This window comes from Dipteris shenzhenensis, chromosome 13, assembly GCF_047967505.1.
Source record: "Dipteris shenzhenensis isolate YYH24624 ecotype China chromosome 13, Dip_SZ_1.0, whole genome shotgun sequence".
NCBI lineage: Eukaryota > Viridiplantae > Streptophyta > Polypodiopsida > Gleicheniales > Dipteridaceae > Dipteris > Dipteris shenzhenensis.
In genome coordinates this window covers 31,573,154-31,645,242 of record NC_141608.1, presented here as the reverse complement: position 1 = coordinate 31,645,242, position 72,089 = coordinate 31,573,154, and the positions used below count along the sequence as shown (strand labels likewise).

Sequence of the window (72,089 nt, the reverse complement as noted above, 5' to 3'; positions counted from 1 at the left end):
CACGTAGCGCTAGCCAGTGGTGGCGCAGCTCGCCAAATGCTTGCCAACAGTAGAGCGCCCGTGGCGGCGTGCTGTTTTTGGCCGCATGCCTTGTGGCCGCCTCACAGTGCCACCACCCTACACAAGTCCCTTGCTCGGTGCCCGGCAAGCTCGCATAGCTCCACCTCCTACTCACCTCCATCACTGCCATCTCCAAACTCCCCTCACCAGCTCCCTCCCCTCCTCTCCACACTTCTCCCCCTCGGTTGACACCCCCCCTCTCCTCTCACTAGCCCACTGCCGCGCGATGCCTCCCTCCTCATGGCCATATCCAAGAGCACCAAATCCAGCTCCTCAGGCAATTCCAATACATCAATTACAAGCTGAGGAAGTAGACTCGCCATTTGAGTATGAAGCAGAGTACCCAGTGTACTGTGTAGAAGGTACAAAGGGACTAATACCAGTCTATGCAAATCCAGTATGTCCCAACACATATTGAGTGCTACGTTTTTGAGAAAATCACTAGATCGCAGAGTGCCCTCATCGTAGTAGCCCCGCTATTTTCCAATCACTATAGAGATTGTGGCATAGGACATGCCTGTATGGATTGTCCCATGAAAATTAAGGTCCCAACACAAACAAAGGTTAAGCCTGACATCCCAATCAGCATCATTGGTGTGGACAATCAAAGCTTGGGTCCGGCACACATAATATCACAACCTGTGAGGTATTTACACACCAGCAAAAAGAAGCCACCAAGGACCCTAACATTCCAATCCAACCAAAGCAACTTCTTAAAAAGAAAGCACAAGTGCCTCCACCTCTGCCAAGCAATGAGCAGCCAAGCTCATACGCATCAGCTCCCAAGCCTCAAATAAAAGAAGCTCCATGCTCAAATGCAGAAGTGGAGAAGGCTTGTTTTGAGGCACTTCAACAAGAAATAAGCTCAATTTGAGGATGAGAAACAAGCTCAATTTGAGGATGAGAGACAAGCTCAAGATCCAATCCATGACTTGGCCCCACAAAGTATTGATACTGTACTCGAGTCTCTGTTCCAACAACAGACTCCGCAACATAGTGTACTACCATGTCAACTTGAAGGAGCCGCACTTTCTAGCATCTTGAGTTGCCCTATGTCAATTTCCATCGGAATCCTCCTATGGAATTGTCCCAATCTCTGGGAGAGTTTCAAAGGATGGATTGAACTCGCAAATCCCGCTCAACCTATGAACGACATCGAAGATATCCTTGTGCGAGTGGGTGAGTGAGATGACATATGCAACATTACTCTGCCTTTGATCCACAAGGCATATAATGAAGTCCAAGCCATAGTGGATGGTGGAGTAGGTGTAAATGTCCTATCAAAGGAGTTCTACAATGAATGGGGTCTCCTTCCAATGCAAAAGGCTAATTTCAACATACACCTTGCTAATGATTCACGGGCTAAAACCTTGGGAATAGTGAATGACGTGTCCACAAAGGTCGTAGGAGTTCACTTTTCCCTTCAATTCACAATCTTGGATCTCCCCAAAAAATCCTATCAAATCTTACTAGGACGTCCTTGGATACAGGAAGCATTAGTCCTCCATGACTGCGGAACTGATAGACTGACAATCCAAAATCGTGACACCACAATCAGGGTGAATGTGGGGACAGGAGCTATAAAACCAATTGTGCCTAGAGTGTTAGATGACACACAACAGCATGCCATAGAGGGCGATTCACAAAGCAATGTAAATAATTGGATACAAACATTGGCAACGATCGACAACTGCCATTCATTAGACCCCATCTTCTCACAGATAGATGCTAAGGTCCTACAGGTAGATCCTCCACTCACACATGAAGAACCAATCGATCTAGATGTGCCATTCTTTATGGCTGACCTCAAGTGGGATAATGAACTTGAAGAAGGTACCCATACCAATGATGACTACAATTTTCCTTGGGACCTTGAAACTAAAGATGAGAATGCTGAAATTGAAGATCAAATCTTTGATAACGACTTAGCCATTCTGCATGCGCTAATGGTAGTCGATCTCCCAAAAGTTGAACCTCCAAAGTTGAATAATAGCAGAAGATCTCGCAAGAAAGCTGAAGGAGGAAATTGCCAAAAAGCCAAGGCCGAACACTTCAATGAATTTGAACAAGTCCAAACAAGGATCGAATTGCATCTTGTAAAGCCAGCTCCCTCAAAATCAAAACCACCGCCTCTTGAATGGTCCCCTGAGGGACTGGAAGGAGTATGCGTAGCAAATGAACCCTTACTTGGGAACACCTTACTAGTGGAAACGTTACCCCATAGTTCCCAATGTAAGAAGTTTCAAAAATATAAGCCACATGTGCGGATGAAGCTCGATCAAGAGACTTCAGAAAAGAAAGTCTGGTAAATGAAACTATGCCACCTAGTACACATGGCACTTTTCAGGCTAGTTCAACACCATCAGAGGCTGATCTCCGAGAAGTGCTAGAGTACTTCAAGAATTACACAAGTGGTAGTGTCCCAATAGCAATGCCAAAACCACTAAGAGAATCTGAAGTTCAAGAAACTGATACCATTGGAGAAACTCCAATCTATGAGGGACCGGCAAAAAAACACACAATAAACCTTGTCCTTGAAGGGGAGGAAGAAAAACTGGATTTCATTGGGAAACAGCTTCGACAGGAAGATGAAAGCAAACTCAAAGCACTCCTAATGGAATACCGTGACTGCCTAGCATGGTCATACAAAGAGATGAAAGGAATTTCACTAGACGTGGTAGTACACACGATACTTATAAGGGAAGGTGCTCACCCTAAGGTATGTGGACCTTATTGCATAAATCCTAAGTATGGCACCATGGTTTATGGACAAGCTGAAAAAACTCCTAGATGTCGGATTCATCTATGAGATAGAGCACACTACTTGGGTTTCACTATCATCATTGTTCCTAAATGCAACAAGAAGCTCAGAATATGCGTAAACTTAAAGAATGTGAATGCTGCCACAATTAGGGATTACTATCCCCTACCCTTAACAGAAACAGTGTTAGTAAAAGGTGGCAGGTTCCGAAATATATAGCTTCTTGGATGGCTTCAGTGGCTATAATCAAGTGCAAATTGCTCCTAAAGACCAATCAAAAACATCATTTGGTACAGAATGGGGTATTTTTTCATATAGAGTCATGCGATTTGGCCTTTGTATTTGAATATAGAGTCATGCCATTCGGCCTTTGTAATGCCCTGGCCGCATTCCAACGAGTCATGTTCACAGCTTTCAAGTCATTTCTGAATAATTTTTTATGGTGTTCTTGGATGATTTGTACATCCATTCAAACAAAAAAGACAACTTCAAATGTCTTGAAGCAGTACTAATCAAATGCAGGGAGTATGGCATCTCCCTAAATCCAACAAAATGCCAGTTCATGGTCACCCATAGAGTTGTTTTGGGACACATCGTTTCTCTACATGGGATTGCAACTGACATGGACAAAATCAAAATCATCATGGAATTACCTCCTCCTACAAATTCCAAAGGTGTACAGGTCTTTATGGGACATGCCAGCTATTATAGAAGATTTATCTTGCAGTATGCCATGATAGCTAGACCACTTTACAAATTATGAGTGGAATTCTTATGGACAGAAGAGTGTGACCAAGCCTTTGAGCTTTTAAAGTGGCACCTAATCACAGCACCCATTCTTATATCTCCCAATTGGGATATTGATTTTCATGTTCATACTGATGGATCCAAGTATGGAATTGGGAGTGTGCTTTGTCAACCTGATAAACAGAAGAAAGACTACCCATTCTACTTCACCAATCGACAACTCAATGATGCAGAGATCAACTATACCACCACAAAAAGAGAAGCCCTAGGAATGGTGTATAGTGTTAAGAAAATTTGGCACTATCTACTGGCAAATGATTTCATCTTCTACACCAACCATCAAGCATTGCTTTATCTTGTGAACCATCCATGTACAACAGGAAGAATAACCATATGGCTCCTCTTGCTTCAAGAATTCAACTTCAAAATAGTGGTCTGCAAAGATGCCCAACACTACATTGCCGATCACATGTCTCGTGTCAAGTCAGGAGAAGAAGCCACTGGAGTAGAAGACAACTTACTAGATGCCACACTATTTCAAATAGATGCTATTCTAGAGTGGTGTGGAGATATAATTAGGTACTTAATAGCAGGAAGACCACCCCCTAAAATGAAAGTAGTAGATGCCAGAAAACTAAATTTAAAGACTGTGTTGGGATATCTCAAGGTGTATGCCTCAGGCACACCTTATGTTTCTGTGTGAGAGTGCTAGAGGCACAGTTAGGTGCCCACAAGCACAATTAGGTGGTGGAGAGCCACATAAGATGATTGAGAGAATCTAGGAGCAGATTGAGGAGATGATTGTGGAGCTCTGAAGTCATCAGTGATGTCAGTGAGCTTGTATGAGGTGCCTACTTAAGGACCTCACTTTTCTTCATTCCATAAGCAAGTATTCTGATTTTGTGTCCACTCTACTCTTTCCTTTCAGTATTCCAACATGGTATCAGAGCCCTTTGATCCCCCTTGAGCCCATTTCTGCCACATCATCATCTTCTTCTTCATCTTCTTCTTCTCCATTTTCCTCTTTCTTCCCAAAATCTTTGAGAGCTTGGTTCTCCATCTACAAATATCCATTGCCCAAACCCTCTGAGCTGGAAACTCCTCTAGTATGGGCGAACTTCCACCTATAAGCAATTGAAGAAAAAACGTCTGTGGTGGCTGCCATTCTCCAAACAGCGAATTTCTTCTGTTGCTCAATACTCCCTGCCTACTCCGCCATTGCCTGAGCCCTCTTAGGAGTAGATGGGCGACCTCAAGACGAAGATTTTGAGCCATTTTTCAGATCATTTGGTTCAGTAACGAGGGAGAAATCGTCAAAACTCAGTTTCAGACTGTAGCAACTCTCCCGGGCAAAAGTGCGCACCATTTCGTCCAACCTCTGTGTTGGACCTTCTCTGGTATATGAGCTTTCTTTTGCTTCAGAAAGATCTCTTTTCCTTGTTGTGAAGAGTGAGCTACAAGCCCTCCAAGTTCAGCTTTTCAGTTTTGACAGTTTTGGACAAGTTTTTGAAGATGATGCTACATAAAATGCTACTCTAGCATTTCTGGTTTTTTGAAGCTTTCAATAACTTCAGTACAAGTGTGGATTCAGTTTTGTTTTGACTTGCTAGACCTGGTTTTGATTGGAAAATGTTTATTTCATCCACTTCTATGAAGCATGTAAGAAGAAGCATCATTGTTTGAAATCTAGTCACTACTATTCGCTACATTAAGTGCTCATACTTTGGAAGTCTTTCAGTTATTTTTGCCTTGTAAGAGAGATAGACACTGCCCAATATCTGGGTTAGACCCTCTCATGGCTATCATATATAATCTTGAGAAGTTCAATGGAAAGGGCTTCCATACATGGCAAATGAAGGTAAAATTTGCATTGATGCGGGAGAACTTATGGGGACTTGTCAAACCTACTCCTACCGCTTCTTCTACAGCCTCAAATGCTGGACAATCTTCAACTCCGACACGACCAGCAAGGGATCCAGCAAGAGAAGAAAAAGCATATGGTATAATTGCTTTAGCTTTGGGTGATGATTACATACATCATATATCTGACTTGGAGTCTCCATCGGAAGCATGGCAGAAGTTAGACTTGATTTTTGGTGCAAGCTCTCACATCTCTAAACTATCACTTAAAATCTCTTTCTTTGAATTAAAGATGGCAAGTGATACTACTTTAGCTGCTCATGTCAACTATATGCGGAGTCTTATGACTCAATTAGCTTCTATCAACTCTCCTATCACTCCTGATGATGCTATGGCAGTGTTACTTAAGAGTATGCCTGAAAGTTTTGATCACATTGTTAGCACTTTGAAGAATCTTCCCAATCCTAACCTTGAAGGCATTATCTCTGCTCTCCAAGAAGAAGAAAGGCATATGGAGCTAAGGAAAGGTAATGATACTGCTTATGCTGTAAAAGTCAAGAAGGGCAAGTATACTCCTTGCAATCACTGTGGAAAGACAAATCACCTTTCAAAGGACTGCTTCAAAGTTAATCCATGCAAGCACTGTGGCAAGAACAACCATCATGAGAAGTTTTGCAGAGCCAAAGCAAAGACAGAAAATGCAAATCTACTTACAGTTAATGAGCCTCCACAAGATGAGGCATCCTTTGAAGATTATGCATTTTAAACACATCTCTATGTATGCTCTGTTGAGAGTTCACGCTCAACATCATGTGATCATGTGTGCATAGCACCATCACGTGATCATATGTGCATAGCACTAACCTTATAGAGTGCTATAAAGGAAAGGGTTAGATCCCCTAACCCTAACCCTAAAAGGGTTTGTATATATTCTATTTTTTCAACTAATTCTAGTGTACAGTTAGTCATTTGTGGTGTGCTCTCTAGCTGTGCCCTCTTCTCCTCATCTCCACTCTTCTCCTCTCCCCTCTTCATATTTTGTCATGGTATCAGAGCTTCCTTGTCTTCCGCTGAGACATTGAGTTTCTTGAGAGTATGAGAGAGTGTGATAGTTTAAGAGATTGTGAGATTGAGAGTTCTCTTGAGTGATTGTGAGATCCTTCCCTTCACTTCCGTTGAGAGAAATTTCCGTCCATTTGAGAGAAACTTCCGTTGAGTGAGCATTCTTTCATTCCGTTGATGATAGAAATTTCCGTTCATTGAGATTCTTCTTTGTTTTGCAATAGATTTGTTGAGAGACTTAGTGAGTTCTTTGAGAGCTTCTTATGAGAGAGAGAGAGATCTAGATCTTAGTCTTTGAGAGAGAGGTTTTGAGAGATCTGTGAGAAAGAGAAAGAAGCTAAGCCTCTCCAACAAAGCTCCTTCTTCGAAAAGACGCCTATCAAAGCTCCCTCAATGACCTCGGTGTCGACCTCTGTGACAAGCTACTCCAAACGGCATGTCCAATAGCTCCGCCATCCCATAGCGACCTCTGGCGAACCGACCTCTACAACACGCAGACGCTCACTGCTTCCGCGACCTCACAGCGCCAAACGTCCCCTTGGCTTCTTAGCTCACACAGGCAGCTCATCAACGAGTCTCCTCCAACCGGCTCCCTAGCCCAGTCGACAACAAGCAGCTCACAGAAACGACCACAGCTTACGATGAGCAGTGACACGCCTCCTCTATCAACCGGCCAAGCACCGAGCTCCAGCAGCAACTACAGCAAGGTATGACCACAAACGACCTAAAGCTCCAAGCAAAGCAACAAGCAACCCTCCACGCTACCGGCATATGGTCTCCAACAGCTAGACGATGCCTCCACGACTCGACAACGTAGGGACGGAATGTTTCAGATTCTGGAGCATCGCACAGCCAACACCTCTATAGTCCTCCAAGCCCCACGCCCTCTCCAACGAAGCGGACGGCTCCTACAATAGCCCACAGCACAGCCAACGGGCTCGACGGCCACCTCCATCAACGGAGAAGACGTCGGAATCCCCAAGATTCCGTCAAAATCTCTGAAAGATTCCGGTCGACCTCCTATTGACACGTGGCAGCGAGGGAGGATATCTTATCCTCAACCTCACCACATTGAGCTGTGGTCAGCCAAGTGACACGTGGCAATCCTATCTGCCACGTCAGCAGCGCCACGTCACCAAGCCACGTCAGTAGCGCCACGTCATCAAGCCACGTCAGCAGTGCCATGTCATCAAGCCACGTCACCAGGCCACGTCAGCAGCGCCATGTCATCAAGCCACATCAGCAGTGCCACGTCATCAAGCCACATCACCAGGCCAAGTCAACAGTGCCATGTCATCAGCCACGTCAGCATTGCCACATCATCAGCCACGTAACCTATGCCATGTCATCAGTGCCACGTCACCTGTGCCACGTTATCATTGCCACGTCACCCTGCTGACATCATCTGTGCCACCTCAGCAGTCCAGTCAGCACTGACCCCTGCAGGCACAATCCCTTGCCAGGCACACTGTGCACACACTGCATGTGCACACTCCTGCCACCTCAGCACAGAGCTTCACTGGCACACCTCTTGCTAAGCACAGTGCCACATCATCACTGCATGTGACTCACAGTGACACATCATCATTGAGCACCATTTGCACTCCTTTTGCCCCTCCACCTAGATCAAGTCATATCTCTTGATCCAGGAACAATTTGAGGGTGCTCCAAAAAGGAAAGTCGCTCGATTTTTTGTGCTCTACACGCTCGTTACATCACGCGCACATTTCGGCGCAAGTTACACTCACATTTGAGCCTCGCCGACAAAACCACTTCCTTCACGCACATTTGCCTCTACATCGACGCATCTGACCCAGCACTTAAAAAGAACAAAGGAAAAGGAATTATTTCCTGCTCTTTCATCGATCGACGGTTGGTTTAGATCTAGATCAGAGTAGACTAGATCGCCATAGATGGGACGCTTTGAATTCCCCAAGTTGCCAATCTAAGCCATGCCCGAAATTCCCGACTAGTACCTACTCGGAGTCAGTCCATACGCTCACATCCGATTTCACATCATTACATTACCTGAAACCTTACGTTCATCAGTTCAGTGAGCAGACTTCACAGTTCAGAGGCATTGCAGATTGATTCAGTGGGCAGATAGCACTTGATTTCACACACACATGCCACCATTGTAAAGCCTATTTGGCTATCTCACGGCATCGTGCACAACATTTTTTCAGCCTTGTAAAGCCTCTTGGCTATTCCCGGCATCATTGCCATAAGCCTTGTAACACAGGTGAGATCTTATTTACTACAGTTCTATCTTCACCGACGGTACAGAGATTTCACTTGGCATCTTCAGTGTATTTGCAGTTGATTCATACAGAGTTTTTTTTCAGGACACTTTTGAGTACATTGTTTGCACCATGTCGACTAGCAACCTCAATCTGGAGGCATCTGCTAAGTTAGACAACTCCAATTACGGTACATGGAAATACCGAATGGAGACCATTCTTGTGCTTCAGGACAAATGGGAGTATGTTGATGGATCCATACCTAGACCATTGGCAGATCCAGCCACCAGTAGCTCTACTCCATCTGTTGTCACAGCACCAGCAACGGGATCTACATCGGGATCTACATCTACACAAACAGTTTCCGCACCAGTAGCAGATCCTGCCATTGCCCGAGCTCAAGCAGAATGGGATAAGAAAGACAAGTATGCCTATCACCTGATCAAGCAGAATGTGCAAGATGTCATGCTAGGACAGCTCAACACAGTCAAGGCATGGGATATGTTCGCAGCTCTCTACGAGTCCAAGAACACATCCAGGATTCTCACCCTGAGAAACCAGATCAACCAGAGTTTCCGCAACAGCAGTGAAACCGGTCATGCTTATGTACTCCGCATCAAAGACTACAACAATCAACTTGCAGCAGCAGGAGAGACTATGAATCCCGCAAAAATGGTTCAAGTAATCCTGAATGGACTAGGAGAAGGATATGAGAATCTGGTCCAGAGTATTGCCATCCAACGGCAAATTCCAACACTTGAAGAACTTCAGTCAGTTCTACTTGGTGAAGAACTCAGGACTCAGGCCATTCAAGCACGTAAAGGTAATTCTAATGATCAGGCATTCACCGCTTCAGACAGAAGCAGAGGCAAAGGGAGAAACACAGGTAGATCATATCAGAAAAGTGGTCATCATCATCAACAAAATCAAAGTCAGAATCAGCATCAGCATCAGCAGCATCCTCAGCAACATCAAAATCAGCAAAGAGGAAATCATTCCAACCGAGGAAGATTCCAAGGACGAGGGAATGCATCCACCAATGTGTCAAACATTCAATGCAACTATTGTCACAAGTTTGGACACTATGAAAGAGATTGCCGCAAGAAGCAGTATGACCAAGGCGGTCAATCCAGCAGTAATCGAGAGAATTCCCGAGGAAGAGGAAATCATCGTGGTGGACATTCTAGTCACAGTCATTTTGCAAATGAACATGGGAATATGTTTCTTGCAAGTGAGGAATTGCATCAGACTGATACAATGCACCTAGACACTGATTTCAATCCCAAAGAAGATTTCAGTTATCAAGTCGACCAAGTGGAACAGGATCCTTGGTACATCGACAGCGGTGCATCATCTCATATGACAAATCATCAGGAATGGTTCACAGAAATGAAACCATTAGAAGGTCAAAAGAATGTCATCTACACAGCAGACACAATACACCGAATCCAGTTCAAGGGACAGGTGTTATCCCTATGAACAATTTCACTGGTACAAAAGGATTAGTCAAAGATGTGCTCTATGTTCCGAAGCTCAGCAAGAACCTTTTGTCAGTAGGTCAAATGACGGAACACAACTACAAAGTCATCTTCGACGGTGATGAATGCACTATCAGAGACAAATCCAAAAGAGATCAGCTAGTAGCAAAAGGTGTCAAGGAAGGATGCTTATACAGGATGCTAGCTACAGTACCAGATAAGCATGCCATGTCAGCACAAATGCACCCTTATGAACTTTCCCAAGTAAGGCTCCAGGACTTGACTCATGAACCTTTGAAATGTAGCTGGTGCATTGGTCAACCCAAAAGGCATCACTCTATAAGCAAAAATTCCCCAAGGTGTGACAAATGATGTTTTCTTTTGAACTTCCTCCCGAATACAAATTTGAAAGTACCCAGAACACCCATCACATATAGAATACATCTCATCCCCTGCTACTTGGTCTAGTATTTCATCTTGGAATGGCAAAGGAAAATGATCCCTCTTAGTGCATGCATTCAAAGGATGAAAGTCCACACAAACCCGCCACTTATTTTCTTTCTTTGGTGTGACAACTACAGAAGATATCCATTCTGAATCATCAACAGGAAAGATGAATCCCACCTCAAGTAGTTGTGTTACCTCTTTCTTTAGTGCCTCAACTTGGATCACCCCCAATCGCCTTAAGCGTTGCACAATTGGCTTGCTTTCTTGCTTCAACTCAATCTTGTGCTCCACAAGAGAGACTGGTCGAACCTGTGAATAGCTTGTTGCAAAGAGACATGGAAAATCATCTAACATATCCAAGTTCTGGAGCTTCTTAGTACCTAATAGAAAATCACCAAGAAGCTCTTCATTGCATTGGTGTCGTTTAGTGTTCTCCACATTTTCCACATGAAGTGTCTCTATAGGATCTTCTTGCACCACCACCTTGTTCCTTCCTGGTTGCTATACAACAGACTTCAATACTGATTCCATATAGCCTTCTTTGAGTGTTGTTTATCTACTCTTTTCCAAGGTTCTTTGGTGGGTTTTGTTGAAAAGTTATGTTAAGTTGATTTTAGCAAGATCAAAGGAGCAAGTTTGGTTAGACTTTGGTGTATATATATTGGGGTTTATGTTATACCTAGTAGTGCATAGCTATCTGTGCATATTGTTCTACTCCTATTGAGTTATTCAATTGTAGATGATAGGTGTTTATATACATTTCAATGGCTAATCTTGTTGTGATAGATGCTCACATTTAAATCCAACATCCCAGGCCAAGAGCTTACTAGCACCAACCAAGTGATGCTACTACTCCCATCAACACCACTATGTCTCAGACTAAAAGGTTGACATCATCAACCCAAGAGATCCCTTTTAACTTATCTATAAGACACAATATGTCTATTTGTGTGTCAGCAAGATGGCACAAGCCTTCAATGACAAGTAGAAGACAATTATGCAACGTACAGGAGAGAACTAAGCACAAAGATGAGCACCAAACCATCCAAACCAACATCATCATCTTGCCAAAATCCACTAATGCAACCCTCCTCAGCTACTTCTTCAAACTACTTTCGCAATTGGAGAAGCTATTAGCCTTCACCCTGAGTCCATGTGGATCCAATTGCATGAAGGGGTCTATAGGGAAAATGGCCTATGCACATACATGGCAAAAATGGGTGCAACTTTGATTCATAATTATTGGCCTTCACTCCAAGTAGCCGACCCATGTGGATCCAGTTGCAACTTGCATGAAGGGGTTTATAGGGAAAATGGCCTTGGAAACATGCATGGCAAGGTGCAAATTTGAGTCATAATTCTTGGCATCATCCACCCAAATGTTTTCTATAGGATTGAGCAATGGAAAAAAGGATAGTGGATCTAGCCAAAATCCCCATTGGAGATCAACACCTTGTATCCTTAGCCTCCAAAAGTTACCTTGGTATATACATACCCTGTTGCCCTATTCCTCACATCCGAGCCAGGTATTCCCCTATGCCATAGATAAGCTAGACAGTGGTAGCTATCTATCACATCTTGAGCAAGGGATCTTGTTGTAGTATGAATCCCTTAACTAACTATATCAAGACTACTACCTCTAGTGCACCTTGTCGGCAATCCGAACCAAAACCTCCACCAAGTTCCCTCTTCCACATTTGCACCGAAGCCTCCACTCTTCTTCCAATTTTTGTTGCCAATAGCTCACACCATCCACCTCTTATCCCTGACCCTCCACTTTCCTTCCACCTTTTGTTGTTAGTAGGTCACACCAACCACCCAACAATATTGAGTTTCCTCTGGGATTTGGAATACAAGGATGTGATCCAAGCTAAGTTTGGGAATAATGTTAATCCTTAACACCCTACATGCTTGGAGTCTACATATGAGTATGTATGAGGCACTCAAATTATCCACCTTGCCCCACCAAGTGGATTCTAGGTCCATTGTAGTAATCTCATAGAGAAACATTTCTGAATCCACAAAGGTAGATTTTTAAGTCAGAAGGCTGGAATATAAAGACATAGGTGAACATCTAGAATGAGATTTAACAAAATTGGAATAGAGTTCAATTGATGAGAGTTCAAAATTCCTTCATTGGCTTATTAGTCCAATCACTCAGAAGGTTGAGGTTTGATAGAAAGTGCTAGCTGTGTAGCAATTGTTCTCCATGCACACCTACTTTAGTGATGTAACCATGTAAGCTATATGTTTGTAAGATGATTATGGACCTTGATGCCCATGATTATGAGCAAGGAATTCCTTCTTATTTCTTGATTCTATCAATCCAATCATAAGGTGGCACATGTTTAATCCTAAGATGGCAATCTTTCATATTCATCTTCATATGTTCCTTCACTTGAATGGAAACACATCTTTGGTAGTTTATATTTATCTCTATTGCTTCCCACCAATGCACAACCGAGGAGCATCTTGCATGGGTTATGATTGCACATGAAGAATCGCATAGAGGCAACATGAGAAAATTTCATCAACACTCATTTGTCAACATGAGCAAACCCATAGAGGAAACATGAGGAGATTCCATTAACACTAGTTTATCAAGAGCCTGGTCACTGAAATCCTTGGCTTAGATTTCTATGAGCTTGTGATGTTAAGGATTGTAATATATTGGGGATGCTCAACTATTTTCTTGGACATTCGTAATTTATTCAGCATTGCTTTCCATCATATATGAGTTTGCATGGTTGCAAAATAGCATCAGTGTGCCACAAATCATTTTTCTTTTTGTTTTTACATATATTATCTTTCTTACATTTTGAATGGAAAACAAGATGAACCACTTCTTACATTGTAATTATTCATGAACTGTTGTTTAAATCATGAAAGGGTAGTTTAATCAAGATGGTAATGGTATTCTCTTAAACTTGGACTGGAAAACACTTAGAAGTTAAGCTAAAATTTGAGTTGGTTTTTAGATTTATATATTGAGGAACTATTGTTTTGTAATGGGATGCAAAGGAAGTATCTACATTCTTTTATCTAACGATCAAATTTCAAAAAGGTTACAAATAAAACATTATGGAAGTCTATATATTTGTTAAGTTTTTGAAATAAAGTTGTGGAAAAAGTCAATGTATCAATCTTTTGTTGAAATTAGTCTATGATGGTTGGAATCGGTCTTTTGGAGATTAGTCTATGATGGTTGGAATCAAGGGATTGATTTTAAATCTATTAGAATTCCATGCATTTCCATTAGAAAATCTATCTAAAAATTCATTGAACATTATTTTAAATCTATTAGAATTCGACACACTTCCATTAGAAATTCTATCAAAAAATCCATTGAACGTTATTTTATAGAGTTTGACGTAAAATAAAAGGAGGGTGTATAAGGACAAGTTTTAGTCCATATTGGTGAGGTCGTCCGCACTTGTCTTATTAGTGGAATTTCCTCTAGTTCTTAGCATCACTTTTTTGAATGTGAAACCATCACCTAGTGTTGTTGGAGTGAAGAGGAGCTCACAGATTCTAACAGCCAGAGTCAAGATTATTTTTGAATGAAAACTTTAAGTTAAAGAAGGTAAAATTTGAGAGAATTTTTCTAGTACCTCTTGTAATTCTATCATATCTACTGAGGGTTTCACAATCATAATAGAATACTATTTGATGGATGAGAAAAGACCTCTCAATAGCTGATGTCCATTCTAATGTAGGGGACACTAGTGTTGAAGGAAAACTATTGAATAATTATGGAGCTTTTAAATCATAAATTCAAACTACCAAAAGACCTTAGAATCTAGTTTAGTAGATCAACAATGTGTATTCCCCTACACATAGCTCAGTTGGATTTCTTAGAATTTATAAAAGGCTTGCCTATTAGGGCTTGCATTCGAGTCACTAATTTCTTAACTTGTAGCAAGAATGTGGGGAGTAATGGAGGGACATTTCATTACACCTTGAGTTATGATCCTTCCACAAGAATATGGTCAATTTTAATATAGAGCCTTTGTTACATCCAGAAGCTAGCATTTCTAAATTCAAGCAACATTGTAAAGACCTTATGATCTTTGGCCATTATGAACATTAGTGGTTGTCTAATTCTAGTAGGTGGATCTTCCAAAAGCTGAGTTATGACCCTTCCACAAGAAGATGGCCAATTTTGATATAGATCCTTTGTTACTTCCAAAAGCTATCATTTCTAAATTCAAAAAACATCGCAAAGACGTTATGATCATTGGCCATTACGGGCTTGATTAGTTGTCCAACTCTAGTTGTAATTGTGGTTACTAAGCTACGTGGACCTTGTAACCAATGTGACAAGCTCATCATTACTCATGGTGGAAAAGTTGATAATCTTATTTTAGTAAGAACATATTGCAGATTAAATCTTGTGATTGTATCCCATTTTAACAACTTGGAATGTAAACATCTTACATTTTAGAGTAGCAAGAAAATGACTTCTTATGAATTTCTAAAAATTCTAGGTTGAGTGGCCAAGTGTCTTTCATATTATGAAATGTCAGTATGAAGAGTGATAGACAACCTATTGTATTAAAAATGCTTGACCAAAGAATAGTTAGCACAATAAACACCATTGTAGATTATTTGGGTAATATTTCCTCCTTAGGAGAAACATTTGGAATCTTTGAAAGACTCTACATAAAAAAGGAGCCTTTTTAAAGAAACTTTAGAAGTGCTTTACTCCTAACTAAAGGACTTTCTAAAATGATCCAAAAAAGCCATATTTCTCAAATAACAAAAAAAATCCCAAAAATAACATGATTTTTGAAAGCAAATACATTCAACTTAATCATGAATCCTAAATGGAAAGGTAATTGTGCTATTATTTGAAGTAAGGATCAAATACTATAATTTAAAAATCAAACCAACCATTTAATAACATTTAAATAAATGCCAAACATCAAGTTAGGCACTTTTAGAAGTTAAACTTGACATTCTTGATGGAGTTAAAGCTCGAACTCATTGCAAGACATCAACTAAAAGCTTAAAGGTGATGTCCAACATCAAGTCAAAGCTTCAACTTGATGTTTGATTTCATTAAGTCAAAGCTTCAACTCGATGTTTGACATCTAGTTTAAGCTTGCACTCAATATCTGACATCGAGTTCAAGATTGAACTCACTATTAAATTATATGCTTCAAAGAAATTTAGATGAACTTATAATGACTTGGGGAACTAGTGCCTGTGAGTAAAGTTATCCACTATCTCGATGTTTTGCATTAACACAACAAGTTGCCTCTTCCAAGAAAAAAGTAGCACAGCAGTCACTATTTGATCATAACTTTTGATCTCAAACTTTGATCGAGGAGTTTTTAATGCATTGGAAATATTGAATTTCTATCTACTACAACTTTGTAGAAGAGGTTGAAATCTAAATCCATGATCTATTAGATTGAAATTTAATTTACGCAATCTAAGTCTCGTCTTCGAGGAAAAATATAGCATTCACTATTTTGACCATAACTTTTGATCCCAAACTTAGATTGAAAATCTTTTTTAATGCATTAGAAATATTTAATTTCTATCTACAACTTTGTAGAAAAGTTCAAAATCTAAGTCCATGATCTATTAGGCTGAAAATTTGATTTATGAAATCTGAGTCTCCTCTTCCAAGAAAAAAGTAGCACTCACTATTTTGATCATAAATTTTTCTCTTAAACTCTGATTGAGGATATTTTGGATGAGTTAGAAATCTTGAATTTCTATCTACAACTTTGTAGAAGAGGTCAAAATCTCAATCCATGATCTTTTAGGTTGAAATTTTGATTTAGGCAATCTGAAGATGTGCTTTAAAGGATGTCCTTAAATGAAAATCGAGTGTGAAAGTAATTTATTTTTCACTTTTGCATCAATTTAATCTCCAAATCGATGTCTTGCATCGAGTTGAAGGTTCTCTTGATGCAAAAGTGAAAAATAAAGTACTTTCACACCTATTGTTTCTTAATTAGTTTTTGTTTTCTTTTTAATAGAGTGAAAAAACTATTATGAGACTACCCGGAGTATGTTAGTTTAAGTTCCTCAATCACCACTCATGTGCATCTTAAATCTAAAGTAAAATATGAAAGGAAATAGGAGGGCAATGCACCAAAGCCTAAAATACATTTTAAGGATGTTATAGAAATTGACTTTGATTGAGTCACTGTTCATTAATCTCACAATTCCTTTTGCAAGTGTTGTTTATTGTTTGGCCATTGAATTATGTTATATTAAACATTTTTCTTGTTTTGTATGGTATTGTGATTTTATTTTCCTCTAAGTTGAGAATTTTGAAAGTGTTATGATCAATATGTTAGCAATTACAATTGTATTTGTTATGATGATATTTTACAAAAACAAGTAAGGAAGAAGTGATTTTTGTTGATTGCATGGTGGTTGGTTATTATTTCAAAAAACATTCAAGTGAAGTTGTGATAATTTTATTCTTAAATTAACTTTATTGCTTCAAAAACTCATTTCATGCATACTTGTATTTTTAGCTAGCAAACAACTCATATGCAAAGAAGACATAGATGAAGTAAATTCTTACAAAGCATGTAATGAGGCTACCAACTTTGTCCCCTCGCGTCACAATCCATCGCTTACAAAAGCAATCATTCCTTCCAAAGAAAATTTCGTGAGTGGAGGCGATTCTTTAATTTCTTTAAGCATCACTCAATTATCTGATTGTGCTCCCCAAAGATTTGTCTTTGAAGGAAAGCTTTTATGCAAGTATGGAACCTACAAGGTCCTTAATCCAAAGTACCCCACTTATTTGAAAGGAGATCTTATTGACAAATATTGTAGCCACACTGTCACATTACTCATCCCAAATGCCTACATTTAATAGTTTGTATCTTGCAAGTTGGTGAATTTTATAGAATAGAGGGGGCAAGTGTGGTTCCAAGGGGAATAACTGAAGGTGGCACTTCAAAGTTTTCCTTACTACTTGATGCTACTACATGCATCATAAGATGAAGAGTATAGCAACACTTTTACATCCAACTTGGTGGATATTGAAGCTTCTCTTTTGGAAGAGGAGAGAAATGGCTCCTACTACAACTCTAAGGAAAATGAAGCATATCTAGCTGAAGAGAGAACTCCATCAGCAAAAGAAGCATCCAACTTTGTAGTAGAAGACAAGGACTTTGCCTTTTGAGCAACTTGTCTTTGAATTTTTGTTTTATCATCACTTGGTCAAATTTTGAGGTTCTCTGCCTGGAGTTGTACTCCAAAAACAATGTCATGTCTTTTTGTAAATCACCTCTGGTCACCATATGATGTAGGCCATGTGATATGTGTTTGGTCAATCCCATTTTTGTAAACCTTGATCCTTGGGCACCTTTGCTAGCATGAGATCCTAGACAGATTTATCCTTGACCACCATGAGATGGCATGAGAAACTATGAGACTAGATGTATCCTTGACATTGCAAGAGGCAAACCCTTGAGGGGGGGTATGTTGGGATAACTATGGTCAAGGGCTTGCTCTATGGTGCATGTGTGCATCTAGGGGAGTGACATGTGTGTGTGTATGTGTGTTGTAGAGGCACATCTAGTGCTATGATGTGTCTAGCGTGTGACCTAAGTGATGATGTAAGCCAAAGGCCCCCACATGGGAGGTTCCTTTGATTTAGGCCAGTCCCACTGATGTAGGCGCTGATTGCCACTGATGTAGGGAAGGTGCCTATGATCTAGGCCGGGCCTCTTCCCATTTGTATAAGAGAGAGTCACCTCTCTCACTATCAATAGAATACTCATTTCTATATCTCACGTGTTCTCACTCCTTGCCATGATGCACCTCTTTTATCCCACTCATCTTCAGATTTAAGTGTCGAACTGAAGGTGCATTACCTAGTTGGACAATTGGCTTGAAGTGTGGTGCATCCATTGGACCATCATGGTAAAGAGCTTGTAGTGGTTCTGTTTCTAACACGTCACTGCATTTTATATAGACCTTTCTTTTAGACAATGACCATATGTAAATTGGCCGCTGCAGGTAATTAGAAGCGTGATAAATAGCAAAATAGTCCCCCAAGATTCCACTCTCTAATGTGGGTCTGCTCATATGTGATAGGTATTCTTCGCAACTTTGTATGCCGACATGTTAGAAAATTTTCCAAGAAGCCTTTGGCATCTATGTAGTCCATGGTCAGAGAATACATGAATTGGTTCACTATTGCAGGTTGAATTGCTTTGGTTGGTGAGTTTGTATTTAGCAAGTATTTTATTGTGTCAAATAAGCAGTCAGCGGGTGTGTAGGTGTAGTCTGCAACAAGCGCTAAGTTTTTCTCATATAGTATAGCATCTGTTAGATCAGCGTCTACTTGTATAGGAGAGCATGCAATTTTGGTAGCGAGTCTTGTGTAGATTTTGGATGGCTTGCTTGGATTCTCTACGATAGATGGTGTATCAATGTGCACTATAGGTTCAAAGTGACCCACGTGTGATGGACGATCATCATAAAGGATATGTAAAGGTGTGGCATTGAAATTCATGCCATGTCTTATATAAACTTGTTTTTTATGTAGCAACCATATGTAGATTGGTTTTTGTAAGAATGATGTTGCCTAGAGAATAGCAAATTGATCCCCCCAAAGGCCCCCTGTGCTGCTGGCTTGCTCATCTGCTCTGAATATTCGTCACAGGTTTGGACATTGTGCAAATCACGGAGAAAATCTACAGAGAACGAAGTGTGTAAGCACCTCGTAGCTTGCTCCTCTCCATTCTGCAAGCTTGTGAGAAACTGTTGAATTATTGCTGCTCGAATTCCTGCAGATGTCAAATCTATATCAAGCATATACTTTATTGTATCAAATAAGCAATCGCCAAGGGCATATTTGTAATTTCTTTCATGACGTAGTCGTTGACGTTGTAAAACAATGTCAATTGAGAGTTGAGTTTCAATATTTAGTGCAAGATCTGTTGCAATTGTTATTGTGAGAAGCATGATTTCATCATCAAATTGAGTTGTAGCCAGTGTAGCACGCATTGTTGCTGTGAGTTTCATATTCTTGCGTTACAGCAGGGACATGGTTGACTAAACCAACATTGGATATAGGAGTTTTTTCAATAATTAGCTCAAAGTGGGGGGAGTTGCAAGGCCATCGTCATATAAGATCCGTAATGGGGTTAACACATCTCTTTCACCACATTCCATACATATCTTTCCAGTTGTAGATGACCACACTTGTATTGGTCTTTGAAGTAATTTTGAAAGCCACACAATAGCAAATTCATCTCCAGAAAGACCACTGTGCAATACTGGAACACTCATACATGTAAGGTATTCATCGTGTGTTTCACTTTGTGCTGCTCACATATGAAGCTCAAATCTAAATATGTATTGAAGCAATCTATTGCTTGCTGATCATTGTTGTGCAAGTGCGAAATATTTTTTTTGATGGTTCTAGTTTGGAGGTCATTTTGTTTTCCAATAGTATGTGACCGTGCCGAATAAACAGTCACTTGTTGTATAGTCATAATGCCTAACACGGCTCAAGTTCTGTTTGTGCAAGATGTTATCAATTGTTTTGTTTTGATCCATTCTTGTTATTCTAAACTCCAATCTTATCTTTGTTTTTTTATTTTTGTTTTTTTAAAGAACCGAACGGGTTTATACTATGACTTCTAAAATGTTTGCATAACTGGAAAAAATTAAAAATACAATGAGAAGAACTAAAACACTGAAAACTCTTACAATAATAGTTCCTGGACCAGTAGTTCCATACAAAGTTTAGATGGCAATCTTTTCTTTTTGGCATCTATTCAGTGAACATGATTCTTTTACTGGCAGGCGTAAAGCCCATTAGGCAAGCATAAAGCCCATTTGGCAGGCGTAAAGCCCATTTGGCAACAGGATTCTTTTACTGGCAAGCGTGAAGCCTGTTAGGCAAGCGTAAAGCCCGTTTGGCAGGTATAAAGCCTATTTGGCAGGCATAAAGCCCGTTTGGTTGGCATAAAGCCCTTTTGACAGGCAATCAACACTTCCAGGAAACTTTTTTTTTGCTATCTTTTTTTTTCCAAATAAAGAAAAATGGAATAACCAATTGGAAAATAGGTACTTGGAAAATGGCTTTTTCTTTCCAAGAAAATGGCTTTTTTCTGGCAAATAAGTTTTGAATAACATTTTTTTTTCCCATGCTAGGGAGCAGCCTTAGTAGCAAAATTGTCCTTGATATCTGAATTGTGCACCGGGTCTTCGTCTTCGAGATCTGTTATTGGTGCATACGAAACCAGTACATTGCCAGACATTAGCTTGAATTCTCCCACAACCCGCACTGTACTAATTCTCCCATAGTTCGCACTGTACTAATTTTCTATCAAAAATCTTTCCCGTACTTATTGAAGTATTGATCAATAGTGGTAGTTATCCCGAGTAGCAGTGTTATCCAAGGATCTTTAACATTGACCCGCACTAGATTGCCATCTTCTGTTTTGATTATTGCAACCATATGATTGATGATTTCAGGCTTGACACAACATTTGCAGTGAGTATAGTTGTAAGTGTTCTTTGCTATTTGTTGCAACCTAGCTTGTGTCTTGCAAAGTGTATAAGCAATGTAGAATGGCCGAGCGGTTTGGATGAACATCAATTCACCGCAAATCTGCACAAGGATTAGCATTTTAGTAAATGGGACAGTGATCGATAATAACAATTAGGGGTAAAAACCATATGTACTATACTCTACGTCGCTCACTCAGTCAATGTTACTCTCTTGGTCTTGGTGATATTCAAATACTTCTGTGAGCCTCTTTATGGTGTCCTCGTCGATTGCTAGCACTGCTGTTGAGTAGGTAGCAAACTGTAGCTGCTTCCTAGTCATATATCTTCGAGTTGTTGCATCCTTAATTACATATATAATGGACGACCTTCGTTTAGTGCACATAACATCTCGTCCTTGATGTGCTCATGTTCACTATAGAATGCCAATTGCACAAAGAAGGCAAAGAATGCACGACAATAATAGTGTTAGTAATAGCCTTGATTGTACTTGGAAAATAGGCATGACAACGACAAGGCTACTTACAATTGAGTAGTCATCTGGACCCGTTCCATCGGCCACCTTTAAGAAAGAATTTGAGAATCTTTCACTCGTATTTATTCCAATGTCTTCCAAAACTACAACTGCAATGTTGCCAGTTGGATATGTTTCCGGACTCTGTAACAACTCTACTATGGTAGTATTATCGTAGAAATTCAATTGGATTATAGGGACTAGCAGTACCGTGGTGATAACTGTACTCGCTGTCACTTTTAATGTCAACTCAGAATCCCCTCTCTCAAATTCTGGCCTTTTCTTCAAAATCCAAAAGTTCTCAATTCTCACGTAGGTACCAGGCTTGATTATTTCCTCGTGTTTTTCAATCAACTCTTTGTCAAGCTGTAGTGTGATCGTCGTGAGACCACCTATATCAGTCAAGTCTGCCCTTATATTTGGGTAGGATGAGTTTCTCTTCTTGTCATATGTGCCGTAACGGTTCAAAATCAACCCCTCAAAAAGAATCTTCTGCATGTTTGGAATCATATCCTTTATCATTACCACTTGCAACTTAGATGTGTCTTTTCTCTGTGCCTTATTACTACTTGTGATAGCGTGATTATTTTCTAGCCTTACATTAGCTGCCTTGCTGGTTGAAGTTTGCGAAGATTCCTTCTCAGTGCTTCACCTGCAATATAATAAATTCTAGGGTGGCCATTTTATTTTTAAAAATACCCACAATGAATGCACCCTTATCTTAGAAGATGCAATTTTTAAAAAACTGGGTTTTTAAAGCTCTGTTATGACTTGGGACATTTTGTTAGGTAGTGCCCTAATGACATAGTGAAGCAATGTAGTGCTTTAACGACACAACGAAGCACTATAGTGCTTTAACAACACAGTGAAGCACTATAGTTCTTACCGACATAGTGAAGCATTGTAGGTCTGACAATGTATAAAAAGAAGAGTAAATTTGAAGCATCATTAACTGCAAACATTTGTTGGGAGCATGTACAAGCAAAATATATACTTTGAAGGTATAATACTCCAAACGATCGAATGATGTAATAGTAGCAACAACTAAATTAGCATGTCTTTAATCATAAACTAAGCCAAGCCTATTACAGAGCTCCATGCCTTGCTCATCATCATTGTCCCTACAAATAGCAGCACCCAATGCATTATTGTGTTAGGCTTGGCTGGCGGGGCAGCCAAGGCCTTTAAAGGCCTTATAAATAGAGAGAGTGGGGAGGGGGGCTGAGGGGGAGAGAGAGAGAGAGAGAGAGAGAGAGAGAGAGAGAGAGAGAGAGAGAGAGAAAGAGAGAGAGAGAGAGAGAGAGAGAAGGGGGGAATGAGAGAGAAAGAGAGAAGAGAGAGAGACAGAAGAGGGGGGGAAGAGAGAGAAGAAAAGGGGGGGTGGAGGAAAGAGAAGGGGGGGCGGGGGGTGGAGGAAGAGAGGGGAGGAAGGTGGAGGAGAGCAGGGGTAGGGGTGAGGGTGGGGGGTTGGGGAGGGGGGAAGAGGGGGTGGAGGTGGGGGTGGGGGTGAGGGTAGGGAGGGTGGAGAGGGTGGGGGGAGGAGGGAGGGGTGTGGAGGTGGGGTGGAGGTGATTGTGGGAGGTGGAGGTGGAGGTGGGGAAAGGGGAGATGGAGGGAAAAAAGGGGAGATGGGGTTGTAGAGAGAGGTAGAGAGATGGTGGAGTGGAGGGTGATGGTGGTTTTTAGAGAGAGGTAGAGAGATGGTGGGCATGTGAGAGGGGGGTGGAGGTGGAGGGGGGAAAAGATGGGGGGGTGGTGGGGAGAGGAAAAGGGGGAGTGGTGTTGGAGGTGGAGGGGGGAAGGAGAGATGGGGTGTAGAGAGAGGTAGAGAGATGGTGGAGTGGAGGGTGATGGAGATGGGGGGTGGAGAGAGGTAGAGAGATGGTGGAGTGGAGGGTGATGGAGATGGGGGTTGGAGGAGATGGGAGGTGGAGGTGGAGGGGGAAAAGGAGAGATGGGATGTAGAAAGAGGTAGAGAGATGGTGGAGGGGAAAAGGATGGTTACCTTGAGTGGGGGAGATGGGGGATGGATGGAAAAAGTGGAGGTGGTGGGGAGGAAGATGATGGGAGGTGGAGATGGAGATGGAAGAGGGGGTGACGGAAAAAGTGGTGGTGGAGGGGGGGTTGACAGAAAAAGTGGTGGTGGAAATGGTGGATAGAGGACGAAAAATAGATATAGACGAAAAATATGGAGGCTTAACGGAATTTGGAGAAGGGAGGGGCTAGCAAAAGTGTGGGGAAAGAAATGAGGTGGGCTGGTGTTGCTTTTATAGGATGTGGGGGATTAAGGGTTAATTTTGGGTGTTTAGTGTATTAATGTGATTTTGTAAGTCAACATTATCCTTTTGCATTATTTGGAAGCATTTTTTCACTACTTTGCCTTGAGGGATGTATCTTGAATAGTTTTTCGAAGGGGGCTCTTTTTCACACATGCAAGCACATGCTCCACTTTCGCTTCAGGCGCTAACCTCCCTGACAATGGTGCCAAATGTTGTCTCTTTTTCCCATGTGCAAGTTTTGAGGGTGTTGGTCACCTATAGTCGTGTCGTTGCTTGTTGTAGCATAGGTCCTCGGGTCGTGTTCCGATGATAGGTGTAGGCTAAAGCATGGAAAGCAAATATCATGCACGCATGGATGAGAAAGAGGGTTTGATCATAATGATTGATGGAGGCTCTCACCTCCACAGGAGTTCAAGGGTTTAGAAGGGGATTTTAGGGTCCGAAAGGGGGACAGGGTTGAGAGAGCTAACTATGAGTTACAGGGTTCAGAGGTGATTGCAGGGTTTAGGAGGAGTCCAAGGTTGAGGAGTGGAGAGCTAGTCTCCTTAGCGGATTCGAGGGGTAAGGGTTGAGGAGGAGGGACAAGGAAGGAGGAGGAAGAGAGAGGAGAGTCGAGAGGAGGGAGGGAGGAGTAGGAGGAGAAGGAGGAAGGAAGAGGAGGAGGAGGTAGGAGGAGAAGGAGAAGGGAGGAGGAGGAGGAGGGAGGAACGAGGAGGGAGGGAGGAGGAGGGAGGAAGGAGGAGGGAGGAGGAGGAGGGAGGAAGGAGGAGGGAGGAGGAGGAAGGAGGAGGAGGAGGCAGTACAAGGGTAGAGAGTGCAAGGGTAAGGGCATGCTAGAACACGATAGTGTAAGAGAGCATGGATGCAATGGAGATCAATCACATGAACACAATAGTGAACTTGAACACTGAACCCCAAAGAGTGGGAGCTTCATTCCATTGAGAGATATTTATACATGTTGGTCTCTACACAATCCGTAGAGGTACCTCCGTGGTGGGACCTCTTTTGTAGGAGACCTTTTGGACAGGAGTCCCTCCACTTTTATGGTGGACCTTTTGGGTCTCTACACAAAGTGGGGGGACCTTTTGGGTCTCTACACAAGGTGGGGGGATCTTTTGGGTCTCTACACAAAGTGGAGGGACCTAAGAAAGTGTAGGCTTTTAGTATTTCTCTCTCTAGATTTAGTCTTTCTCTCTCTAGATCCTGATTCTGCAAGTATGATTGGATCTTTTCTAGAGAGGATTTTGGCTATCCTTATCCTTTTAGGCTTATCATACCATCTTTCAGGATCAAGATATTACAAGCGGAGTTTTGCCGCTACTCTACACACACAATGCTCTCATAGTTGTTGTCGTAAACTGCACTTCTAGCCTTGTTGCCATAGGTAACATGCATGCCCACTCACTTTGTGACATGTGGAAGCCATTACGATGCACACCCCTACCTACCTACCCATGGGTACTTGGTGTGTAAGCAGATTAATAGCATGTTCCTGCGCCATGGAAATGCCTACAAATGCCACCTCCAACATAGTTTCCATGTAATTCTCCAAAAATGGAGGTGCAAAATCCTGATGTTGGAGTGCTGCATTGGGGATGAAAATCAACTCTTGTTGGACGAGCATTTTGGGGCTACTTGATTTATTTTTCCCCATTTTGGAAGGTTTTTTTAGAGGTTGGAGTAGTTCTTGCTCACTATGTCATTTCAAAACAGCATTGGGCGGAAAGCTAGCACAACCAAGGTGGGAAGATATGCCCTAATTTGCTCTATTTTGCTAGTGTACACTCAGTGGGCAATGTGCAAGAAGTGTGGGAAGTTTGTAAATACCCTCAGAGAAGGCTACTCGTTCCATTCACCTTAAAGATCTACTCGTTCCTATTCACTGATTGATTTGTTGCTCAGCACCATCTACTCAGCATGTCTGGCTCTGCCATCAGCTTCCTAAGTCTTGGTGGTGCAGGGGGGCATCAGGACGAGCGCTCGGGGGAATTGGAGTCGATACTACACCAATGCGCAGCAACTCCCCAATGCTAGCGGTCACTCACATCGCACCACAGGTTCGTGGAAAGAGTCTCTACGTGTGTAAAAACCCTCAAAGAAGGCTAGTTAAGTGCATAACATGTCCACGGAGTGCCCTTAAATTCAAATGCAAATGTTATGGATCAGTGTGCTCAAAAAAAGTTTTGTGTAATCAGTGAAATTAAGGACAATCTCCAAGTCATGCCAGTTTTTTAGTCTCAAAACATACACATTTGCCAATTTTTACACTAAAATATTCAAAATCTCACCCGGTATTCTAAAGGCACAGCCAAATTTTAATCAGTTTATTTCAAATTTAGCCAGTGCAAAATACACTAAAGGGTGGGTTTGTTTTCAAATTTAGCCAATGCAAAATACAGTACAAAAGTGAGCCTTGCATACAAAACCAGAAGAAATATTTCTATGATCTCCTTCACTCCCATTTGTCCATGTCTTCACCTATTCTCAGGTAATCAATAACATTAGACATCACGATTGAATGCATCACAGACCAATCAATTCTAATGTTATTGTTAATAATCAACTAAAGGGCGGTTTTTTTCTAGCACTACTCCTTCTCGGGCTAAGGGATGCAAAATTGCATGACCATCTATTCACCCTGAACCCCATGTCATTCAAGTTGTGCAACAAGACCGTTGTACTCATGGATGATAATATGAAGGATAAGGATCAACTTGTAAAGTCCCGTGTCACTCCATCAGAAGTGTTATTAGTATGGATGATGGAGGGGATGTAGTTACTTAGGCTGTGGGAGAAGAAAGAAGATTCATCTTGTTCAAATTCAAATGCTATGAAATTCGAATGATGAAAAGCTTGGCCAGTTTGGGAGGAGCAATCACGAGACTCATAGCTCCTCCCATCATCGCTTTGAAGTCATCCCACCTTTGGATTTTCCCAAAATCCTGGTTGCCAAAGCCCACATCTTATTGCTCTCATCCTCATGCTCATCATCGTGTCCCCTTCCCACAGTTTTGCCTCACACCCCTCTTTGAACAGCCTACAACTCAGTCTTTTTCCTTACCCGACTTGGTCACTTGGAGGAGTTGGGCTTAGAATCTGGCTTTGTGCATAGGATTGATTTATCATGATGCAGACGATGGCCCTAATTCTGATGATTTGTTGTGAGAGTTGGAATGGATGTTAGATGATGCGATTTGTGATTGGGATTCGCTCAAGAATCACGTGTCTTCTTTCTTGAATGCGACCCAAACAAGCAAATTGAGGGACAACAAAAACGATGTGGAATCGGATTCAACCACCTCTACAGATTCGCAAATCTTAGAGAGCTCCAATCCTAGTGTTTCTTTCCTAACAGCTAGTCTAGAAGAGCTATTTGCATTGTGGGGACAAAGAGGGTGAAGCAAAGAAGGTTGTTCCAATACATGGTAGGATGTGCCCATTGGCGAGATTTTGTGTTGTGCATGCAAGAGGGAGTATTGATTACAAGGCATAAGACAGAGCAAATGATAGACATAGCGGAGGAGGCAATCAAGGCACATCCCAGCCTTGGGAAGGGCCTTTTGGCTGATTTAGGCACTAGAAGTGGAGCGCTGCAACAATTGGCCTAGGTTGTCTTGTAGACTCTCAAGGCTCGATTATTGTTGTTGTTGATGATAGCAACGAGGTTGTCTCCATTTCTTGTCATAATATCCAAAGATATGTCCTTCAGGTGTGGTCACCTATACTTCCAGCTTTTAGAGAGGACGGTCCTCTTTTCCTTTCTGACATGTTTTTGGGGAATAGGATGGGTACTATAGCATGTCTTCATACTTTGTTTGAAGCATGTTAACTACAAATAGATGGGAATCTAGCTATTAGTTGCAAACTCTATAAGAATTATTCGTGAAGTGTCAAAAGTCTTGAGAGGTAATAACTTATAAGCTCCAACATGTGACCTTCTAGCTTATGTATAATGCAAAAAGTGAAGTCCTACAACTACAACATCCAATGCTCTATTATGCCTTAGATGACTATTCTATTTATTAAATAGAGGGGCTTGGTGAAATAGAAATATGTTACCAAGAAAACAGTACCTAAACTTCTAGACAATGTGGAGCATGCCAAGGGCTTCACACTCAATGCTAATATAATTGCACTCGGGGGGTGTCATCATATGGCTCACATAGTATACTATGTAATCCAGTCAGCCATTGAGTTGCACCAGGATGATCCCTATGGCATAGCTTGAGGCATTAACATGCACATGGAAAATCACATCCCATGGCCGCTCAACCTTTTAGAGCTTGGAATGACTTAGACATATCGTTATTCCACTAGTCTTGACCCCTAGCAACCACACAATAAAGACTCAAAATAAACATGGATAAGGTGGTTGGTGAATAGCATGCAAGACTTGGGAAGGCAAGAACCGTTAAGCATAGAGCAAGAATTTCAAGAAGAAATTGTAAGCAACAACACCAAATCATGGGAAAAGGAGACAATACAAAAATAGAGCCTATATAAGGGGAAATGATGATGTGGTATGTCCTAGATCTAGAGAGAGCAACAAAGCCTAAAGGAGTCATCAAGCCTTGGTTGTATTCTGTGCTAAGAAGGAAGTAGAAGGAGATAGTGCAAATGAAGAATTGCCATGATAATGACTTCATATTGAAGTCCATAGTGTCACAATACAATGAAACAAGTAAAGGGCTAAATGACTGTGTAGGCAACAATTGATGGCCTCTACCCAATTTGGTTGCAATTATGTACTTGTTTTGTGTGTAGATCATTTGAAAGGTACACGAAGTTCAAGACCAATATTTGGAAGGCTTCCCATGGTGAGATAAGTTGTGGAGGCATGTGGTGTTGAGTCCAATAGCCTCCCTATTCTTCGAAATACATTTGTTTTCTACTTGTTAATGACATCTTTGAATAGAGTGGTCCACCATAACCCTGCTTGAAGGAAATTTCTTGCTATCAATTTGCCATGCTAAAGTGACCTCATTTGAGTCCTTTGGTGTGCCTTTGTCAATACTATATCTCAATCATGTGGAAGCAGCCATCTCTATAGATCCCATCTATGCCTTGCTTGTAGAGTTTCCTTCCTATTAGAATGTACTACTAGGCCTTCAAAGTGAGTTGCCCCTCTATTAGGATGTACTGTTGGGTGTTTAAAGTGAGTGTTCTCTATAAATGTTTTTTGGGAAGGTCACCTCGGACAAGTATTGTAGCATGTCAGTGCACCCAGGTCTCGAGGATGTCAACCCAATCAGATGGACATCTAGCAGTTTGGTGCAAAATCTGCAAGCATTCTTCCACAAGTATTCGAAGCCTTGAGAGTCAATCCATTCCAAGATATGATTCTCCTAGCGTATGTATGATGCATAGATCGGACTCCTACTATAAAAACATCCAACGCACCAGTTTTGCCTTAGATGGCTATTTTCTTTATGAAATAGAGTGGGGCTTGGTGAGGTAGAAATGGGTTACCAAGAAATAGTGCTTAAACTTCTAGACAATGTAGACCATACCGAGGGCTTCACACTCAGTGGTAATATAATTGCACTTTGGGGGTGCCATGATGTGGCTCACACATTAGACTATGTAATCTAGTCAACCATCGACTTGTGCTAGGATAATCCTTATGGCATAGCTTGAGGCATCAACATGCACATGGAGAATCACATCCCACCGCCATCGATGGAAGATTTGTGTGGTTACCACTCGGCCTTTTAGAGCTTGGAATGCCTTACAAAAATCCCTGGGGCGCCAACTCAATATGTAATAAGTTACTACCGGTTTTGCCTTAGATGGCTGTTTTCTTTATGAAATAGAGTGGGGCTTGGTGAGGTAGAAATGGGTTACCAAGAAATAGTGCTTAAAATTCTAGACAATGTAGACCATACCGAGGGCTTCACACTCAGTGGTAATATAATTGCACTTGGGGGGTGTCATGATGTGGCTCACACATTAGACTATGTAATCTAGTCAATTATCGAGTTGTGCTAGGATAATCCCTATGGCATAGCTTGAGGCATCAACATGCACATGGAGAATCACATCCCACCACCACCGATGGAAGATTTGTGTGGTTACCACTCGGCCTTTTAGAGCTTGGAATGCCTTACAAAAAGCCCTAGGGCGCCAACTCAATATGTAATAAGTTACTACCCTCTGTCCAAAATCATGGGTATGGGGGGACAAGGTCCATATATAATATGCATGGATTTTCTTAAAAATTTTCAAATATGCAAGGGAAAAATATGAAAATTTCATGTCCCCCCACCCACAAAATATAAGGTATATACCTTGAAAAATATGCAAGATTTTAAGATTTGTACATATTTTTCATAATATGTGAGGCCCAAGGGCGGGGGTCTTTTGGAATGGGGGGGTAAAACAAAAAATACACTAAAATATGAAAACCCATCTCCTTTCAAATTAATGTAACTTCCTACCCATCATGGGTTTAAAACATTAAGTGCCTACCCATGGGCACACCCTTTACACATTGCCCATGGGCCACCCAATAGTAAATTTTTCACATGTCTAGGACCTTGAACACACAGGTGACTGGCAGATTTGTAAGGCTTCCCATCTTTGGGTAGCCAACCTTGGTTGCCCACAAAAGGGCTTTCCAAGGGCAAGACATGGAGTCCACATAGGACTGGAAGGTTTGGTTATGGGCAGTGTGTGTGTAATGAGATGTGAACCCATTTCCTTCCCCTTTTTGAAAAACTTGGTTCAATGGGTCATCCAATGATGGGCACCACTCATTATCTAAACAACCTAATGGAAATAATAACTTGGTGTGGGCTAGACCCAGATAGAGAGACGGAGCCTAAATGAGTCATCAAGCCTTGGTTGTATTCTGCATGCAAATGAAGAATTGTCATGACAATAGCTTCATATTGAAGTACATCGTATGGCAATACAATGAAACAAGTGAGTGCTTGAAGGAGTGGGTAATCAAAAAGCATAATGAACCCATCATTCCATGTTGTCTTCCAACACCATTCAAGCAACAATAAAGGCAAGGGACTATAGTGGTAAGATGAGAGTTATTGCAGATGGAACCCAAGATTACACATCCTTTGAGCATAATCAACTCTTCTCAAAGGCATTTAGAAAAACAGCATTTCACATGCTAAGAAACTCACAAGTTTCTTAGCTAAGCATCAAGAGTTGAGATATTTTCCTTTATACATTAAACAAGAACTTAAAACCACAAGTCAAGAGCAATGAAAGCAAGAAAGCAACACACAATCAAGTAAGATCAAACCAAGATCACACAAGGGCACCATGAGGACAAGACAACTCAAAGAGGAAATAAGAGAGAGAGTGAGCGTGAGAGAGAGAGAGAGAGAGAGAGAGAGAGAGAGAGAGAGAGAGAGAGAGAGAGAGAGAGAGAGAGAGAGAGAGAGAGCAAATCCACCTTAGGCCAATATGATTATAGCCTTATTCCTCATTGAGAAAGAATTATATGCATCATAGACTTTTAAGAGAAAAATACCTAATTCAAAGCTAACTCCTAGAACTATCCTAGTGCTCCTAGCTAATCATGGGCATAACTTAGAGCCAAAAAATAATGAGGAAATCTATATAACTTTTCTAGGGTTCATTGGGAATTATGCTAAAAATCTACAAAGTATGCTAATTCTGTTAATAATTAGCATAATTAATTATTTTGTAGGAGCCCCCAAACTTTTCTTCTAGACTTGTAGGAGGCCCAAACCATGTCCGTCTTTTGGAAAAATTGGAGCCTCCATCTCTTGCAGAAAGTATGCTAGCAAAATTAGCCCAGGTTGTTAATGGATTGCTCCACCTCTGGAACTTGGTAGTGGTTAGAGAGGGTGCCTAGTGGAACTCAATCAATAGTGCTTTGTTTTCCCTTGCAAGGACACCCTATAAGCCCTACTTCAGGAAGATGTAGCCCCAGACGATGCAAGAACTAGTGAATTTAGGGTAACTTGGTCATTTTTGGGGCTCAAAGGGAGTCAATGTGTTATAGGATTTGCCCAACTATGGAGATGGCCACAGCAATTGAAGTTCCCCATCAACCCAAATGGCCATTAGGGAAGGGGACTATATGCGTGGATGCTATGCAACATTTTCTATTTTCACATAGGCTATATCTATCGGCAGGACAAGTGGCATGTGCATGGCAACCATGCATTGTCTACGCATTGAACAGTTGCTTGCCTTTAGCACTCTCCCTCCAAATTAATGCCTTTGCACTAAAAGGAGAGTTAAGTACCATGTCTCACACCACCTACACACACAAAAGAGGACCCAAGGTTAGAGCGTCATTGCAAACCTTCCTAGATCAAGGAAGCCCACCCGACTACCTACTCTCCCATGTGGACACACCAAGGTGAGAGCCTACATGTAACTCTACACAATCGCCTGAATGCCCTGTGCTCTCTTTGGCTAATGTTTTCTTTGTTGCAATTTCAATAAAAATTTGGCATACATGCTGCATCTTTCGAGTTTTTCTGCCTTTGTACTACATTGGTTGTGGAATTGGAGGTTCATGATGGGAAATATCCATTTTGAGAGGTTGGCTAATCATGGAAGCAGAGGTTCATGATGGGGAAAACCCATTTTAAGGATGCATATACTTGGAAATTCACTTAGCCAAGGACATTCGTGCATGTACCTAGGGCTTCAAGTAGAGGCACCTGTAGTGCACATAAGCTTGAATGCTTTGCCTATGCATAAGCCAGGTTCCCTTGCCTATGCATAAGCTTGGATGATGTGACGACATGTCCAAACACCGATTTTGGCAAAAATAAAAAGGATTCTACTAAGGCTTACACTTTTAGGAGCAAACAGTAGACACTTACATTCGATTACAAATGAAAGCATGGTGTAGGAGAAAATAGAGCACACTTGTATTTATGCAACAGCACACCAAAAGACCATTAAATGGCCAAATAAAAAGAGAGAAATGTCCTTGTCTTGTACACACATATCCAAGCTGCAATTAAAGGCATTGCACTATCCAAGTGTTTGATCACACTAGCATTTATGGCTGTTTACAGACTATGTCCACCCATGCCTGCCTATGGTGCATCGAATGCATCTGGGAAGTGGGCAGGCAATGTTGGCCGTCTATGATCCTTGGGGGTACCGATGACTACGATTGCCCATGCCCGCCCATGGTGCATTAAATGCATATGGGTAGTGGGCTGGCGGAAAATCTTGCCCGTCCATGATGCTTGGGGGTTCCCATGGTTGGCTAAGGCTGTTTAAACTTTACACACCACCATCAAGGGTGCCCAAGTATAGCCCAACGTGTGGGCATCCAAAAAGAGTCTTGGGTAGCCTTAAATGGGTGTACCCCATTAGAGACTAGCTGCCCATCATGGGTCTTAAAAATTGAGTGCCCACCCATGGGCACTCCCTTTATATGCTGCCCAGTGGCCGTCCAACAATGGTTTTGTAATTTGCTGGACCTGGAAAGCACACACGATTGGCAAATTTAAAGGGTGCCCATCTTTGGGCAAGCAAGCTTGGGCTTTCTAAGGGTAGGACATGGAGTCCACGTAGGACTGGGAGGCTTGGTTATGGGTGGTGTGTGTGTAATGAGATACTCACTTATTGCGTGTCCCATCATTAAAAAATTCACCTCCTATTGGTTCAATGGCCCGCCCAACGATGGGCACCTCTCAACGTCTAAACAACCTAAGGGTGGTTACATAATGCCATATGCCCGCTCATGCAAGAAGGTTACACATACATAGGACAACCTAAATTGAATAGAGATCACATTTATGTCAAGTGGGCCAACGTAGGCTATGTGGTAAAGGTTGTGGGTTATGTATTGGTTGGGTTGGTTTCAAATCCTAGTGTTAGCATGAAATTATGTTTTGGACATGGGCACTGTATGGATGGGCAGTGGAGGCTGCCCATGAGATGGGCACCCCTTTTTTTGCGTGCCCACTCCGTAACATGTGGATTGTAGCACATGCCCCTACCTACCCACCCATGGGTACTTGGTGTGTAAGCGGCTTAAGAGCGCATTCTTGCACAATGGAATGCCTACAAATGCCACCACCAACATAGTTCCCACGTAATTCTCCAAAAATGGAGGTGCGAAATCCTAGCATTGGAGATGAGAATTAACTCTTGCTGGCCGAGCATTTCGAGGCTGCTTTATTTATTTTTTCCCATTTTTCAAGGTTTGTAGAGAGGTTGGAGTCTTGCTCACTCTGTCATTTCAAAATAGCATTGGACGGAAAGCTAGCATGACCAAGGTGGGACATATGCCCAGCTTTGCTCCATTTCGCCAATGCACGCTCAGTGGTGGGCGATGTGTGGGAAGTGTATAAACACCCTCAGAGAAGGCTACTCGTTTCATTCACCTACTCGTTCCTCTTCACTGATTTGTTGTTGTTGCTCAGCACCATTTGTTCAGCGTGTCTGGCTTTGCCATTGGCTTCCCGAGCCTTGCTGGTGGTGCAGGGGGGCATCTGGACGAGTGCCAAGGGCACTGGGGTGCACCATTGCACAACAGCACCACCATAGCCCAATGCCAGGGCCACTGGATCGCACCATGGCTGTGTGGAAAGAGCCTCCAAGTGTGTAAACACCTCATAGAAGGCTGGTTAAGCGCATAGCATGTCCACAGAGTGCCCTTAAATTTAAATGCAAATGCTATGGAGCAGTGCTAGAAAAGAAGTTTTTTCCTAGCAATCAAATTAAGGACAATGTCCAACTCATGCCGGTTTTTTAGTCTCAAAACATACACATTTGCTGGTTTTTACACTAAAATATGCAAAATCTCAGTCGGTGTTTTAAAGGCACAACCAAATCTTAGTTGGTTTTTTTCAAATTTAGCAGATGCAAAATACACTAAAGGGCGGTTATTTTTTCAAATTTAGCGGGCCAAATACATCACAAAAATGAGGCGTCTAGCCTTGCATGCAAAACTAAAAGAAATATTTCAATGAGCTCCTTCACTCCCATTTGTCTACGTCTTCACCTATACTCAGGCAATCAATAACATTAGACGCCACTATTGAATGCATCACACATCAATCGATTCTGATGTTATTGTTAATAATTAACTAAAGGGCGGTTTTTTTTTTCCTAGGAGTGCTCTTGCTCGGGCTGAGGGATGCAAAATCGCATGACCATCTATTCACTGAGAACTCGAGGTGATGGGAGTTGTGCAGCAACACTCGGGTGTGTAATGGTGGATGATAATATGAAGGATAAGGATCAAAGTTGTGGCTGCGAGAGAAGTGTTACTAGTATGGATGATGGAGGGGGATCTAGTTAGGTTCATAATCTTGTTCAAATTCAAATGATATGAAATTTTGAATGATGATGAATAGCTTGGCGAGTTTGGGAGGAGCAATCACGAGACTCATAGCTCACCCCATCGTCGCTTCGAAATCCTCCCACCTTTGGATTTCCCCAAAATCCTGTTTGCCAAAGCCCACATCTTTCTCCTCTCATCAATCCTGCCTCACACCCCTCTTCGAACAGCCTCCTGCTCACTCTTTTTCCTTGCCCGACTTGCTCGCTTGGAGGACTTGGGCTCACAACCTGGCTTTGTCCGTCGGATCGACTTATCACGACGCAGACGGTGGCCCTCTTTCCGATGACTTGCTGCAAGAGTTGGAATGGATGTTAGATGACGCGGTTTGTGATTGGGCTTCCCTCAAGCATCGCGTGCCCGCTTTCTCGACTGCGACCCAAACACGGAAATGGAGGGACATAACCAATGATATGGCCCCTGCAGATTCGCAATTCTTGGAGAGCTCCAATCCTAGCGTCGCTCGCCTGAGAGCTAGTCTGGAAGAGCTGTCTGCATTGTGGACACAGAGAGTGAAGCACAGAAGGCCGTTCCAGTACGTGGTAGGATGTGCCCATTGGCGAGATTTTGTGCTGTGTGTGCGAGAGGGAGTACTGATTCCAAGGCCTGAGACAGAGCAAATAATAGACATAGCAGAGGAGGCAATCAAGGTGCATCCCAGCCTTGGGAAGGGCCTTTGGGCTGATTTAGGGACCGGGAGTGGGGCTCTTGCAATTGGCCTAGGTCGTCTTTTGGACTCTCAAGGCTCGGTTGTTGCTGTTGATGATAGCGACGAGGCTGTCTCCATTTCTCGTCATAATATCCAAAGATACGCCCTTCAGGTGTGGCCACCTATACTCCCAGGATGCTCCTCTTTTCCTTTGTTTATTCACATAAGTGTTAGCCTCCCAAAACAATGGCAAGCCAACCTCTCTTCAGGAAAGAGAGCAGGCTTATGCTCCCAATGCTTATCTTTTTCTTTTCTTTTTGTTTTGAGAGAAGGGGAGAGTCCTAGTGCTCTCTTAATGCAATTTTTAGGTGCGGAAATACTGTTTTCTTGAATCTTGAGATTCAGAGACTCAGATGTACATTAGTGTTTATGCGAACACAAGATTTAAGGGACCAAGACGGGACCCCTCCCTCCCTTTATTCCACAAGGAGATACAAAAACCAAGGCAACTGTCAATACCTTCCAAACTTCAGACCAAACTGTGATGAGATCTTAACCACTGAAATGCAGACTATCTATTGCCAACTAGTCTATGTATATGTTTCCTTGGAGGGGAAACTGCAGAGGAATGAGGGCTTGCCCTTCTATTATAGGTCCTAGAGTGGGCTAGGGATGTAGGGGGGAGTTTTTGCAAGAATGTACGTTTGGTCTACAGTGTGTTGAGTCAGGCAAGTAGACTAGGTCTTGGAGGGCTATTCCTTCCAGATGTTGGAAGAAAATGGAAGATTCCCTTGAATGTTTTTGGATTGCATGGACATTTAGTCCATGATGTGACAAGTGGGTGCCATCTGCCATGAGTGGCCGTGTCACATGTACAGTGGATGGTGCATGTCTGTACATGTTGTCACATGTGCATTTTTTTCTTGCTGTTCGAGTTTGCTTGGTGTGGTCTTAGTTTGCTGTTTGCATTCTGCTGCATTTTTCAATGGTATCAGAGCAGCAAGTCGACTAGAAGTTGGGACCTAGAGAGTGTTTGGAGCAATCAACAGTTCAGATTTCTTTGCTGCTGTTTGGAGGTAGCTGTTTGCAGGTGCTTTGAGTTGAGGCGTGGACAGTTCCGAGATACCATATTGATCCTACGCACCCTTACTGCATCACACATGGATGAAACATGTGTCTTTCTTGATCCTGTGATGATTGTACACGTAACATAAGAGCACTAGCTGATGGAGTTTGCTGCTGGAAGGAGTGGACAGATCTGGTGCAGAGGAGTGAGGCCAGTTTGGGTAGAAGGGGATTTTTTGGAGAAGGTGTTGCAAGGCGTGGACAGGAAGGAACGGTTGAGAAGGTCTTGTTGCAGCACGCATTGGAGCAGCCTCTTCTCCCTTCTCACATTCTTTTCCAGCTGCCTTCTCTCTTATTTTTCTAGCCTCCTATCTCTTTCCCCCCCCTCCTTTCTTTTCACAAGAGCTAGTTCTCCGCCCCTCTGAGATGGCAACTTTACTCGACATGGCTGAGAAACAGGTCAAGATCCTCGTTCTAACCACCTTTCCCATTGATTGTCAGTAGGATAGCAACAAATATGGGATTTGGATGACACTTGGTCGTGACAAAACCCTTGTAGTTTCTTGAGAGCATGCCAAGCAAGAGCCTGGGCATTTGAGCTGAATTTGTTGTTTGACCAACTGTGGACGTTGATCTCTTATCACCTTAATCTTGGTGATGTGCTCTTGAACTAAATCCCCCTCATCCATAGGCAAGCTCTATTTCAAGATCAAGAATCCTTGCAGCATTGTTCACTTCATACATTTCCTTGAGGATGGTCCATGCTCCAAAGGAAGTGTCCACAAGCTGAATATAGGGGAGAACATAATTTGCAATGGTGCCAATGATGATGGCCAGGGCCTTAGCATCATGCGTCACCCAATCCTTCACTGCCATTGGTTTTGCTAGTGTCACAACCCAGTCACATTTGTTGTGGGCTGCGGCATTACCTTCACTCTAGTCGTAATCTCCCGAATTAACCTAACCAACATAACCACAAGTTGGCTTTGGACTTTCATCTTTCACAAAGGATAATTTGAACCATCAATCTTACACGTCTCTCCAAAGCTTGGAATTGGATATCGAATAGCCATGATCAGGATGTGAAAGGTCTACAAGGGAAAATTGTCCTTTGCTCCAAACACAGAAATCGCCTTCCTGAAACGGGGTTGCCTCGCTCTCCGGATGACACGGCCCCGCAGGATCTGACCCTATCACTAAACATGGTTACATGTCGTCGAGTAATCTTCTCATTTAGGGGCATTTCGAGGATAGATCAAGGGGACCATATTTTTGGTCAGGATTTTGCCCACTGATACTTCCATGAAGATTCTTCCATCATGAGGTATGAACGGATACCTAATTGTTCTGCGATGGAAAGTCTGTCATGTATTTCAACCCAACAATTTGAATTACAAGGGTATTCCGTTGAGGGATTTTCTGAATACTAAGTAATTCAGGACATTCAGAGGCTTCAGTTTGCTGAGTAGAGGTGACCAAAATGGCCGCCTATTTATAGGTAATGTATGGACCTGGAGTCTGCCAAAAATAGCCGACTTGTCAGTCCGAAAATCCAACCCAGTCTGTGCATCGGACCCCCGACTTCGTCTGCTGGAAAACTCGACATAGTCTGCTGTAAAACCCAACCTGTTTTGTTGGATCTTCTTCCACCCACTGCCTGGGCTGTAGATGGGCCCTGGCAGTGTACCATACCTGCTGTATTCCCTGCAGGCAGCAGACAGTCCACATGTCATTGTGGCTGTTCCAGATGCTTTTCAAACTGCAGCCAGTCCTCCAATCCTGATGCAAACCATGCAGTCTTTCTGTCCAGTTGCCCTGGCCCCTTGTCCTCCTTATGTGGGGGCTCACAGGTGGGTCAGTGACACTCCAACAACATCTGCATACCATCCCCTGTGTTGTAGACTACAAGGGTGTGGATAAAATGACTTCCAGGGAAAGCTTATGTGTGCCTCCCTTTGACTGACCACTACTAACAAGCATGGTCAAGATAGACGATGATCTGGAAGATGTTTGTGTGCAGAGGTGTCATTGCAAACTTGGCTAGCACTATGCTATGTGGATTCTATTGCTTACATCGAATGCTTTGATATGATGTTATTAATGCTGACTTGAGCGGCAGTATGTATGAAACAGAAAAGTATTGATTAAAGCACAACCGTTGAGAGCTGCAAACAGCCATATCATTTTTGTTTCTGCCCATGGCCAATCTTTGTACCATGTCCATGATCTTACCACAGTCTGCTAGACCTTGTGTAGGCTTACTGGTGATAGGATATGTAGCTTGTATTTCCCTTAGATTTGGTGTTCTACCAGCATCTGAAAAGGGAATAATTACATATTTTGTCTTCTCTTGGTATCCTCAAGATTATGAGAGCCGTTTCTCAGTATGCTAAGTGCCTGTCCTTTAAGGAGGAAATTTCTACGTACTCCTGTCTCCCTATGGATCAGTATATTGGAAAAAATTCTCCACTCTAAATCTCATCTTCTCTTTAGTGTTGAGCCATATCATGTCTTTGGGATACAAGTTCTAGTATAAAGAGCTTGTATCTATTTATCAATAATTCATGCAATCATCCTCTAATACTCCAACGGTTCAAATGTTGCCTTATAGTAAGTTTTTGTGCCTGATTTCCTATCAATAAGATTCTCTCTCTCTATATATATGTGTGTGTGTGTGAGAGAGAGAGAGAGAGAGAGAGAGAGAGCACTCATGAAGTTGACAATTCCAGAATAAGGTGGAAGTTCTTCAGGGGTCTTGGTTCTCAGTGCTAGAAGATAAGAAAGGAAAATTGGCTGGAGTAGTAAGCAATCCCCCATACATACCCTCGTACAATATAGCTTCCTTGCAAGCAGAGGTGGGAAAGTACGAGCCAAGGCATGCACTCGATGGAGGACAGCAAGGAGTGGATGACCTAGTTCAAATTTGCCAGGGAGCTGCATGGGCTCTTTGCAGAGATGGTTGTCTCATTCTTGAGGTTCTCTCTCTCTCTCTCTCTCTCTCACACACACACACACACACACACACACACACACACACACACCACACACTTTTTTTTTGGTGAGAATCTCTCTCTCTCTCTCACACACACACACACACGCGCGCGTGCGCGCACACACACACGCACGCACATGGACGCATGCATGCACGTGGAATATGGTTCGAAAGGATAAATTTGACTTTTGGGGAAGTTCAAGGATAGCCATCTACACTCTTCTTTCTTGTAAGGATCTTTTGCTGCTCCACCTGGGGTAGGGGCTTGTGTGTTTGCGCCCGTGCTTGCAAGCTTATAGTGTAAGTTTGAAAGAGATATTGTGACATCTTTCTCAAGAGCTTAGACGAGTGGTCCATTTTTCATATTTTTTTTTGCGAAGTATAGCTTCTGGAAAGTATTAATGCCAAGTATTGACTTAGTGCAGACAAATGGTGGAGAGCAGTCAGAATTTGTTGCAGAATTTTTACGGAACTCACCAGGATTCCCTTTTTATAATGTGCAAGTTGTGAAAGACTTTGCAGGAATTTCACGATTTGTAACTGCCAACCATTCTTGATCTGCCTCAGCAATTTTGCAACTGAATAGGTACCCCCCCTACCATCCACTAGTGAATAGCTCCAACACCAAATTTCAACTTTCCACATAGGGTTTTGAGGACAATAACACTGAGTGCTGGCCAAAACGAAGGATTTCTAGGACAGCTAAATAGGGACAAGACAAGGCAAACATTGAAGAGGCTATTCCAGCTTAAGTCTTTATTTAAATTTAAAAAGTCAAGTCTATATTGACATCCTGGTATTAATGAGGGTTGGAAGAAATTTGTGTAGTGTCTTCTTTGTCAATCTTGAGATTTGGAGAATTGCTCTCCCATTACCCCCCCCTTTCTCTCTCCCTCTCCCCTCTTGTGCTCTTATATATTTTTCTTTGTCTCTTCGCTACCTCTGTTTATATACTCTGAAGTCTATGTGAATATTTTTTAACGCAAATGATAATTATGAAGGCCTTTAAGCTAGGCATGCTGGACAGTATGCACATTTGGTCATTTAGTCTCATGACGCAATCTATTGTTGCACCTGTGAAGGCAGAGAGTGTGAGCTTAGAGGATATCAGAGTTATTGTTGTAAAATATTTATCGTCCCACTTCAATAGTTGCCTCAAATCATTTTAAATTCCATCTAAATAGGGAGTCATCATGATTGATATCTTCTTACTGTTGGTGGTGTAGTAGTGGATTTGAAATTTGTGATACCAAGTGATGGTTTGCTGGTATTGGGCGTGTTGCCTGACCAGCTAGTTTTCTAAGCCTTTGGTTAAAAGGGACTGTATGTATGAACTTATCTTCCCTTGGCATGTAACTGCCTTTGATCAAGAGAATGTAGACCACCTTTTTGATGAGACTTATCCTTTATTGCTAGCATTCATAGTGATTGCTCCCTGCCCTTCATATCTGGCAATATATTGGGTTTAATTCACCTTATTCTAGCCCAAGGGCTCCCTTACAGGGCCCTTTTTGAGTCCAATTTTTTTGTAATGAGTTGACTGGAGGGGCGATGAGGCTATATATAGGCCCCCCTCTCATTATTGTATCATCTCATTCGCCTAGTAGTGGGATTTTCCTAGAGATCCCTTGCAATCTTGCTCTCTTTTCAGTTTTGCAATTTGGCTCTTGGTGTGTTCTCTCTCTTTTTGTTAGATTTTGGCTACCCTCACATGGTATTAGAGCCAAAGGTTGGATAGAGACCAAAGCTATGGAGGGAGCATGAAGCCAATGAACTGCGTGGATTTTTGGATTGACGGTTGGAGGTATTTGAAGAGGAGTGTGTGAGGTTGTGACTGTTCAGGTGACCAACAAAGGGGGTAGTGTTTGAAAGGTGTTTTTAGATTTGGTAGGAGAGGGATGGGATTGCAAAGGCATGAAGGTACCTTAGGATTTGAGCCTTTTCATCGTCTTCTCTAAGCTTCTCCTATCTTCGTTCTTCAATTCCCTTCTCTACTCTCCTTCCCATATTACCCTCCATTCCCTATTCTACTCTCTCTTCACTTCGACATGGCTGCCTTGTCTAGGATGACGAAGAGCAAAATGAAAATTCCGATATTACCTAGATTCCCCCTAGACAATCAATTGGATGGGCTCAATTACGGTGTGGTTGTTTATGATGGAGTCCATCTTATACTCATATGATTTAGTAGACTTCATATTGGTGGGGGTTGTCACACTTGATCCCCTTGCAAAAATTCTAGGGATCCTAGAGCAGAAGGAGGTTGAGACCATGTCTAAGCTTTGGGACTGAGTCAATGAAAAGGTATGGTATTTAATTTTCCTAAACTATATTCCTCGCGTTATTAATCATGTAAAGCACATGACGGTGGCCAAAAGTAGTTGGGATCACGTGATGTCCTTATAAAACAAAACCTCACCCATGAAGAGGGTCTCTTTGGAAGTTCAAATGAGGTTGTTGGATCCCATGAAGTCTTCATTGATAGAAGCACATCAAGAAGCTCCTAGAGCTTCATCAAGAGATTCTCCAGGCTGAAAAAGGAGATATCAAATAAGTAGAATGTACAATAACATTGTTGTCCCCCTTGGCTTCTTAGCACTCTACCTTTTATTTGTCCTTATTACTAGTGGAAGGATGAATACATTGACCTAGGAAGACTTGGTACCCATGGTACTCGACCAAGAGGAGAGATTTCAGAGTCCTTCCAAGGGAGTTGCTTGGAGGATTTGGTAGCGGAGCAAAAGGGAAGGAGTAAGATGAAAGATGTAGAAAGAAGAGCACTAAAGGCTTCACATACTAATCATTGTGGCCAAAAAGGTCACTATTGGTGGCAAAGTCCTCAAGGAAATAGTGAGAGGACTAGTGAGCACAAAGAAGTCGATTTGACCTACATTCTAGCAATGCATGTTAGGACATCTGGATGTAGGATTGCTTGCTTGTGTGTGGCAGCAATGCTTGCCAGACAGAAGGTGCAGTGGTGGAGTCGTCTTCTTTTAGGAAGGTTTTCATGTAGGACCTCAAGCCACGATGAGTTGTTCTTGCCGACTTAGGGGGTAGTATGTATATCAGTTTCTATTTGTTTAGATGTGATGACTTGATAGACATAGAGGGGTTTTTCTAGTGTTCTATTGTAACTATTGTTTGATGAGTTGCTAGATATCGAGATGGGCCAAGTGATTGCTAGTGTAGGTCGATGGTGTCACACCCCCGATGCCTCTAATCATTCGCTTTACTCGATAAAATTGCGTGACATGTGATACTCCAAACATTGTAGTTTTTATCCTTGTGAGCAATTGGATGCCCATTGTTTGTGGAGCATAGTGGTTCATCGATCTGGGGTTAGTCTACCAATTTGGACTTGAGAGGGGGCTTCAAAGGTGTCTATATACCTTAATGATACTGTGGCAATGCAGGAAAGTCGATCTTGTAGTAGTGGTAGCATCAGCTGGATTGTTATACTAGTATATTATTAGACCAAAGTAGTTTGTGTTGCGTTAGTAAAGCTTGGGAGCATGCAATATAGGCTTCTAGTGATTGTCCTGAGACAGTTTGTGTCAAGAGGGCTTCTTCACCTATGGTGGTCTTCAGCAACAAAGGTTCACACAATGGATTTCTCAATTGCGCTCCAATGGCACACCTAGCTCTGTGGTGGAGATGGTATTACATCCAGGGGTTGAGAGGGGGTGTTGGAGTTAAGCATCTCTTGATGTACCATGTTTAGATCATGAGTGAGGACCTTTGTTGTGGGTGTGCCCACCCTTTGTGAGGATAGTGTAGGGTAGGGTTGGATGTGTACCTGGACGCATGCCTATGCCAAGGTCTAGTGGTGTATCCAATCACTTGTGTAGAGGATGTGCCATAGTCATATGCATGGGCCAAGAGGATTCCAGTCTAGTGCGGATCAGTTCGAGCCAGTTCAAGGCTATTTTTCTAACCTGGGGGCATGCTTACCTATGCAAATTCGTTTGGCAGAACCTAGCCAATATGGAAGCTAGAATGATTTCAAGGCCACATATAGATGACCAACGCAAAGAATGGTAGTAGTAGATGGGGCCCAATAGTGGAGAGTATAAGGATTGAGAGGACTTGGCCATGCACATGGAGAGACAACATATGACTACTACATCAAGACCAAGAGTGACCCAATCCCGAAGTTGCACCTACGTAATAATCCTAAGGAACCAGCTATGGAAGGGCCCTCAAAGCTGTGGCAAGAAGATTTTGAGCAATCATCCACAAGGAGTGAGTCTTTCCATAGGCATGTTTGTGAGTTGAGCCATGAGCCTGGGCATCAGCCAGTTGAGTGAGCATCAAGTCTAAAGGTAGGGGCACCTCGGACTGGGAACATAAAAAAAGTAGTAGGTGAGCCATGAGCAAATCCATAGTGTGGTTGGTGAGCCTCAAGACAAATACAAGAAAGAACTACATGAGCAAGGGAGGTAACATAGTAGTTGAGCCATGAGCATGGCTACTTGGGCACATACTAGGTCTCAAGCATCAAATCATGATAGGGTTGTGACCTAGAATGGTACATGTGATTGGAGCCTAGATATTCCGAGTTTAGGTGAGCATTTGACAATGAGAGGTGAAATTGGCTTAAAGAAAAGGTATGCAGAATTGAGACAAGATTTTGATGGTGGTGAAAGACACATCGAACCAGTACATAATACTAGTGACCTTGACTCACCACCACGAGCACCCACTTGAAGACTTGGTGGTAGACCGATGGAACAAAGACAAAGACCAATACTCAAGCATGACCATAGGGATGATTTCTAACATGGAGTAAGGTGAAACCTAGAATATCGGCTAGATGGCTGGTAAGACTCAAGAGGCAAAGGTCAAAGCCTAGACTAAGTTGAGATGGAATGGCCTAGACCAAGGAATGAGGCAATGAACCGCCAATCCAAAATCCACATGGCTCATCAAGGTAAAATTTTATGACTTCAAAGCACAACCAACAAAGAGTACATGGACATAGCTCAAAGGTGGTCCATTGGTTATTTTATATAGCTCAAAGGTGGTTCATTGGTTATTTTATGGATAGCAACACATGTTTGAGGCATTTCTTAGAAGATTCAAATAGGAGATCAGTGAGGAATATGTCCAAACCAAATTGAGTGACATGAAGCAGAAAAAGAATGAGTCAATCTAGCATTTTGTGCTACGGATGAGGGCATCTAATTATAAATCCATGAATGTTTGGTTGATTGCAGGCTACACATAAATGGATTTATGCTCCCATGCGATTGTGAATCCAACTAAAGCATATGAAGAACTTGTGAATCAAGCTATTTCTTTGGAGAAAAGTGGCTAGCCAAGCCTAAGAAAAAAAAGGAAGGTGAGGAAAGTGAGGAAGATGTACCTCATAAAAAAGGGATCAACTAATGTCAAAGATCAAGAAAACTTTGTACAAACTGGGTATCCAAGGAAGACCTAGAGCCAATTAAAAGTGGTGCAACAAGTGCCCTTAACATGGGAACACTAAGGATGAATGTAGAACTAAGTATTGTGATGCTTGTTCAAAGTTTGGGTGTGATCACGTTGAATATTGGTATGCCAAGAAACACACTGCCAATAATAGCCAAGTGCCGCAAGAAACCCAAGGATGAGCATCCTCAAGGCTTAATCAAGGCTAAGGGAAATAAAAAGGTGATGAAGGTGAGCATGCCTAAGCATGGTTGAGGGAAAAGGTAAAAGTGACAAAGGTCAATGCCAAGGACCACTTAGGATAAGATGTCTTTTTTGTGATGAAGATGGGCATACCAAGGTAAAATGTAACCTATGCCTGGATCACATCAAGCTACTCAAGAATAATGCTAAATGATGGGAGATTGATCTAAATTGTCGAGAAATCCATGTAGAGGGTAATGGAGACAAATCAATGTTAATGCAACTACTCAATTTCAGGGAGTAATACCTAATACCGATAAGAACCACATCCAAGCAGGGATATAATTGGAAATAAAAGAAGTAGATGGTATCCACGGTGGCAAAGAAATTAAAAGGCAGAGCCCTTGTAATCAATCTATTAACTGAGTAGAACTTATTTCACAATCAACTGATCCAAGTGGAGCCTTGACATGTAGGCTCAAATCTCAAATGAACGACCTAATGGCAGGCATGGGAAGCATCCCAAACCATGGAGGTAAGCATGGATTTCTCATTGAATAGCTTAAAGACAAGCAAATGCCTATACTAGTGGTGGATTCTCCACTTACTATTCCCATCATTGATACCCCTATGGTTGATGAGGTAGTCCCAATCATTACATCCTAAGAAGCATCAAATACGAGGTGTCATTATGGATGGTGGATTAGGAGTAAATATTGTATTAGAGACCCTCATGAAACAGTTAAATCTAAACAATTTAAAGCCTTCTCCTTTCCAAGTGTGTATGGTAGATCAAAGACCAGTGGAACCTAAAGGCATGCTCTAGGATGTGGTCATGATAATTTGGAGTAGTACACTATATTATAAGTTTTTTCAATGGAAATAAATGCCTATCCATTGTTAGTAGGATGAGTATGGTTAAAAAGTGCAAAAGTGTTGCATGATTGGGGATCCAAGATGATGACAATCAAAACTAACGATATGGAGGTGATAATTCCAAACAATCTAAGCAAGGTACCAAGTAGCTTTTGACCCAAGGACTTGGAGGTCGATGATTAGTTTCCACAGGATGTCGAGTCCCAACATGGAGATACACATTTTACCTTTTGGCAAGATAGACCTTTTCTAGGTTGCTGCCAAAATCAAACAAAATATTAAAGGGAAACTCAAGGAGAAGGTAAAAGAACTAGCTGGAAAGCTAGGACTCGGGAAGAAACAAGATAATAGAGAGAAAGAATAATGCCCAATCTTGAGAACTCTCTTATATTGACCCCAAGGGCCAGTTAGCCTTGTCAACTCCATCTATTGGATGTTGAGTTCAAGTAAGGAGAAGATTCCTAGAAGCACATGATTTGTTGATTCAGTATTATACCTTTATTTGGATGGAAACACAACACCATGATTTGTAATTTCAAATGCTTACAACCATCACTTAGCTTGGTTTTGGAACGAACCTAGGCACTAAACTTAGAAACTGCAGAGAAACCATGTACAATCTTAGTAAGCACAATTATTGTTGATGATTAACTCCATGCTATGAAGAGTTTTTATGCTATGTAGTGATGTCCTCACTTAATGCTACATTGATTTACAACTTTTTTGCCAGACATTAGACTCTATTAGCACCAGATGCCAAATCTATTTGACAATAAAGACACAAGGTGAATCCAAATTATGCCAAGCACGTTAAAGCTGAGCTTGACTAGCTAATCCAAGAAGGATTCATCTATGAAATCAATCATATAGCAATTATCCATTTCCAATAATAATAGTTTCCAAGAAGAATGGAAAGCTCCAAGCATGTGTTGATTACTAAATTCTAAATGCTCAAACAATGCCATATCCATTTCCAATTCCTTCCACTAGTGGCATCCTAGACCAAGTTGAGGACACAATGGCATCCTAGACCAAGTTGTAGGACACAAGATGTACTCAATCATAAATGGTTACAATGGGTACAATAAAAGTTCACTAGCACTCAAGGACTAGCAAAAGATTATATTCATTAATGGGTAGGGTGCGTATGACTGCAAAGCTAGGCTATTTAGGTTACATAATGCACAATAAATCTTTAGCAGATTCATGGTCTAAATCTTTAGGGAGTATTGAACTAAGTTAATTCTTATTTATTTGGATGATTTGTGTGTGTCCTCGACAATCTTTGCTCATTTGTCTTGCCTTGAGAAAGTCTTTACTAGGTGTAGGTAGGCAAGTACCTCCTTGAACTTGGCCAAGTGTGACATTTTTGGTAGGATACCCAAGGGGTGACAATCAAGCTCCCAAATGCTTGCTATAAAATTGAGTATGATGAGATTATCCAATACATATTGTTGGTCATGTCTCTCGAGCATATGCCCTGAGATAGAACAAAAGTGGATCTCCCGCTATCCACATGCCCTGCATAGTCTAAATCTGTGTATCCAAGTACACGCATCTCTCCTCTGCCAAAGAAGATGCACATCTCCTTGGTACCATTCATGTACCTCATAATGCACTTAACTGCCTCCCAAAGCCTCTTTCTTGGATTAGCCATATACCGGCTAACAACTCCCACTACAACTGAACTGTCCGATCTAGTAGCTATCATAGCATACATAAGACTCAAAGCTAGAGAAATGCTTTCACAAAATATAATCTCTCTCTACTCCATCATTACATAGTCCTGACCTAGAGACTTGTTGAAATTAATTGAATCATGACAACAATAGATTGTAGATGCCTTCTAAGACTATTTATCCCTTGAAAATTCATAGATACAAATGTCCTTCGGATGCCCATCTATCTATATAATAATAGTTGTTGGCTAGAATCAAATGTCAGGAATATAAAAACTAACATTGGACGGAAAGATCCACAAAGCAACGTCAAACTATCCTTTTGGCTGACCAACAACAAATGGCCAACCTCCTTTTTATTATATATTTTCCTAAAAAGAGCTAAAAAATCTACAACATAAGTCTGCCATAATCCTAAAGTCTTTGCAATGCTCATAAAGTCTAAGATTGGAAAATAAACTAAAATATTATAAGTATTGAATGCCGCTCACAAAATAAACTATCCAAATTCCTACAATGTGGAATAAACCATGAAGCGAATTGTTATGCAATGAAGGAGGCAAGGACAGAATTGGTGAAGGGCTAGAGATGGAGAAAAGGGGAAGAGGATAGGGGAGAGGAAGGAGGAGAGAGAGAGATAAGAGGGAAAGGGATAGAGGGAGAGGAAGAGAGAGAAATGGGGTGAGGGAAGAGAGATAGAGAGAGAGGTTGGGAGAGAGAGTGTAGGCAGCATGTAGGAGGAAGGAGGTAGGATTAGATGTCACGTCCAAAAAGTGTACAACAGGGGGTGGATGGGGACTTATATAGTCCGTTCACATTTTCCACCTAAAAGGCCTCTAAATTGTCCCTTTTCTCCCCTTCATTACAACCATCCCTTCCCATTGAATTTTTCCCTCAAAATTTCAAATCTTGGCTGTCCAAAAAGTGTAGCAAACAGTAACTATTAATTAGTCTTGTAGGAGATAGGGGTGGTCTTGAGAAATGCTTTTTGGCTGCCATGAATTCTCATCCTCAGGGAGTCCCCACCACTTGATGAGATACTCCTTGTTTTGGAGTACATGGTCTTTGAAACCCATGATGCGCTCTGATACACCCTCTTCATCCATAGGTGGTAGCTCAAAAAGAACTTGGACATGCTATCCTACATGTGGCTTCAGCACAAGGACGGAAACATTATGAATCTTGGAGGTACTGGGATGCTCCAACTCATATGCCACCTCTCCAACTTTACGGATGATCTTGTAGGGACCATAATACATGTGAGCAAGCTTCGTGTTGGTGTTACCTTTTAGCGAGACATAATGGTCCTTATGGAGGTATAAATGCACATAATCTCCTTCTTCAAAATAGAGATACCTCCTACGTTCATCCGCATACTTCTTCTGCTTGGCTTGGGAATCCTGCACATAATCTTCTTAGCCAATTGCAAAAGGGCATCCATTCTTTGCAGTCACGTCTTGCTTTGCTGATTTTTCACAGCCATGTCTAAAATAAAAGGCGATATCCCAACCTTGCATCCATACATTGCCTCAAAAGGGCTCATGCCAATGGAAAATTTAGTAAGAGCCAACCACTTATCTCGGGACTTCTGTGTATCATGACAAAAGTGCCTCAAGTATTCCTCCATCCATTTGTTCACCCTTTCTAACTGCCCATCTGTCTCATGGTGGTAAGCAATGCTAGGTGTGAGGAGAGTACCCACTGTTGTGAAAAAATCCTACAAAAATTCACCCATACATTTTGCATCTCTGTCATTGATAATTTCCTGAGGGAAGCCATGATGCTTAAAAACATGCTCCATAAATTGCCAAGCAACTTGTGATGCTAAATAGCGGGTCTTAGTGGGTATGAAGTGAGCATGTTTGTCATTCTATTGACCACCACTTTGTAGAAGGCAACCCTGTGATGAAATCCATAGCTATGTGAGTCCATTTGCCTTTTGGAATATGTAATGGCTATAAAAGACGTGCGAGTAACTACCTATCCACCTTATTCTATTGGCAAGGAAAGCCTTTAATGACATTCAACCACATCTTGCCATATGCCATCCCAAATGAAGCTCTGTTTGACCTTTTCATATGTCTTAGTGATACCCACATGTCTTGCCATAGGAGATGAGTACATTTCGTGCAAATCCAACAATCTATACTTGAAGTCCAAATTATGTCGTTGCAGTACAACAACCCATTATGCAGCTTAATTCAGCAAGCCCTTGGCTTGAAGGCTCCTGTAACTCTAAAAATGTGGGAGCTGCCTTTGAATTTTGCATATATTCCTCCTAGATCCCATGAATCCATTCTTGATAGATGGTGTAAATGGCAGATAAGCTACAAGCCCACATTCTAGACAATCGACAACCACATTTTCTTTCCCCTTCCTATACTCAATGTCGAAGTCATAGGATTGAACTATAGCCAACCACCTCTTCTGCTTTATGGACAAATTGCACTACGTAAGAAAGTACTTGAGTGTCCAATGATCTATCCTAACTTTAATCTTTTCGCCGTAAAGGTAGTGGTGTCGTTTCTCAGAAGCATGTAGGATAGCCAAAATATCTTGATCATAAACATGATAGTTCAATTCCTTGGCCTCAAATTTTTTGCTTTCGAAAGCTATAACTCCATGCTCTTGTCTCAGAACAGCCCCCAGGACTTTGCCACTTGCATCTATCTCTACAATGAAGGGCTTTGAAAAACCCTGGCATACAAGTACAGGTGCATTACTCAAGGTGTCTTTGAGGTCCTCAAAATTGAGTTGTGCTTTTTGTGACCACTTGAAAGCATCCTTTTTTAGCAAGTCAGTGAGAGGGGCTGCCTCTTGGAAAAATGCTTAATAAATCTCATGTAAAAAGAAGCAAGACCCAAAAAGCCTTTGAGTTGGGTTGGATTTTGTGGTTGTGGCCACTCGCTTATGCATTTGATCTTTCTTGGGTCCACACGAATTCCATCCCTACTCATAATATAAACAAGATACTCAACCTCTTCTGCCATGAAAGTACACTTGCTGGCTTTAGCACAAAGATGATGCAACCTTAGAAGTTCCAGCACTTCTTGACATGACTGATGTGTTCCTATGTATCTTTGTTGTAAATGAGGATTCCATCAAAAAATACCAACACATATTTGTAAAGAAGGGGCTACAAAATCTTTTTCATGAGTGCCTGGAAAGTAGCTGATGCATTGGTCAATCCAAAAGGCATCACTTTGAACTCATATAAGCCTCTCTTTGTGTGAAAGGTTGTCTTATGCTCATCTCCTTGTTTCATTCTAATTTGATGGTAGCTTGACCTCAAATGAATCTTAGTGAAAAATTGAGCACTCTTGAGTTCATCCACCAACAGGTCATCTATCCTAGGGATGGGATACATGTTCTTGATACTAGCCTTATTCAAGTCGCTGTAGTCAATGGACATGCAGTATGAGCCATCTTTTTTCTTTACCAGTAGTACTGGGGATTTACAAGAAGAAGTGCTATGAGAGATGAAATTCTTCTCTAGCAATTCTCGCACCTGTGTTGCCACTTCTTCCCATTCTACCTTAGAAAGATGGTACATGATCTTACTAATTGGCTTGCTACCCGGCTCCAAGACCGGCTCCAAGACTATGGCATGATCAACATCTCTCCTTAGGGGCAACTATGAAGGCATATCAACAAACACATCAGCCAATTTTGAGAGCAATTTTTGCATATTACAATCCTTAACATTGGGAATGCTTTCCTCCTAAGATACTGACGCATTCAATGAATAGATGGCACACTCCCTCTTGAGCTCTCTAGCTAGCTGGCTCGCTGAAATGACTGGCAATTTAGGGGTTTCAATACCATGCAATGTTGCAGATCTACCCCTATGGACAAAGATGCATGAGAAAGCATTTAGGCCCACGCTGATTTTGCCCAATGATTTCAACCAATCACAACCCAGGACAGTAGCATCTATTGGGCCCATATCCAATGCCAAGAGATCACCTACAAATTCATAATCATCAAAGAATTTGATTCGTGCATCCTGGAAAATAGATTTGTTGATCATACGCTATCCATTTGCAACCTTTACCCTCAGCCCATGATCTATTTCAGTAGCAACCAGTCCCACCTTTTGTAAGGTTTTGTAATTAATAAAACTATGATTGATGTCACTATCCACCAACATGTGAATAGTCTTGCCATGAATCATCCCTTTCAATTAGATAGTTTTAGCACTTTTGGCACCCATCAAGAAATGAAAAGAGATAGCGTAAATTGTTTGCTATGAATCCCAATAGATCTCCTCCTCATCCATAGGAGCATATTGTTGAGAGTTCACGCTCAACATCATGTGATCATGTGTGCATAGCACCATCACGTGATCATATGTGCATAGCACTAACCTTATAGAGTGCTATAAAGGAAAGGGTTAGATCCCCTAACCCTAACCCTAAATGGGTTTGTAAATATTCTATTTTTTCAACTAAATCTAGTGTACAGTTAGTCATTTGTGGTGTGCTCTCTAGCTGTGCCTTCTCTCCTCATCTCCACTCTTCTCCTCTCCCCTCTTCATATTTTGTCATGATATCAGAGCTGCCTTGCCTTTTGCTAAGGCATTGCGATTCTTGAGTGAGAGAGAGTGATTGAGAGATTGAGTGTTCATCTTTCATTCTGTTGATGAAAGATTTTCGTTGAGTGACAAAAATTCCGTCCATTGATTCCTTCCATTGCATGCATGAAGAAAGAGATCTATGCTCATGTGAGAGAGGTTCCATTCCTTTTGAGATTTCAGAATTGAGAGAGTGATAGAGATTTGTGAGATAGAGATTCTTTGAGAAAGAAAGAGTCTCTTTCTCTAATCTATGAGAGAATCTATTCTAAGGTTGAGACGAATACTAACGGCTTCATCAACAGAAGCTCCCTCCTCAACGAGCTACTATGAACCCTTTGCTCCTAGACAGTGCACTCAGCTAAGGCTCCAATAGCCTAGTTCAACAGTGCCCATAGCCCGCATCGGCTTTGACCTCCGCGACTCCTAACAGCAACTACAATAAGCAAGGCGCATCCATACAGAAGGAGCCATCCTTAGCATCCACGACATGCCTCCCAATAGCTTCAAGATCCATCGACTGCACACTCACAAGACTCCTAAAGCTTCAACATCCTTGCTGTAGACATTAACCAGGCGATGAGTGATCTGACAATCGTGAGGAGATTGATAGAATCCTCAACAATTGCTGCATTTTGCTTCACCTCCAACTCGTCTAGATTGATTTTATCGATGTCGTAGGGCTCGTAAGCCTCTAATGCAACTTTATAGGCATCGCCTTGCCTCTCAAAACAACAACATAGCAATCCCCATACACTAGTAGCTTCAGCAACATATGACACAACCAACGCACACGGGCGCCATACAGGACCAGGCAACTCAAAGCCTTCAACGATCGTCATAGGAGTGCAGATGAGGACCCTCAATGAGTTCATCCTTGACTCACCTTTCGACTCCATCAGTAGATCTGCAGCTCGACTTCTTCAAGCTCCTTGAGATGTTGTAGCTCCTCGACGACGCTACGCAAGCTCTACAGCCAGCTGCTCTCATCAACGCCATATAAACGAAATCTTCAACAATGATAGAATCTCCATAGATTTTGTCATAATCTTTCCTAGATTTTGGAGCCCAGCAGTCAAACACATGGCCTTAACCTTATCCTCACTAGGATCACAAAGGGTTGGTCACCCTTTTGCCATGTGGTAGGTCATCCTCAATTTGCCATGTCACCCAGTTGACACGTGGCAGTCGACTGCCACGTCAGTAACCTTATCATGCCATGTCATCAAGGTAGTCAACTTGCCACGTGACCTTATCTACCACATCACTTGTGCCATGTCATCTACCACATCATCACTACCACATCATCTACTGACATCATCATCTGTGCCACCTCAGCTCCTGTCCAGTCACCACTGACCTTTGCAAGCACACACAGTACTTCACAATCACTGCATGTGACCACTTCTGCCATCTCAGCATAGGACTCCACTAGCACACCTCTTGCTAGGCATAGTGCCACATCATCACTGCATGTGACCCACAGTGGCACATCATCATTGAGCACCATCTGCACTCCTTTTGCCCCTCCACCTAGATCAAGTCGTATCTCTTGATCCACAAAGAATTTGAGGGCACTCTGAAAACAAAAGTCGCTCATTTTTTCATGCTCTACACGCTCGTTACATCACGCACACATGTCGGTGCAAGTTACTCACATTTGAGCCTTGACGACAAAACCACTCCCTTCATGCACATTTGCCTCTACATCGATGCATCTGACCTAGCACTTAAAAAGAACAAAAGAAAAGGAATTATTTGCTGTTCTTTCATCGATCGACGGTTGGTATAGATCTAGATTAGAGTAGACTAGATTGCCATAAAGGGGACGCTTTGAACTTCCCGAAGTTGCCAAGCTAAGCCATGCCCGAAATTCTGACTAGTACCTACTCAGAGTCAGTCCATATGCTCACATACGGTTTCACATCATTACTTTACGTGAAACCTTACATTCATTAGTTTAGTGAGCAGACTTTAGAGAGTACGGAGGCATTGCAAATTGTTTCAGTGGGCAAATAGCACTTGATTTCACACACATATGCCACCATTGTAAAGCCTATTCGGCTATCTCACGGCATCGTGCACATCATTTCAGCCTTGTAAAGCCTCTTGGCTATTCCCGGCATCATTGCCACAAGCCTTGTAATACAGATCATATTTTATATATTTGTAGTTCTATCTTCACCACAGTTTAGAGATTTCACTTGCCACAGTTAGTGTATTTGCAGTTGATTTATACAGAGATTTTCACAACACTTTTGATTACATTTGTTGCACCATGTCTACGACTAGCAACCTCAATCTGGAGGCATCTGCTTAGTTAGACAACTCCAATTATGGTACATGGAAATACCGAATGGAGACCATTCTTGTACTTCAGGACAAATGGGAGTATGTCGATGGGTCTACACCTAGACCATTGGATGATCTAGCCACCAGTAGCTCTACTCCATCTGTTGTCACAGCACCAGCAATGGGATCTACAATGGGATCCACAGCTACACAAATAGTTTCTGCACTGAGTAGCAGATCCTACCATTGCTCTGTTGAGAGTTCACGCTCAACATCATGTGATCATGTGTGCATAGCACCATCACGTGATCATATGTACATAGCACTAACCTTATAGAGTGCTATAAAGGAAAGGGTTAGATCCCCTAACCATAACCCTAAATGGGTTTGTATATATATTCTATTTTTTCAACTAAATCTAGTGCAAAGTTAGTCATTTGTGGTGTAATCTCTAGCTGTGCCCTCTCTCCTCATCTCCACTCTTCTCCTCTCCCCTCTTCATATTTTGTCACATATACCACTAGCATCCCCACATGCATGAAAGGTATAGCAACCTGATGCTCCACAAGAAACGATGTATGCCTATGACCTCGCATGCCACAAGTGGGCTGAATGTCAAGTAATTGCATATCATGAACATCATGATCAATAGTGAAAAATCAGTTCCCTTCATGGTCCCTATTTTAGGATCCTTGTCTGAATCATGTGTTCTTGCCATCTCATCATGAGAGGCATCCAAGGACTTTGTGGCATCAACTAAATCCTCATCATCAGAGAGTTCAATGATCATGCTAAGCTTGGCTGAACCAGTGTTCTGCATCTTACATCATGATGCTCAAGGGTCCATTTCTTGCCACACTTAAAGCACAAGTTTTCTTTCTTCCTGCTATCCATTATGACTCTAGTATACTGCTAAATTGCTGATTTTTCATATCTAGCAGTAGGTTTGGTTCCTGTCTTGGCATTTGACAGCCTGTATGGCTTAGCATAGGGCATCTTACTCCATAAAATAGTAGGAACTTGTGGAAAAGGTACTGCTATAGATTTCCTATCATTCTAACTAGTCACCTTAGGCTTCTTCTTAGACTCATTTGCATTCTCATATGCACTGCTAACTACCAATTTCTGCTTGCTGTGACATATTTGGTCTCAAACACTTATGCAAGCTGGGATCCCCTCTCAATAATCTGAGGGTTATGTGCCTTCACATTTGTAGCTAGGGAAGGAGTCAATCCCTGGATGAAACGCAACGACTTCCTTTCTCAAACTTCATCCTGTATAAACATGGAAAGCCTCCAAAAGCATTGCAGATACTCTTGGACTGTATCGGTCTACAACAATGCATAGAATTCAGCCAAGTACTGATCCAAGATGAGTGGGGATACAAAGGTCATAACCATAATTTCTTTAAAACCCATCCATGCGGTTGGCCTTTGAGGTGAATCCCTCATATACCACCACCACGTATTGTGCAGAGTCCTGCATGTGCATACCCGTAAAGATTATGCGATCCTCATCCTGCTTTGGGTAGAAGCAAAAATAATCTTCCAGCTTTGTAAGCCGCTCCTCCATCTCATTATGTGTGCGAGTGTCCCTTGTGAACTTATGCACTATTAGTTTGTCCTTGACATCCTTAGCTCCAAATTAATGTGTGCCTAACCTCCAGAAGTGTGGGCATCATCACGCTTGAGGTTCACATAATCGGAGAAATACATCTCAAGTTTGATGGCCTCAAGTAGGGCATTGTATGAATGCAAGGAATCCGCCAGCATTTCATCAAAAGTGGCATGCTGCCCACCACTTACCCCTTGCTACGTAGTAGCTGCTACCACCTGATGCACTGATTGTGTTTGGTTGTATCTGCTCATTGGTAGAGTGATAGGTGCACGAATCCTTGGCTGGGTCTCTCTGTCAAATGCATCTCTCCAAAATAATGGCATGCCAAAGGGCTTAGAAGAGGATTAACCTCTCTCCCAAGGGTGTGGGCCATGGATGATTTTTTCCAATTAGTTTTGTTAAGAAGCAAAAATTTTATATTGGTGTCGAAACGTTGTATGCCTTGATAAAAATAAAGTTTTGAAAAATTTTCCAAGATTTGAAACTTTTATGAGAAAAAGGGGAGAGGAGGGGAAGATCCATCCGTGGAGTTTGAGGTGGGGAAGGATAGTTTTGAGGTAGGCTTTATATATAGAAAGAGGGAGGGGTAGTCGGGGAAGGGAGAGTTGGGAAACTGGGGGGTTTGATTTTCAGGAAAGTGGAAAGTCAAAGGAAGTCAAAGAGGTACACCGTAAGGGTGCGCACAGGATGAGGAAGGTTGTGGGTTGGAGCTGCTGCACTGTAGCTATTGAAAATGAGTGCACAGGTGGGGGGTTTAAAGGTTGCACGTGTACGGGTTTTTCTTTAGTAGTGCTATAGGTGAAGGCCATAGGTAGGCATAGTGTTTGAAAGCAGGAGATTTAGGGGCTTTTGAGAGCCTTTTGAGGGAGGAATGTAAGGCGATGGGAAAAAGGAAAAAATAGGGGAAGGTGAAAAAATAAGAAAAATAGGGGAGAAAAAGGTAAATAGGGGGAGAGGGGGGGGGGGGGTAGAGAAAAATAGGGAGATGAGAAAAATACTTAGAAATAGAAAAAATAGGGAACAATTGCAAAATGAAGTTTTTGAAAAAATGACAGAAAAATAAAATGGAGAAATTAGGAATAATTGCAATAGGGAGAAAAAAATAGTGACAAATTAGGGAAATAATGGAAAAAATTGGGAAAAGGTAGGAAAAAAAAGGAGGAAAATTAGAAAAAAATGGAAAAAGGAGGAAAATAATGGGAGAGAATAATAGAAAGCATAGGAAGAGGGGGTTGGAGGGGAGGGAGATAAATATAAAAAATATTAGGAAAAATTTAAGAAAAAAAGGAAAGAGAAGAAATAGAAATAAATTGAAAAACTTAGGAAGAAAGGGAATCGGGAAGGGGGTTAGGAATAAGTAGGAAAGCAAGGGTTAGGGAAAAAGCATGGAAAGCAAGGGGGGGGAAGTAAATAGGGTAAAGTGAAAGTAAAGGGGCAAAGGAATAGGAAGTGTGGGGGTGTGTGTGTGTGCACGCGTGCATGCATATGTGTGTTATAGATAAAAATGGCCAAGGTAAAAGGCAAAAATGTGTGTGTGCTTGTATGTGTGGCAATAGTATAATAAAATATGGTGTGCATAGGGCCCAGGGTTGAGGTGGCAAGGCTGACCATGTGTTACCCTATGTAAGAGGATGCATAGGTGTGCTGTACATAATCCATGGTAGTTATATTATAAAATGTTGAGGTGGCATGGTTCCTCCGTGTGCCACCCCTCCAACTAGGCGGCCCCATGCTTGCATTTAGTGAATGCAATCCTTTCTCCTCTATGCCGACAAAGCTTCTGGGGGGCGTATCTTTTTGTCGAGGTGGAATTTCTTGGCATAGTAAAAGGAAAAATGATCGTTTCTCTGAGCTCTTCATGGTTGGCTAGTCAAAATAAAAAAGCAGGAAGATCCCCAAGATGCTTCAGCTTTTGTCGCTTCTTGCACAGTTGGGTTGGCTCCTACGCCTTCTAGGAAAAGAAGATGCGTGAAAAGTGAGTCTCTTTTGGCGAATTCTACAAAGCAACTGACAAAAATCCCAAATCTAGTTGTTCATCTAACACTGTCCCTTTGAAGGACAAGAACAAGAGGGCATTCAAGAAAAATGTCAAGGTGCAAGAAAAGCCAAGGAGCTATTATTATGATTATACCAAGGAGCTAGGGTTCTCAAAATTCTTATGTAAATATGCATTTATATGGTTGAGATGTTCTATCCTCAAAATCCGTTTATTCCTAACCAACCTTTTGTTCCTCATCATGAACTTCATGTGGTAATCCTGTTTGGACACAAAGTGAATTTTTAGTCGAAAATTGTGAGCTTGTTTGGGCTAGAATGCCTTGCTGAGGTTTTGGCTTCCCCTCATCCACTCATCCTCCCAATCCTAGATTATCGAGAGACTTGGGGTGTACGTGTCTTGGTGCTCATATGAGATCAGCTTGGGTCTTACACTTTGATGGTGCTTATCAACCTTCGACAAAAGCAGTAGGGGTAGGAATGACCTTGACTTCACCCAACAGAGAAAAGTTTTTGTATGGTAGCCCCATGGCAGTAGACACTTGCAATTCGGCCGAGTGCTCTACACTCATTTTTGGCTTACAAAAAGCCAAAGGACATCAAATCACCCAACTTGAGGTACGACGTGACTCACAATAGGTATGTCAACAAGTAAGCGGTGATTGGAAAGTAATAAGTGAAGCCTTGACAGGCCACCCAACTTTGCCAAGACTTTGAAGAGATTCAAGTGAAGTATATTCCAAGAACTCAGAATAGCATCACAGACTCACACTAGCATGAGTGTCTTGTGAATCAAAAGGAGACACCTCTTCAAAGGAGCGGAAATGCCGAACCTCACTCCACTAGAAGAAATCTCATGGAGACTACAAGAGCTTGAGGATGTAGAAGGTGATGTGCATGTAAAGAATAAGGGAGAGAGATAGGAGACTCAAGTTCAGCTTTCTTCACAACACACAAAAGAGAGAGGACACAAGGTTGGAGGGTGAAGCCTTTCTTCACTTTTGCACACAACAACAATACAATAGAAGAGGGAAATACCCTATATGTCAAACCCTAGAATACGTGGTTCATATGTGAACCCAAACCAAAAACATACGTGGTAGTCTAACTACACCACGAGTACAACTAACATAGGAGTCATCCAGGAGATATATCGGGGGTAGAGCTTGATATCTCAACACTCCCCCTCAAGCTCAAATCCATCTCACGTATACCAAGCAAGCTCCTAAATCTGCGAAGCTCCTCGGTACCCAATGCCTTCGTAAAAATATCAGCCACCTGCTCCTCAGTGCTGACATAGACAAGATCAATCTCACCAGCTAGAACCTTCTCTCTCACAAAGTGATAATGCACCTTAATGTGCTTCATTCTAGCATGATAAACTGGGTTATTAGCAAGCATGATGCTGCTAATGTTGTCACAATGAATGACAACTGCTGCATGAATTGATTGTCCCATATCTGCAAGTAGCTTTCGTAACCAAGCTACCTCATATGCAGCCATTGCTGCACCCCTGTACTCAGTCTCTGTGCTCGACAAGGCAACTGTTGGCTGCTTCTTGCTGCTCCAACTGATGGCACCACTCCCAAGGGAAAACATAAAACCACTAGTAGATCTCCTGTCTGAGACACTACCAGCCCAATCAGCATCTGTGTATCCATGTACCTATAATGCACACCCAGCTTCATAAAACAGTCCATAATGCAATGTGGACTTCACATACTATAGTATGCGCCTAGCCGCATCCAAATGTGGCTTCCTCGGTGCCTGCATAAACTGACTCACCAGCCCCACAGCATAGCTCAAATCTGGTCTGGTTATAGTCATGTAAATCAAGCTACCTACTATGCGCCTGTACATAGTAATATCTTCAAGAAGCTCACCTGTCTCTGCATTGAGCTTCACATTCTGCTCCAATGGAACAGAAATAGGCTTACAGCCTGTCATCCCATATTTGGACAGCATGTCCAAACCGTATTGCCTTTGCAACAGCCATATCCCACTCGGGGATCTAATAACCTCAATGCCCAAGAAGTAACGCAGCTCTCCCAAATCCTTCATCTCAAATTTTTGCTTCAACAGCAGCTTCACTTCATTAATGTCTGCATCACTATCACCTGTAATAATCAAGTCATCAACATAGATGACTATAAGCACAATCCCTCTGTTTGTCCTTTTCACATAAAGTGAAAAATCTGAATTGGAAATCTGAAATCCAATAGTGACAAGATATTGCCCTATCTTGTCTGACCATGCCCTCGGCGCCTGTTTTAAGCCATACAAGGCTTTGCGCAACCTGCATACAAAATCGGGGTGTGAATTATCATCATAACCTTCTGGCTGCATCATATAAACCTCTTCCTGCAAATCACCATGCAAGAAGGCATTTTTCACATCCATCTGATGCAAAGACCATCCCTTTGCAGCAGCCATAGCAATTACTGCTCTCACGGTTGCCATCCTTGCAACTGGGCTGAAAGTTTCCTCATAGTCAATTCCATATGTCTGCGCAAAACCTTTGGCAACCAATCTTGCCTTGTACCTGCTAACAGACCCATCAGCATTGTGCTTTACTTTGTAAACCCACTTGCAGCCAATAGCCTTCTTATCATGAGGCAAAGGCATCAAATCCCAAGTGTGGTTTGCATCCAAGGCAGCCATCTCTTCATCCATAGCTGCTTCCCAATTTTTATGCCCTGCTGCATCCTCAAAACATGTGGGCTCTGGCTCCTCTAGAACCTTGACCATATAAGCATAGTGATGTGTTGTATACCCATCATATCTCAGCCTGTCAACTGGATACTTAATACGAGTGGACCTCCGTACAACTGGATCAGTTGCAGGAGTCTTTAAATCATGCCTGCTTTTCCTTGCACCAGGTGTAACAACAGAAGGAATCCCAAGTTCCTCATCAAGGCTCATTTCAGAGCCGCTTGACTCTCCATCAACATGTGAGCTACCAGCAGACACATCAAACACTGGAGCATGGTCTACTTTTTCTTTTCCCTTATGTGATACCTGCACAACACTATGAGGGCTGCCATGTGACGATTCACTAGATCTCAATCTCCCTGTCCATGCATTAGATCCACTAGTAGAGGACTCTCTGGGTCCACTCAAGGCTTGAGATTGCTGCTCTGCATTTATTGTAGCATTCCCATTTCCTGCATCTGCATCTCCTACCATAACAGTTGGTGCATACCAGCTGCTCACTTCATCAAAAACAACATCTCTGCTCACTTGCATTTTGCGGGTGGAAGGGTTATAACAGCGATACCCTTTCTGGTGCTGAGCATATCCAATAAAGATGCATTTTTCTGCCTTTGGATCCAGCTTTGTTCTCTTCTCATCAGGAACATGAACATAAGCTATGCAACCAAATACCTTCAAGTGAGAAATATCTGGTTTTTGGCGTGTATACATTTCTTCAGGCGTCATGCCATGGACAGCTGCAATGGGGGTTCTGTCATAATATAAACAGCAGTTGCTACTGCTTCAGCCCAAAAATAATCAGGCATGTTTTTCTCATTTAGGATCGCCCATCCTACTTCTGCAATATGCCTGTTCTTCCTTTCTGCAACCCCATTCTGCTGAGGGGTAGACCTGCATGAGTACTTCCTTTGAATTCCCTGTTCTTTCAGATATTCACAAAATTCTTCTGAAAAGTACTCTCCCCCTCCATCAGATCTTAGCACTTTAATATAAAACCCTTTCTCTTTTTCAACCATGGCCTTAAAAGCCTTGAAATGGCTGAACACTTCACTTTTGTGCTTCATAAAATAAATCCACACCTTCCTAGTGTAGTCATCAATAAACGTCACATAATAATGGCATCCACCAATAGAAGCAGCTTTGGTTGTCCAAACATATGAATGGATCACTTCCAAAGGTCTTTTGCTCACCTTAGCATTTTTGGGAAATGCATGTCTGGCCTGCTTACCCATTTGGCATGCTTCACATACCTTTTGCATTCCCTCAACTCTGAATTTAGGCAAACCTGCAACAATGTTTTTCGTTTGCATAGATTTCAGCCTTTGTATATTCACGTGCCCAATGCGCTTGTGCCATATCTCAATATCTGCAATGACAGCTCTCCCATGCGCAAACATAGCAGCTTTCACCTCAGGCATATCAACATCCAAGGTGAACATTCTGCCATTTTTGTTGCCTTTCGCAGCCAAGCGGCACTTATTTTTCAAGTCCTCAACAAAGCATCCATCAGGATTAAATCTAACCTGCAGACCTTGCTCAACCATCTGGCTAACTGAAACCAAGTTCTTAGTGATTTTTGGAACATGAAGTACATCTGCCAAGTACTTCGTTTTGCCATCCTGCATAGCCAATGGCACTTTACCAACCTGCGTAATTGGGTGCGCAGTATCATCACCTGTTTCAACATAACCTGGCTTATCCAAATTTCTAACATCATGAAACCACTCACCATGACTGGTCATGTGGTTAGAGGCACCTGAATCAACATACCAAACATCATTGCAAGCTGCAGCATCTCCTGACATGGAGTTAACCATATGCTGCATCACAAAAAGGTGCTCATTTCTGTCGTCACCATGCCCACTTGATGATGCATAGTTGCTTTGCTGCAACTTCCCACTTTTGATGTCATTCTGCTTTTTATAGCATGTATTCTCCTTGTGTCCAGGCTTTCCACAATAATAGCATTCTGTGCTGCTATTTACTTGCTGGTTTCTTTGCCATGACCACGGCCTCTTTGGCTCCCCCTGCCTCTAGAACTACCACGTCCTCCTCCATAGGACTGGTTTTCCTGTTGTTGCTGTTGGTTCTGATTTCCTGCACGGCCACCAAAACGGCCTCTTCCTCTACCCCTGCCTCTACCTGTATTCGAGTAGAAAGTAGTCTCTTGAGAAGTTGAGGTGGCTGAACCACCATTCCTTTGCTCTTCACTCAGCAAGAGAGCAATAAGTTCCTGAAAATCAGGAAATGTTTCACGGACTCCAATGGATGTCCGAAACTGTGCATTATCTTTTCGAAGACCATTCAAGGTCACGGACACTAAGTCCTCATCATCAACAGGTGCTCCAATGGAGGCAAGAGAATCTGCAAGGCCTTTCACCTTCAAGGAATACTCATTTATATTCATATTTTTCCTTTGCACATTGTGCAACTCCTGCTTTAGCTGCATCTTTCGTGCTTTGGTATTTGTGCTATACAGCTTCACCAATGTATCCCATGCCTCCTTAGGTGTCTCTACATCCTGTATATGCACAATCATAGAATCTGAAATGCTAATAGACAGCCAATACAAGCATTTTCTGGCTTTTTCATGCCATTCTTTAAAGGCCTTCAATTCAGCAGGAGTGGGAGCAGCACCCAAAACTGGTTCTGCAGTTTCACCACTGATGTAATCCCAAACTCCCTTTCCCATAAGAAAGTTTGTCATCATGAACTTCCATGCTTGGAAGTTGTTCTTGTCAAGCTTCTCACTGACAATGGTAGACAGATTCTCAGACATTTTACAAATCACGAATTGCAACAGCAACCTGTAAACACAGCAAATGCCTCACAAGGGCAAATAGCAAAACTTCTGCAAAAAGCCTCACAGGGGCAGATCTGCAACACTGACGAAAGTGGTATTTCACCACACAGTCACTTCCTAGTGACGATTTTGCATCAACAGGCAACAGGCATGAATCTGCAACTCCCAATATCTCTGCACACAGGCATACGATGCAATTTCTGTGGCACCTTTCCACCGACTAGCCGCGCAGTGGTTGCACAGCAAAAACAGGGCCTTTTTCTGAGTGCCTGCAAAGAACTTCCGCCTTCAAAACGGGCCCCGAAATGGCCTCAAATCAGAAAAAATAAAGTTTGGCTTTGCTCTCGCCCGCAGCATATACTGCACTCTCGCCACACCGCGAAGGGCCTCTCAATCTGAAACAGTGCACTCCTGCACTTTTGGCTGTGCTACCTGCAGAGATTTGCTCCCAAACTCGAAATAGGAAAGCAACACTGGTCCTCTTACCAGGACACCACAAACTTGGCTTGCTTTCTTGAGCTCCTTACCACGAACAAGGCTCTGATACCATGTAAAGAATAAGGGAGAGAGATAGGAGACTCAAGTTCAGCTTTCTTCACAACACACAAAAGAGAGAGGACACAAGGTTGGAGGGCTTTCTTCACTTTTGCACACAACAACAATACAATAGAAGAGGGAAATACCCTATATGTCAAACCCTAGAATATGTGGTTCATATGTGAACCCAAACCAAAAACATACATGGTAGTCTAACTACACCACGAGTACAACTAACATAGGCGGTGACATAAATGATAGTCATCCAGGAGATATATCGGGGGTAGAGCTTGATATCTGAACAGTGCAAGGCTTGCATCTTCTTACCATGGTAATGGCTTTCCTCTTTGCCTTGATGAACAACTTAATGTGATGCCGTACCCCCAATCTTTTGCAATAATGTCAGCTATAAAAGTTGTTTACGAACTCTTCTTCGCCATTGACTCTTCTTGTACAAAATATCGCACCGCTCTCGATACTCAATTTTTGGCTTCTAGAAGTCTCTGTTGCGATATCGAGCTCCACTCGTGATATGCCAGTGCGACCGTTGTGCATTTATGTCACCGACTTGTTAGCTGCAGATGTGGTTGGTACACCACCCATGAATAATAGCTAGATGATAGTTATCCTTATGTACTCTAGTTCGTGGCTCAGTTAGTATGCCACCTTAGTTAGCTGAGTTTGGTTTGAGACCCACATATAGGGTTCTCCTATTTCTTTGTACTAGAGTTCTTTTGGCTTACACAACTAAGAAGAGGAAAACTATTTTTGGCCTCCACCTTTTTGTGTATTCCCCCATTGTGTATGTGAGAAAGCTGCAAGTGAGACTCCTTCCTTCTCTCCTACTATCTTCACAGTCTCATCCCCGCACTTCCATTTTAAATTCCACTCTCTATTTTCAATATATAATCTTGTATTTTCTTAACTCCTCCACCATATTCTTCAATCCCCTCCTCTTTTCCAAGTATGGTTGACATTCTTGTGTTCTATAGTTGGATTAAAGAAAATCCAAACGAGTATCTTGTGGCCTTCAAGTGTCATTGTGTTTCTCTCACTTTTCTTACTAAAGATCAATGGTTTTTGGTTCTTCCCACATTTCTAGATGGTTTGGCTCAAGTGTGGTATGAGAGGCAGCGTGAGGACGTTCGCCAAAGTTGGCTGAGGTTTACAGCGGCTATGATCGATTCTTTTGGCAAAGAAGAGGAGCCAAAAGCAATCATCAGAAGGTGAGACGGTGCTTTGATACGTGGATCGAGTGGCAATGCTCCTGGAACATTTTATTACCACGCAGCAGGAGGACAACACTACTGCATTCCGAGTTGGAATGACTCAACATGTGTTGGGCTATCTCATAGTAGTAGGAGCAAGTGGTGAATTCTGCCTCAAGCTTAAATGGGAGATTGCTCAAAGGTTTGACAAAGTTCAGTTCGAGCTCGCCTCAAAGAAGACAGTTGTCCCTCCACAACCCCCTCAATTCTTGCAACAACTACCTGGGGTGTCTCACTCAAGGGCATACACCCACCACCCATGCTAGGGATGTATCCACTGCCTCCACCTAAAATGTATGGTCCTCCCTTAGATTCTTACCCTTAACAAGGTGTATATCCTCACCCTCTGCTTGGAATATTTCCCTAGCCTCATCCACGAGCCCCCCTCTTTCCTACTCAGACGGCCCCTTCTGCTAAAGAAATTGGTGTCAATAACCTTGCTAAGGCCCAGAATGATCTTCGGCTTGAGATGGTGGGCATCATAAATCAAGCCAATCGCCCTCCAAGAAAACATGCCAATGTTGTGTGCTACAAGTGCCACCAGAAGGGACATTATCACACCGAATTTCCTTATGTTCCAAGGGTGAATCTCCTAAATGAATCAGGCACTGAGGATTCTGATGTGGAGGTCAACCTTGGAAAGAGAAGTCGTACAACCTTGAAACAAACTGTGGACCGGGCTACCCTAAGAAGAAGGTGTCTTTCTTAGAGCCCCCAGATGCTGAGATGATAGACCCACCAGCAAAGAAGGCTAAAAGATATACTAGGAGCAAGTGATCGCCCTTGGATTTCCCTATCGGCTCAGAGCAAGAGGACTATTTGGTCATTTAGGACCTTGCCCATCGGTCTCTGAGCATCACACTTCCTCAACTGATAGCATTAAGCCCTAAGGTGAGACATGAGCTGCAGCAAGGGCTCTCAACACAAAAGAACAAGAAAAAGGGGAAGGTATAAGAGATTTCTTCTATCTCTGAATATGTTGATCGGCACCACATATAGTAGATGTCATCATAGATAATTGCTGCATCAAAAGTGTGTGTGTTTATGGGGGAGCTGTATGTAATATCATGGTGTCCTGTATCATGAAGAAGTTGAATTTGAAATGCCCAAGGCATTCTTCCACTCAAATCAAAGTAGCAGATGGTGGATGAGTCGCCACCATGGGAGTCATTGAGGGTTTTTCCATCACTATCAATGGGTTGACCACCACCATCAATTTCTATGTAGTGGACATTGAAGATATAGGTAAGAGTTACCCAGCCATACTCGAGAGATCGTGGTTGAGAAAGAGTGATGCAGTCAATTATTGGAAGACAGGACACATGTCTTTTGGTGCTTCAAAGGAGAAGATCCCGGTGCAACTAGGTGCCAGTGAACCAGAAGAAGAGGAGCAAGACAATGATACTCTTTCATCCTCGGTGTCTGAGTCAATGGAGTATTCAAACAGAGGGTAGGAGTTTTCAGAGGAAGAAGTCTATAGGATGGGGGTGTCTCTAACACTGCCACCCATAGCAAAGGTAATAGCTATCCTCAACAACTTGAATCTATGCTTTCTCCAGACCTCACTCCAAGTGAGAAAGATGAGTTCCTAGAAATGTTCAAAGGTTTCCTTGACCTCTTTGCGACTAGCTTGTCACCACCTTTGTGATGTAAGTGCCATAGAACACAAGATAGAGCTCAATCCTGATGCTAAGCTAGTGGCTCTTGAAGTATTAGAGATTAGGGGCCATACAGATCGACGCTTTGCACTCAGAATTGTAGAAGCTTGTAGAAGCAGGGTTTATTGTTTTGGGTCACAATATTGAATGGGTTTCACTAGTGGTAGTCACCCACAATAAAAACAACAAGTGACATGTTTGCATCAACTATAAGAAACTCAATGCGGCCACCAAGAGGGACCATCATCCTCTACCCTTTCAGGACTTTAATCTTGAGAAGGTAAGTGGTCATGAGATGTATACTTTCTGCGATGGTTACTCTGGGTTTTATCAAATCAGAATTGCTGAGGAGGATGTGCTCAAAACCATATTTGCCACACCCTAGGGGATGTTTGCATTCAAGGTGATGCCATTTGGCCTCATCAATGCTCCTGCTACCTTTCAGAGATTTATGCAGATGGTGTTTGCTCCTTATTTGGGGGTTTTCTTGGAGGTATTTTTAGATGATTTTTGTATATTCTCATCATGTAAGGAGCATGCCATGAAGGTTAGCATGGCCTTCCAAAGGGTCAATGATGCAAATGGCAATCTCAACCCTGATAAACGTACCATTGGAGCCACTCAAGGGAGGTTACTGGGACATATTGTCTCATCCGAGGGCGTCAAGCCTAACCCCGAGAAGGTAGAAGCTATTCTCAAGCTCTCCCCACCACAACAACCAAACATTAGGTACGTTCATTTGTCAATCTAGCAAGATACTATTTATGCTTCATTGATCAATATGTTGCTTTGACATGACCCATGACTATGCGGTTAAAAGATGGGGTTAATTTCTCTTGGGATGAGGTTCGTGATCAAGGGTTTGTACAAATCAAGAGTGCTCTGGCTTCATAACCCATTCTACACAATCATGATCAGTCAAAAACTTTCTATATCACTGGGTTTGGTGAGCACACTCTGGCAGGTATTCTTCTCTAGCAAGGGGAGGATTGGTTCATGTACCCTGTTCGATTTGCTTCTCGACAATTGATTAAAACTGAATGACGCTCCTCTGAGACTGATAAGCATGCCTTGTATTTGGTATTCTGCATTGAGAAATTTAAGCATTATGTGGCTGGAAAGTCCATTATAATTTCTAGCAATGGTCTTGCAAAGCAGGTTCTTCAATCATCAAATCCTACGGGCCGGTTGGCCAAGTAGTTGGCAGTTCTAAAAGAATATGATTTTTCTTTCATAATTGTAAAAGGGGGTTGTTTCAACTTGAAAAATGCTTTGATTGATTTAGAGGAGTTCCCTAATGTAAACCTTGTGGTAGCCATAAAAATTGGGGATCCATGGTATGGTGGTATCTATAGGTTTCTAACCGCTTTCTCCTTTCCCGCAGAAAGTATACTTATGAGAGAAAGAAGATCCACAGAGATAGTAGGCACTACACTCTCTTTGATGGGGTGTTGTACCACCAAGGTATGGATGGTACTACGATGGGCCATTGATGCAGATGAAGTACCTAAGGTATTGAAGCATTACCATGATGGATTTTGTGGAGGCCACTATGCTGATGACTATATAGCTAAGATAATTTTAAATGCTGAGTACTATTGGCTGACATTGTTCAAGGATGTCACTATGTATTGTGGGGGTTAAAGGCCACTGTACCTTAACCCCGGTTATGTACAATACTCAAATGCATATATATGGATGAAATAGAAGATTAGGGTATTTTGTACCCACCAAAAACTTGTCTCTCAAGCTCCCTCTCTCCCTCTTAGCTTCCATTGTGTCCTCACAACTGGTATTAGAGCTTGGCAGTAGAGCTTGGCAATAGCGTGAGTAGCCTGGTGCAGCAGCCTCTAGCCCAGAGAGAGAGTGGTGTATCCCAAAACATCCTTGTTTAACAAGAGGAGATGCAGATTTTGGAGCTGCTATAGTAGTTGGAGAGAAAGGGGTAAAATCCTCTTGGGCATTTGTTTTGCTGGGTTGCAAAGTTGAAGGCACAGGATATAAGCAAATCTTCTTAGACACACATATGTAGTAGCACAAATATTTAGAGTTAGAGATAGAATTTTGACTTGAAGTCTTCAAGGAAGTTATAGATCAGATTGAGAGCTATATTTTCACTTTGAACAACTCTATCATCCAAGTTCTCCAGTGAAAAGTTACAGCTCCTGCAAAAAGTGACGAAATTCATTTTCTGCAAGGATTTCGTGTGTTGGATCTCCATATCCAGGCCACCATTTGCAGTTCTGACACTTCTATGGATCTAGAGTGGTCCAAAACTTCTACTTGAGAAGCTGCTTCTGATTCCATGAACTTTTAAAGTTGTGGTGAATCTTTGTCTACTCCGACGTTTTCATTTTGCCGTTTCTTGTGTGAGTGGGATCTCAACATCCAGGCCTCCATTTGCAGAGCTGTTTGTCTCGTTGGATCCAGGACTGCTTGAAACATATGTCTACAAAGTTGCTTGCCATTCCGTGAAGAAGTTGAGGGAGTTGTGATTCTGTGTGTTTTTCCATTGTCTCTTTGAAGAAAATTTCTCAAAGTTTCCAAGACCTTCTCATTAATTGCCATGTTACATTTTGGCTAAGGTTAAGTTTCCTAAGGTTCATTTTTGCAAGTAAATGCAAGGGTTGACTAGCTCTTACTCCATCCTTGGATGAGATTTTGGAGTTGTGGTAGAAGAGACAGATTTGCAGATTGTCTTGCTGAGTTCGATTATGCAGTGACGCCCATGTTTTGAGACATCCTAGGTTCTACTTTCATTAGTGGTCATTGACGTAAGGCTATGATTTCTTGGATATACCTTATGCAGATCACTTTGGTTGCAATCTGAGTTGTGTGCACTCATTTGTGGTTTGCATTGGGTTGCAATGGATGCTTTACAGGCCATTTGGATACATTGCAATCCTTATTAGATGTGTTGATAGGCCCAGATTGCCTTGTGGGATGCTTTATTGATGGATGTTTAGCACACAGATGCTATTTTATGCTGAGGGACTGACAAAATATGAAGAGGGGAGAGGAGAAGAGTGGAGATGAGGAGAGAGGGCACAGCTAGAGAGCACACCACAAATGACTAACTGTACACTAGATTTAGTTGAAAAAATAGAATATATACAAACCCTTTTAGGGTTAGGGTTAGGGGAGCTAACCCTTTCCTTTATAGCACTCTATAAGGTTAGTGCTATGCACATATGATCACGTGATGGTGCTATGCACACATGATCACATGATGTTGAGCGTGAACTCTCAACACCTTCCCTCAAGATCAACATCATGAAGTAGGCCTTCCCTCAAGATGATGATTCTGGGGAATCGAAGAAGGACTGAGCATTACATTCCATCACACCCCTTTAATGGGAATGTCCTTCCTCTGCATCAAACCAAGAGCTAGTCGGTGTTTCTCGAATAGCTCTTTACCGAGTGGTTTGGTAAAGATGTCTGCAAAATTTTCTTTGCTATCACAATGCTGCAGTGTGATGTCACCAAGGAACACTCTTTCTCTGATGAAGTGCTCTCTGACATCAATGTGCTTTGTTCTGGAGTGATATACTGGATTTTTGGCCAATGCTTGAGCCGATTGATTATCACAGTATATTGTTGTTGGCTTTGACTCATCAAAGTAATCTGTTTCTGACAATAGTCTTCTGAGCCATATAGCCTCACATGCACCTGTAGTGAGTGCCCTATATTCTGCTTCAGTCGAAGACAAAGAAACAGTTGGCTGTTTGTTTGACAACCATGATATAGCACCTTGACCAAGGAAAAATGCATATCCCTGTGTCGATCTCCTGGTCTCATGATCTCCAGCATAGTCACTGTCACAGTATCCATGCAACCGTGGATGACTTCCTCTGTATTCTATCCCAAATTGTCTTGTACCTCTGATGTATCTCAAGACTCTTTTGGCTGCATTCCAGTGAGACTGTTTTGGATTTGCCATAAACTGTGCTAGTGAGCTTACTGCATAACAAATATCTGGCCGTGTGATTGTCAGATATATAAGAGATCCAATGAGTTGCCTGTAGTATCTGTCATTGACTGTAGGCTTTTCTGAATCTTTAGTAAGTTTCAAACTCTGTTCCATGGGAGTGGCTGCAATCTTGCAATCTGCCATATGAAACTTCTTCAGGAGACTGTCAACATATTTGAGCTGACTCATGAATGTGCTATCCGAATCTCTCCAGAACTCAATTCCAAGACAATAGTGCATAAGTCCAAGATCTTTCATGTCGAACTCTGCAGATAAGTCTTGTTTTAGCTTTCGGATGAAGCTATCCTTGCTTCCTGTCACAATCAGATCATCTACGTACAAAAGTGCAATAGTAATATCTTCCCCTTGAACTTTGTAGTAGAGAGTATGATCTGCATTGGACTTTATGTATCCCAGATCAGCAAAATATTTGTCAATTCTGCTGTACCAACTTCTGGGTGCTTGTTTTAAGCCGTAGAGACTTTTCTTGAGATGGCAAACCTTGTTCTCTTTTCCTGGTTCAACATAACCGGC

The 72,089-nt window shown here is 42.1% G+C and overlaps 1 protein-coding gene across 3 annotated transcripts; it reads left to right on the top strand.

Moving 5' to 3' along the window:
* The first annotated feature begins 35,221 nt into the window (after positions 1-35,221).
* Positions 35,222-40,772, top strand: LOC147895290 (RNA methyltransferase family protein). 3 transcript variants are annotated; one of them, XM_087384318.1, is made up of 3 exons: positions 35,222-36,077; positions 39,721-39,945; positions 40,388-40,772. In XM_087384318.1, exons 1-3 carry the CDS (start codon positions 35,259-35,261, stop codon positions 40,517-40,519), a joined length of 1,176 nt encoding a protein of 391 aa, XP_087240444.1. In that variant the 5' UTR covers positions 35,222-35,258; the 3' UTR covers positions 40,520-40,772. The 3 variants fall into 3 exon arrangements, with proteins under 3 accessions (XP_087240444.1, XP_087240443.1, XP_087240442.1); XM_087384317.1 differs by having other exon boundaries at positions 39,706-39,945; XM_087384316.1 differs by having other exon boundaries at positions 39,700-39,945.
* Positions 40,773-72,089: the final 31,317 nt, after the last annotated feature.

Coding starts and splice junctions, on each gene's coding strand:
- LOC147895290 (XM_087384316.1), top strand. CDS start 35,259: ATGATGATGAATAGCTTGGCGAGTTTGGGAGGAGCAATCACGAGACTC. Junction 36,078..39,699: donor TCCAAAGATACGCCCTTCAG/GTGTGGCCACCT, acceptor TGACAATTCCAG/AATAAGGTGGAAGTTCTTCA. Junction 39,946..40,387: donor ATGGTTGTCTCATTCTTGAG/GTTCTCTCTCTC, acceptor GACTTAGTGCAG/ACAAATGGTGGAGAGCAGTC.